General features: G+C 48.0%; 1 protein-coding gene across 1 annotated transcript; it reads right to left on the bottom strand.

Annotated features, from left to right (window-relative positions):
* Nucleotides 1-15,436: 15,436 nt before the first annotated feature.
* On the bottom strand, nucleotides 15,437-64,239 carry LGR6 (leucine rich repeat containing G protein-coupled receptor 6). Its single transcript, XM_055819949.1, has 15 exons — nucleotides 64,205-64,239; nucleotides 60,987-61,202; nucleotides 52,136-52,207; nucleotides 39,623-39,691; nucleotides 38,041-38,112; nucleotides 36,732-36,803; nucleotides 35,538-35,606; nucleotides 34,522-34,593; nucleotides 31,371-31,436; nucleotides 29,571-29,642; nucleotides 27,899-27,970; nucleotides 27,039-27,164; nucleotides 24,802-24,962; nucleotides 19,241-19,321; nucleotides 15,437-18,040 (listed from the first exon to the last, which is right to left on the bottom strand). The coding sequence occupies exons 1-15, from the start codon at nucleotides 64,237-64,239 to the stop codon at nucleotides 16,803-16,805; spliced, it is 2,493 nt and encodes an 830-aa protein (XP_055675924.1). The 3' UTR covers nucleotides 15,437-16,802.
* Nucleotides 64,240-66,135: the final 1,896 nt, after the last annotated feature.

Genomic DNA, 66,135 nt, shown 5'->3' with positions numbered 1-66,135 from the left:
CAGCATGAACAGGGAGGGCAGAGGGCAAGGAAACACAACTCAGTCTAGTGCAGATGTGCTGTTGGAGGTGATGGTGACCGTCTGCAGCCCAGAAAAGGAGTCAGAAGGATGCACATCCCCTGACTGAGCAGAAATCCCCACACTATCATCTCAGAGCTTTACCGTCTCTGGTCAGAGAAGCTACAATCCTGGGCAAGGCTCACGTCAGGCACACTTCTTTCAGAAGGAGCAACGATGCAAGACTGGTTAGTTTCAGTTTAGCAACAAGATGCATCACATGGAGGGCCTTGGGTGCTTTACTGGGTCATGATCAGGTGCATCTCCAAGAGAAGTTGCACCGGACCCATCATGGCTGTCTTCTAACCCACTCATCTTCCTTTGCTGACATTTTTCTCTGTGGGGGACTGATAGCTGGCCGGGAGTCAGTGTTGGCCTAGCTCACTGGTGGACCATCACAGATTATCAGTTTGGGATTGTTGCAGCTTGTAAGCATGGAAAGATTCATAGCAGATTCAGCTTTTTTCCTCCATGAACTGCAAGGTGGTGGTTTCTTCAGCTGTCTGCAGTATGGCTGTTCTAGCCCTTCCCTTGCAACTTGAGTCAGCAGTGGAAATCCTGTTATTATGATTGTCTTCTCTTTGCTCTTCATGGCATAAAATGGGGGCTGTGCTCCAATGAATGTAGACTTAACAGGGAAAATACTTGCAAATCCAACATCACTCAGACAGTTTAAATCAAATCTCTGGTCCTCCCCCAAAACACCATTACATAACCATTATGTAAACTGTCTCAAAAAATCTATGAAATGCCTCTTGTAAAAATACCCCACCTCCATCATGGAGCTATTGTGAAAACACACTGAAGAGACCGAAAATACTGCCAAGGAGCTATCAAGAATAAGCCCAAAACCCCACAAAGAAGCCATTGTAAATAGGACCATAAAAAATTGAGGGATCATTGTATAAATCCCTTCAAAAGGCTCCCATGAGAATGCTTCCAAAAATCACACAAAAGACTTTTAATACTAGATGCTTTGTGGGATTTTTTAGTTGGTTTTTTTATGGTCCTTTTAATGGGGTGTTTATGGCTGTGCTTTGACACTACAGATCACTTCCAAAACGCCTTCTATGTGGTGTTATTTGGGGCAGTTTTAGAATCACCAAGATGTTCACAGTAAATCCATATGGTTTGACTCCAGGGCAGCTTCACAACTGCCTTGATGATTTTCGCAATTGTTTCATCAGTAATGCCCTATGGGCATTTTCTAAATGTCCCTTTGGTGGGATCACTGAGACATTTGATAAATTACTTTGGTGGGGCCTTAGATCTATATATTTTCAAAATTGCCTTTGGCTGTGGTTTCTGGTGTGCTGGATCTGTAGTTCAGATTGTTTTCCAGCTTTTAGAGGAGTCACAGAATGGTTCCTGGGCTGGGGCTTCAGATGATTTTTCAAATTCTTCTTGGCTCTGTCCCTTGGGTGAGGTCTTTGAGTCAATTTAAAATGACTTTTGGATATCAAGGTTCCAGAGTTGGGTACTGTCTTCAGGAATATTGTAAGAAATGTTTATTGTGTGACCTGAGAAGTGCTTTAAAAAGCATCCAATGATATCTTATGCTCATTTTCAAAATGGCAAGTGTCTCTCGGGTGTGATATAGACATGTGTTGGATGTGATCTGTGATGTACTTTCAGACTGGTCTGTGAGGCCATAGGCAAATGAGTACAGCACCTACTACAGACAGTGATAAGGATGATACAATGACAAGTTATGAGGATGTGTGTCTATGTAGAGAGCCATAAAGATGCAGCGAGACGCGTTACTGCAGAACTGCCCACGCACCGCGCGAGGGCAGAGTAGCTCCAAGTCTGCTCTAGCAGCTTTGTAAAAGAAAGGATCTTCCCAGCATCAGTGTTTTAAGAACTGTATAATCTCTGTGCATGTGTGTGTTCGTATGTGTATGTGAGAGTGGCTGGAAAGACCCCTGGTATTTCTTCTGAAGCACCCAAGCAGGAGCTAATGGTCCCTCTTAGCTTACCAGACATCCGGGCAGGGCGATATTTGAGTATTGTCATGTTGTGTCCAATACAAGGTTACTCAGCACTTTATCCAGTCTGGATCTGAAACGTCAAAGGAAGTGTCACTATTTTGACATGGGAGCCACTCACTCAGTGGGATGGCTGCGGAAGCATGTTCATTTTGCTGTATAGCAGGGTGTGCTGTGACAGTCCTGCGTCCCTGGCCTGTTCCCCAAGGCTGGATTCCCAGACATCAGCACTAGAAAGTCTGCACACCATGAGGGAAGTACCTTCCCTCGACAGCACCGAGCAAGACATGTGGGCACAGGATCTGGGAATTGTTCCTTTACCTGGAGCTTGACATGGTGCTCTTGTCATTCACTGAAGAGCTCACCTGCTGGCTGTCACAGCACGCACCAGAGTTGCTGCCACTGGAACCAGCCTGTTTTCACCTTCTGCCACACATTTAACCCCTGTTTCTGTTTCATAACCCTTTTTACCTGACTTTGCTCCCTATGCTCATGCATTTGTACCTTAGGGGACATCTGCTCACATCTGCACTACTGGTGGTTGGGCTTTGAGGGGAAAGTGTGCCCTTGATGGCTTGTGAGGAGGTGACCGTGGGATCCAACATGTCTCTGCGTCTCACTTGCTTTCATCTTTATAGAGTAGGTTTTCACCCAAATCAAAATCTTCAATTTCAGTAACAACCTTCAGTCTTTACCTCTTCCCTAGAATACCATGATGTGTGTAATCTATACCCTGTCCCTTGCATGTCCCTTGCTGGTGAGGAGGGCTGGAGTGCCAGACTCAGGAGTCCAAGTGATTACATGGGACAAGTAGTGAAAAGAGAAGGACAAGGGTGTACCTAAAAGGCTAAAACAGGAGGACCAGAGCGGGGATAGTGCACAGAACATCCTCAGTTTGCCCAGCACTCCCTGGCGGGGTCTGGTGCGTGCTGCCCAGGAGGTCTCTGTCCCCAGATGGGAGGACACACAGCAAAGAATTAGATCCTGCGGTTGTGGGGAGCTTTTTGTCTCCCTTATGCAAATGAATTCCATTATTCTGGTATTAGGGTTAGCCAGTGTGATGAGGGCCCCAATGCAGTTGATGCAAAAGTTCCATGATTTTGTGACGCTTCAAGCAGGGATTCCATAGGTGAGAAGATGAGGGGAAAAAAGCAGAAAGAGCTTCACTGTAAGTCTAATGGTCATTTAATTTTTTATGTAAGTGCTGGGCAGGTGATGGATCTGCTAGTTCTCCATAAGGAAGAACCGATTGCAGATGTGGTGGCTGATGGCAGCTTTGGCTGCTGGAATTATGACTTGGTGGATTTGAGACAAGTAAGGAAGGCAAGCGGCAGAGTAATGATTCTGACACCAGGAGATCAGGCATCATTGTATTCAGGGGTTAGGTGAGATTGCAATGGAGGTTGACCTTGGAGAGCAAAGCCACCCAGGAAAGCTGCTAAAACTTTGAGGGTGACCTCCCCAAATGGAGGAAGGGCCTAGCCTGATCTGCAAGAAGTCAAGCAAGCATGGCAGGAGGCCAGCATGGATGAACAGGGAACTCATGACTAAGCTCAAATAATAAAAACAGTAAGTGCTCAGAAAGTGAAAGTAGGGATGGACTGCCCAGAAGGAATATAGAAACATTGCTTGAATGTGCAGGGGTGGAGCTAGGAAGCATTGGTCCACTTCTGAATGGGTTGGGTGTCCTCTTGACAAAGGACATGGAAAAGGCTCCAGGCTTCACTAGCATGGCCTCCCTGGCTGTGAGAGAGGGAGGTACATTAGAAGAAGATAAAATTGTAGGTCATTTAAGGAAATTTAATGACCCTGTGAGACCAGACAGGATGTACCTGAAGGGCGCTGAGGGAGCTGGCTGCATCACTGAAAACTCTTGGCAGCTGGGGAAGGATCCTGATGACTGCCATGAAAAAGGCAGGTGTCACATCCATCTTCAAAAAGGGCAAAAAGGAGGATCCAGGAAATGACAGAGCCTCACCTCAGTCCCTGGGGAAATTTTGGAGCAGATCCTCCTTGAAACCATGTCCAAGGACATGAAGGCACAAAAGGACAAGGAAGCGACTGGGAACAGTCAGTGTGGCTTTACTAAAGGTAAATCTTCCCAGTTACCTTCCAAAGTGAGATGACTGGCTGTGTGGGTAGAGGGTCAGTGGGTGCTGTTTCCCCTGGCTTTTGCAAGATTTCTGACAGTTTCCCATGCACACTTGTAGCAATGGTGTTGCAGTGAAGGCCAACCACATACTGGGCTGCATTAGTAAAAGTGCAGCTAACGTGGAGGGAAGCATTTTTTCATTTCCATTTGGTACTTAGGGGGTCACACCTGAAGTGCTGTGTCCATTTTGGGGTCCCCAAGCATAAGAAAGACATAAGAGTCCAGATGAGGCAGTTGGGGGCTGAAGCACAGGACACATGATGGGGGGCTGATGGGGCTGGGTTTCAGCCTAAAGGAGAAGAGATGAAGGAGAGATCTTGCTGCCTGCAGCTACCTAATGTGGGGCTGTGTCAGAGGTGCATGTTGAAAAGGCCAGTGGTCGTGGACACAAATTTCAGCAAGGGAAATTCTGCTGCAAAATTTTCCCCCGTTGGAGCGGTACAGCTCTGGGACAGGTACCAGGGAGCTGGTGAGATCCTCATCCTGGAGGGGTTTCAGAACCTAACAGCACAAGGTGCTGAGCAACCTGATCTTGCTTTGGGGTTAGTCCTGCTTTGTGTAGGGAATTAGACTGGAGCCTTCCAGAGAGCTGGTCTGACCAAAATTATTTTGGGTTGCTTTTATCTCTCTGCATACAAGACTGTATTCTCGTTTAATCTAAACATCCTATTGAAGACTATAAAAGCTCCAGCATTTATTTTTAATTTTTGTATGCTATATTATAGAGGGGTTTTTTACATTTAAATTTTCTCTGTCTAGAAACTCTCCAAGATCTTGTGGACAGGTTGGTTGCTGTTATAACATATCTGGGATAGTATAACTTATTCCCAACTCATAAATTGACATTAAGAAAATTTCTGTTTGCTGTTGTTGTGTTTACTGCCATGTCTTCATATTTTGCTTACAGGCTTTCTCATGCAGGAATAGAGCTCCAGAATCTTTATGTAGTTCACCAGAGCCAGGTGAAACTTCCTTTAGCTGTGTTTTGCAACTCAGAATGCTTTACAGTGTTGTTTCTAAACCAGTCTGTGTTTTGATGTTAGAAAACAAGGTCAAGGGTGTACAGAGCTATGTCAGTTCACATTTTATTTGTTCATTAACAAAAAGACCTAGATGAAAGTGAAGGAAAACTGAAAAGTACACTGGTGAAAAAGCTGATGCTTTGAGAATCTTGCCTAGATATCTGCAAAATTTTTCTGTAAAGGCTTCTCTGTTGATATTGCATTCTGGACACTTGTTTCCTCTCGAATAAAAAGGGAATACCCACCTATCTCTACTACAGGTTTAAATACGACAGCCATTAAGGCTTTTTCTTTTTACTGTAATAATGCTATGGGGCTGTTGATGTGCTTTGAGTGATGTTGGTTTTAGGGTGGAAAATGGATAGGTGGCCTTTTGTGCAGGAAAGATTGCTGTCATAATGTGCTTTAAAGTTTTATGGAGCTATGTTTCTGTAAACTATAATTTGTGTCCCTGAAGTTCTGGTGAATAAGAGATCATGCTGGTGAGGAAAAATGACCTTACCAGAAAATAAAAGTTCCCCAATATTATGGACTGCCAGAAATGTAATGGAATTTATTTTATGAGGTTTTTTTAAGTCCTTAAGGTCTATCACATATATGTGTGCACCCAGAGGCCCCACAAAGCTTTGCCAGACAGGTTGAACATGCCTGTCCTTAGTGGCTGTCTTGCTTGTGGGGTTGGCCTGCAGGTGTTAACCTCTCCTGTCTGATGCAAGACAGTGAGAAAAGCTGTAGGAGGCTCAGACTCTTTCCAGAAAGGTTATTGTCGCCTTGAGAGTTACCTGTGCTCATGGGTGTCGCTGTGGCCCTAAACTTTGAAGTGATCCATAAAAGATGGCAGTGTAGTCTGGGAAGGGTCATGCAATATGCTTTGTAACACAAGAAATATTTCCGCCAGTGGGATGGACAATCTGGGGCACAGGACTTGACTAGCAGTGGAGCTGTGGTGTAGTTGGGGAGAGGCAGAACCACGTTGGAGAAGGCAGAGAGTAGTGGCACCAAGCTTGCTGGGAAGAGTGTGTGCACCCAGCAGGAGCTACTTAGGGTGCCTGGAGTTAGCTCAGGTCCATTTTTTTTTGTTCCCTTTCAAATCTGGAAACTCTCCAGCCCACACTGAAATGGCCCAGACTCACTAAGTCTGGCAAGATGAATCTCATCCAGCTCAGCAGCCATTATTTAACCTCTTCTTTCCCTATTTCTCTCTGAGCTCTAACCTCTGATAGGATCTATTTTTATTTTATTTTAATTTATTTTCCCTTTAAGAAGTTTTCACTGGAGCAAAAATGTAGTGTAAAAAAGGGCATTTTCAGCTTGGAAGGATTTGTTTCTGGAAGGTGAATTGCATCTCACCCCTATGGTATGCACATGGTGAGCTGTAATTTCTGCCTTCCTTTTAAGCATATGGGAGGCATTAAGAGGTGAGGATTGGTTCCCTGGACACAGTGTTTGGAACAAAGACCATCAGTTTAGAATGGAGACCTTTATATGCTGATATTTTTGTCTTTTTCACTTGGTTGATACAATTCGCTTCACTATGAACTCCTCAAGGCTTTGTTAACAGCAATCATTAAGGACTGTTACGAAGGAGGAAAAGGGACTTGGATGGACTCAGCTGATCACAGCTGAGACAATGGCACACCAGATATTGCAGGCAGAGGAAGCTGCTGCAAAGTGCTGGCAAAAAAGATATCTGACAAGGTGAAATCTCAGAAATCAGCTGCAGGCATTTGAGGGGGGTAAGGCAGAGGCTTTAGTTAGTTGAAAATGGAAATGCCTCCTGCCAGAGTTGCTGTGTAGGGAGAGGTAAGATCTGTGAGTGACCTGGGGGGAGGATTCAGCATCCATTTCTTGTGATTTGGAACAGAGACCTCATGAGGTCTGCTTCTTAAACACCTCTTCCTCAGACTTCTGTGGCATTGCTCTCTCTGCTCCCTCTCCTGACACTAACTGCTAAAGATATTTGTAGGCTGTCTGCAGATAAGAAAGATTAGGAGATACTGAATTGCCAACTGTTTGCGCAGTACAACTTCTGTGATGCAAAATCTTTCTACTGTTTCTTGCTCATGTGGGAGTATGAAGAAGGCGGTGGTGCAGCATGTACTGATGTCTGACTGTAGCTTCTTGCCTTTGTGTTTTGCTGTTCTTTGAAGACTGGGATTTTCAGAAAAACCTGAGGGAGAAGAGGCTGTCCAGAAATCTTAACCTCAATTCACTGGTTCAGCAGAGGTCTGGAGAACAGCTGAGGGCTCCTGCTGTCTGTTGTGTGATGGGAGTAAGAGTTAAAGGACCACTGCTCCACTTTACTCACAGGAACAGTCAATGCTGCAAGTAACGGGATCAACTCAGCCTCTGCTTGACAGGCATGTGCTCCCCTGGGAACTGGAGGTTCTCCTCGTGTTGGCCAAGGTGCAGCCTAGTCAGCATTTGCTCATTGTTGTTCATGCCCTCTGCAAAGCATGCAGGGCCTCAGCCTGACTGTCCTTATGGCATGGATCTCCTCAGCCCGTTCCGTATGCTTCTTGTCTCAGACAGGCTCTGGCAGGAAAGACCTCACAGTCAGATCAAGACACTTGTCCTCCACAAGCCTCAGGGCCCCTGGGATGTTCCTTATTCACCAGCATTTGTCAAAAGAGAGTATCGGACTCTTCAAAGCTTTGCTCACTTGACTTACACCTGGCAGCTTCAGATCTGCAGCACAGTATTATTTCTGTTTTCCTACAATTTATTTTATTTTGCGTGGGGTGATGCAGGGGTGTACATAGCAGGAACAGGAAGAGAAGTGGTGCAGCAAAGTGGAGATAGAGAGATGGGGGTGGGTGATGGATCCAAACAACCAGCCAGTCACAGCAAGGCAGAGAAAGGCCAGCCAAGCCATAAAAGCTGGACCAGAAAGTGCTTTGCCTTCTTGTCTTTTTTCCTTTTGCCCCTAACGTAACTGAAGATGTGTGTGTCCAGGGTGAAGTTCATTTCACTGTGTTCCTGAAATGTCTTCAATATGGTGGCAAAAGGAAATGTGAAAATGTGGCTATGTAATTTTTCCAAACCAGAAGCTTAAAAAAAAAAAATAAAAAATATATATAGAAAAAATAAAGATCTAAATGAGAGAGTGGGAGAAGAAGAAAGAGCAGAGGTGGGCTGGAGAAGGTAGGCGAGGAAAAAAATCCAGTTATTTTAATTGATTGATTCAATTGGCAAAAAACGCAGGGGAAAAACAAAAAATTAAAAGCATAAAAGGCTTTTTTCCTGAGGGCTTGGAGCAAAACAACTGCAGAATTTTTGGTGCAATTGTTTTTCTGTTTGTTAACTGGCTCCGTTACTGTGGGGCAGCAAAGCAAAGGAGAGGAAGAGCCTGGCTGTGAATCACTGTGCAGGAGCAAGTACTCCTTTTGGGCACCCCTTTAACCTCAATGGCAAATTTGAACCCAACTTCACATCTACTTTTTCCTTGAGAATTAGGGTCACTTTAGCTGTGTTGCTGAAGACTGTAGCGTCCTGGACAGCTGATGGTAGGAAAAGTTAGCATTGCCACCAAAACAACTCATCTGGTTCCATCCTCCTTTATTCCCCTGGTTCAAGAAATCATCCACAATGAAACTAGCCCTTTTTTTTGTTGTTGTTCAGAATTAACCTCAAACACTTCCTAGGTGGTGTGGAACAGCTGCTGGATTTTATCCTGAATTACTGCCAGTCTAGGGATCAGTTTTTTCCACACACCATGGTGTAAGCACAGATATAGGATGATGCTTTTGAGAGGAGGAACTAGTTTATGGGTGTACTCACAAAGTTCCTGGCCCTTTGCTTTCTTGTACATCTTGGCTGGGAAAGTTACAGTAGTAAGTTTTAAAAGGTATGTTTGGTTATATGCAAACAACACCCCCCTAGTATTTCTAGTCAAGTGTTACCTTAGGGTGAGACCAGCTGTGCATCTCCACTGCTTCCCTCCTGTCCCTCTGAAACGTGATAGGAAAACCTGGACATGCAGGCTGGGACTGTGCTGTGGTGCATAGGGTTGTCCTTGAGCTGGACAATGGGTGAATCAGGACCATGGGTCATGTCCTACAGGCTAGAAGTTTTCTTTGTCTCTAAGACTGTCCCTGGCTGCTGGATAAGGAAGGGAGACAATACCTCAAAGAATCCAGTCTCTCCCCAAGCAAAGAAAATGCTGTCATCAGGAAGAGGGGAAAATGTGTGCTTAGCTTGTAGATGGCTTTGCTGTCAACTTGATTTACACTTCAGGAAAATCAACTGATTGTTGTAAAGAAATAGATCTTATAATATTTATGTGTGATGCTGACTGGTTGGCCAGTCCTCTCTGGTTTTAGGTTGTTGTCTTTGATGTGGTGTTAGTCATTACCTTCAAACATAGTGCTTTATTCCTTGTGAAGAATATGTCTTCCATTTACCCTGGTGGGCCTTGCTTTTTATTTTATATTTTTTATTTTATTTTATTTCAGAACACTTTGAAAAACAATGAATAAAAAAATTATTCTGATTGTCCTGACTGTCAGAGTCCATTTGTGATGATAGTCATAAATAAATGAGCAGTTGCTTAATACTGTCAAAGGAAGTACTTTGGCAGACTGGCATTCTGCCTTTTTATCTTTGGTGATGCAAACTGCAAATGAAAGAGCATGTTTGACTTTTTATGGGGAAAAGACATCCCATTACTCTCCATGTTTTGGACACCAATATGCCTGTCTAGAGCATGCCTTGTTTCCCTTCTTGGAGCTATGGCATTATACAATATTAGCAGTAGTTCAATATAAGTAACATTGACTGCACAATATACATGAAGAGCACTGCTGCATCCCAGCCTTTACCCAGCCATTGCCACACCGTGACATCAGTAACAAAGTTGTAAATCCAAAGATTATTTCAGCATGTTGAGAAAATGTCAATTGCTTGCTACCAAGTCCCAGAAGAACCTTCTTGCCATAGGTTTGATTCCTTTTAGTGCTCTCACAGCAGAACTGGCACCTTTCAGCTCTTAACTGAAGATTTACATGTTCCTCAGCTTGTCATGTGCTCCTCCATAAACATCAGATCTGACTTTAGACACTGAATGCAAGACTATCTATAGCTGTCTTGTGTCTCAAAGAACAAAAACGGGATGACAGCTATGGACAAAATGATATCAGGTGAATCAGGACAGGATGCTGTAATTTAAAGTAAATCGTTCTATTCCTGTTTCTTCCAGTTTCCTAACATTGAAGTTCTGCCAGTGTAAGTCTCTATATATTAATGCATACTTGCAAATGAGGTTGCCATCGCTGGATTTTGATACTTCACAGTGCTGAAATACCAGTTGTGGCAAGTGGAACTGTGCTTGTTGAGTTGCTGTGGATACCAGAAAAGGAAGACACATGCTATGGATTGACTTGGGAGATGAGAAACACAGCTCTGGAAAGATGACAGAGATAAGATTGCCACGCCAATCCAGCTTTGTATCAGTCTCTCTAACAGACAGTGTTGGATGCTGTAGAGAAATGCCCATTACTTTCATCCTGTGCTGAGAAGGCTTGGTTACTGCTCTGCACTAAGGCTGTGAATAAACCCAGCTCTACACACTGCAGCAGAGAATAATTTTCTTCCTTTCTCAGGGTGATGTACAAGGCATTTTAGGATGGGAGTTGAAGGATTTTGGGGTGAGGTATTTTCCCAGGTTGGCTTTTCATAAAGGGAACTCAGCTTTTCCTGTGATTTTTCCCAAGGGTCAGCTTGGCAGTTGTTTGTACAATGACATCCTAGATAAATGTAAAGAGAAGACCATGAGCAAGGATCTTGAGCTTGCTGGTATGCCTTGGAACATAGCTGGAGATATTTTGAACATAGATTGCTTTCATACAAGGTTTAGGAAAGCTCCTAGCAGAATACTTCTGTTTCCCAACAGAATAGTACGTACCACCATAGTAGTGGGAGAGTGTCCTGGCCAGAGGAATCAGAACAAACTATTAACTCTTCAGCCCCTTGCAAGCCTGCTTCCTCTTTGCCATGTTCCTGCCTATCACCTTTCAAAGTGGTGCCTCTCCTTCTTCTGGGTATGGGAAGTGTACAGCTGGAAGCAAGGTAGATTCCAGACAGATCTGTGGCTTTGACTGCATTCCTGGGAACACCCCGTTACCAGACTGATGCTTGAAGGCTCTAAGTGCGTAGGACAGCCAGCTCTCCGTTGCGTGAAAGCAGTGTGGCTGAGTGAAGCATGAAGGAGTAAAGTGTGCTATGCCATTTCCTTGGCAGCGCGGGGTGCCACAGGCAGTTGCTCCATGCTCTTGCCTGGCTTCCCGCTCTGTTTAGGATCAAACCCAGTGTCTCTTGTAGCTGAGAGTCCTCCCTGAGGTCATCCATCAGATCTCACCTTCTTCTGTGCCAGTCTGCCCATCTTTCACTGCTCCATCCCAGAATGCATATAGAATGCAGCAGATGATACAAGGGAAAAGTAACACCATGGCCCGTGGAGACTGACGATCACAATGTCTTTCACTTTGAGAACAAAGGCCAATCTGTTTGGTCTTTTTGATACTCCTGCTCTGGACTGTCTGTGCCTACACCAGCCAGCATCTCCTTCCTGGGGTCTTTGATGGAAGGAAGAGGTGCATGGGGGATTCGGGGCTGGGAGCACAGTGTCTGTATGGAGAAATGTTGGGTCTGGATGGCACGGGAAAGAACCCAGCAGGAATTACAACTAACAAAATATTCACAGACAAAAAGTCAGGATGAAATTCCTCAGTTTTGCTTCCAGGAGCTCAAACCAGCAAACCTGGTGTAAGTTAGCCTGGAAATTCCCAGTCAGGTCTTGAATAGTAATGGTTCTTGGGGCATGTTTGGAAGAGCTTGTTTGAAAATGTGGATATGGTTTTGTGTCACTGGAGTGCAGGGAAAAGGCATTAACCCTCTGGTAGCTCAGGGTGTAACCTGCAACTGCTGAGGTCAGCTGACAGACGATGTGTGGTCTATCTCGGTCTTGAAGATGGGCTTGCATTCTCCAAAATGTCTGTTTTCCTTTGGCCTCCAAGGAAGCTAGTACCAGATATTGCAATCCCATGCAGAGCTTGCTTCTCATCGTTTGCATTTCCATGGCTGTGGCAGTGCTGCCGTCCCAGTCATGGCCCAGGCTTCCAGAAATCACAGCATTGGTAGAAAAACAATGAGATGGAAAAAAAAATACTGTAGGGTGCTTGCTTCACTGGCTTTGTTTCAGAGGAGTTGCATATCTACAGCCATGAGGGCTGGACAAGTGAAAAATTGACATCTGAGAGTGCCTACGAACTGTCTTCTACATTGTCCTGTTAGACAATGCTTCCGGGTCCCTCAGGGCCAAAATCCTCCCCGAAACATGCTGTCTCTCCCCTTCAGGGTGTCCTGACAGTGCCTTGCTGACGTGCAGGGAAAACCTCAAAGGTGCCCAGCCCTGATAATGGCTTCCAGAGCAGCTCTGCATGTCATCCGGCTACCCAGAGGGCCTCTGCCTGGAATATCCCACATCAGCCAAAATGTAACCCACAATGCAGTGTGGCCTTGTCCTCCTCCCTTTCAACATGTCCCACCACTTCTGTGCCCTCCTGCTCACTCAGGCTGTTGCAGGCAGTGCCTGAAAAATGTGCTGCCATCTGGAAACCTCTGGTGTGTCAGAGGGGACCCAGGACCACCAGCTGAGTGGGGGGCATTGCCAACCCACTCTACCACACTGGCAGAGCTGCAGCCTTACTGCGTTGGGACTCACAGTCCAGCCCTGCTTGTCCAACCATGAGGTGCAACTCACTGGCTGCTGTCTGTGGCTCTTTGGCAGCCAGACCTCTTCCAACCAGGAGCAGTTGCGCTCCATGGAGGGGGCCCAGACTTAAACTTCTCTCTCACTCCCTTAGTTGCATACATCCCCTTCCAAAGACTGGAATCCGGGGGAGCCCTGTCTCCAATGCAAAGAGATCACAATACCTCAAGGACCTCCGGTTGCTGTTGGGAGACCCATGCTTGCATTTGGTGGCCTCAAAAAGGGTCGACTGGAAGGGAATATCCAGACAGTGTGGTATCTTACTGCCAAACCTTAGTTCAGAAGGCAGAAGAGCAGCCTCATGAGTTCTTGCTGGTGGAGGAGGGAGAGCAAGAACTTCCCTCTGTTCTGGGCTTGCTGAAGTCATTTCGCACCTCTGCTGGTTGACCAGCAGTGGTTTATGTAGACCAAGCTGGCTCCTGATTGTCCACAGGACTGGGTAATCCAGGCTGGTTGTGCTGCCAGTGGAGCAGCAGGGTTGCCCTCAGTTACCCAACGACTGGCAGAGGGCTGAGCTGCCTGAAGGTGGTCAGCCTGGCACCAGTATGGGCCAAACCAGCTGCTAGGAAGGGAGCTGGAGTGGTGCAGGATTGCTTCTACTTTTGTTCTTAATGATTATTGAATTTAGTGTTTGGTAGGGTGGAAAGCCGTATGTACACTGTTAGAGATGTGATGAAAGGCACTTTAATGAACATTTGCCAGAGAGTTCGTCCTCTAGATTTATGGCCTGCAGTAGCAGAGAGGAGGATGCTGGTTTCCATTTCCTGCACCTCTGTGGACCTGGAAGCTCTCACTGTTCCTCAGGCACCTCTGTGGGTAAGGACAGAACATGCTCTGTGTTTATGCTCCCTCCTTTCCTCAGTAGCCCCTCAGTGGAGTTTTCCATAGCTTCCTGGGGAAATGTTATTGCTTTTGGGAAGGACAGCACCAGTGCCTGCACCAACCCTGTCATTATCTCCAGCTCTTCCTGGGTGACGAACATGAGCCCTGGAAAGCTGGCTGTGCCAGACTCCTGCCAGCCTTGAACTCAGACTCACCTGTTCCTCTCTGTTCAGTACCATGAAGGATGTCTATAATGCTGTTTGCTTTTTTTTTGTCTCCACCTGAGACACTTATGACAACATCAGGGTGGGATGTGCCCAGCAAGGCTGAGAGTGTATAAGGGACAGCCAGGCTGAATGAGGGCTGTAATTCATGTAATCCCAAGGGGAAGCTGTTGGCTCTACACCACTGTATCTCCAGCCATGGCAGCCTGTCCATGCACACTGACGTGTGTGTGGGAAGTGTGCGTAACATCAGTACGGTTTGGGAAACCTATCTACCAGCAGGGACAACTGGGACTCAGTTTCTGCTACACTGACCATGCAGCATCCTGCTTTTGTTGTCCCAAATACTGCTCAGCTCCTGTGGTGGTTGTGTGACTGTTCCTTGATGGCCCAGTTCCCATGGAGAGCTGATGCACCCCATCCACTGGGGACAGGTGTCTGTCAAGGGTTTGTTTGGGTACCTTAATGCCTGCATGTCATGAATACTCCTGGCAGTAGTGCTGTACAGGGGATTTCAGGCAAGAGTGTTGCAATTAGTCTGTGACTTGTGATAATGCTTATTGTGCCAGTGTCAGTGGGGTTTATTTTGGGGTGTCTTATAATTAGGGATTTCCTTATGGAGTTAGGATACATGCTGGGGAATCTGGATTTATGCTAGGGATGTATAATCCCACTCCTTAAGGAGCATTTTATTTCTGCAAATTGAAGTAAGTGTGAGTCTTTCCCAGTCACGTGCACATCAGCAGCCCTAAGGAATGGAAGAAAATGGCTTGGTGTTTTTAATGAGCCAAGCATGAGAACTGATTTTGAGCATCTATAGGATATCAGAAGTCTGGATCAAGGGCATGTTTTTCATAGTTCCTACCTGAACTGTGTAGCAGAGCTTTGGATTTTGTCACAAAACTTGGTGTTCCCATCCTCTTCTCTAATCTTATAGACCTTTTTCCTCCAATTTCCTGCTGATCTCTCAAGTTTTTCTTCTTGAGATAAGGCTACATGGCTTACATGCAGAGAAGGGAAGCAGAGCTAGGCTTTGGCTGGGGAGTCTGTCTTTGCATGGGAGACCCTGTTATGTGATGTCCTTGAGCTTTTATGCAGCAGACTCTGTCCTGCTCATGAACACAGACAGGCAAGGAGCAGAGCATGGGGTGAAACCAGGTGTGTCTGGTCCATGGGGTCTGGAGAAGGGCATTGGTGGTGTAATTCTGCTGCATAAGGGCGAGCATTTTGGCTCTTCCCTCTGAAGAAGAGGGGTGAGGAGGATGATGCCAGTTTATGTGGGCACAGTGCAATTTCCCAGTCCTCACTCAGGCAATACAGACAACTTCCAAGGCACAACTTCTCCCGGCTTGGCTGGGAGAGGCAGGCAGACAGCTGATGAATGAACCAACAAGGTGCTTTTCACATGCAAGAGGACACAAGCCAGCCACTGGTCAGCAATGGGGCTCATTTATTATCTCACAAGAATGAATGACATACAGCTGCAGTATTGTCAGCAGAACCAAAGCTTTGCCCAGGGCCTGAGCTCTGACTGTGGGGCTCCCTGCTGTGTTGGGTGGCAGTGGGAGGTTTTGTGATGGAGAGGATGGATTTGGGAGATCCCTGAGCTGCAGGGAGCGAATTTGAGACTGTTCCCAGTGGCCTGTGCCCTCCTGATGCCATCATCCCACAAGGATGATTTCTATTCCTTCCTTCTACATGAGCTGCCCTTAAAATAGGGGAGGGCAAATGCAGCCCCCAAAATGGCTATGCTGCATGGGGGACATGCAAGCAAGAACCAGCAGCCTCTTCCAGGAGTGAGGTTTGGGGGCAGTGAGACACCACTTTCACTGTGCCTGACCAGGAGCCCAGTGACTACAGACCGGAGTGTCCCAGGGGTGGTGAAGGGTACAGAGGTGGAGGAAGCGATGAAGGTGGAGGCAGCTCAGTGTTCCCTTGGGTGTCCTGGCCAGGTGCTGCTGTGTGACCTCAGGCAAAGCACATAGGTTTCTCTGGGGAGGTGTTTGGATTTGGCTGCCTTGGATTTCAGAGACCCCTTGTTAGACCCTGTGAGTCAAACTGAAAGAGGGACTGAGCATCGCCAGCTCCTGGTCTTGGCTGAAAGTGGGGGCCCTGCCCAACTCATGAGGCTTCCAATGGATGAAGTGGAGGTGGTCCAAACCTCAGGTGCACACATGGACACACTGCTTTTAACCCATTTCTTCTGCTCTTCCAGTTGATGGCATGGGGCAGACACAAGCCCATTTCCAGGGGTCTGTGGGACCTGCAGAAGACCCTGGAGGACAAGGCCTGAGGTCCCTGTGGGTGGTCACGTCGTTGCAATCAGCCATTTCCATGTGTTTCTGCCACAGAGCAATGGCTTTCGCTAAGACACCTCTGCCTTAAGAAGACATGCTTGGCTTTGCTGCAGGCTCCTCCTGGCTAGCGATGCTGCAGGATGACGATGAGGAGGGTCTCCCTGACCCATCTCCTGAGCTGGTGGGGCTCTCTCCCAGGCAGTCCCTAGAGGAAGAAACACTCATGCAGGAGGTTTATCTCCTCCCATGGCCAGCCCTGGGTATCTGGAGCTCAGTCAGAGCCCTTCCAGGCGAGTGGCAGCTGGCAGGGTGGTGCCTGTTGCCCAGGCAGATATGATGGGGAGTGAGGGTAGATGGGTTGTACTGGTGCTTTACATGGAGCAGCCTGCTGTCACCTTGCTGGCCACCTGGCGCTGGGGCTGGCCCTCAGTGTGTGGTGTGGGGCTGTTCGGCATTGCTACTCAGAGGAGGTTTATAAGTGAGATGTGTAGGGTGGCATGGGCTGGGAGGGGAAGAAGGTTATTCGGAGGCTGCTGCCAGCTGGATCTCGGCTCTCTGAAGTGATCAGCACCTCACTGTCACTGAGGCAGGGACAATGCTCAGAGAAGGCCCTCTCCTTCCCCCTAGTGCCTACCCTTTGGTGGCAGGGGATGAGCGTCATCGAGGGGAAGCTGTAGCTGTCAAGGATGGGGTGCACTCCCAGGGAATCAGGTGTCTCAAATATGTGGTCGATGTCAGAGAAGCTCACCAGAGCCTGGGTGGAGTCATAGGAGCTTTTCTCCATGTCATCGACCCCACAGGACTGGGGGTAGCTCCCCTTGTCCTGGCCCTTCTGCCTCAGCAGGCGGAGGTCATCTCTGAAGTGGGGGTTGAAGAGCAGGTAGAGCAAGGGGTTCAGGCAGGCGGGCAAGGGCAGGACCACAAGAAGGATGGATTTGATGACCTCTGGGGTGATGAGGAAGAGGTTGAGTGTGGAGGAGAAGGTGAGGAAGGCCACTGGGCAGTAGAGGAGGCAGTTGGTGAAGATCAGCCAGGCCACATGCTTGACCATGGCACAGTCCCAGACAGCGCTGAACTCCCCCTTCAGCAGGTTGCAGTAGAGTCGGATGTATGTGCCTGTGATAGTCAGGAAGCAGAGCATGTTTGTCATCACCAAGGCCACAGTGAACCCTAGGGTGGCGGGTTTCCTATCCGGGATGGGATACGGGAGGCAGAGAGGGGATGCTCCATATTCCCCAATGGAGAAGAGAGGCAGGACGGCAGCCGCAGCGGACAGCAACAGGCAGCAAAAGGCAGCAGCCTTGACCTTGCATAAGGAGGGTGACTTTCCATAGCCCCGCACACAAGAGACTGAAATGCTGCACTGCATGGCAGCCAGCGTCAGCAGAAAGATGGCAGCCTCAGAGGCAAACACTGACAGGAATCCTGTCACCCTGCAGCCTGCACTGGTCTCCCATCTGGCACCGTATTTGGCAAACTGGCCATAGGTCAGGGCATCGACGAGAGCCAGCATACTGCAGTAAATGCCGGTCAGTATGTTGGCTCCAGCTATGGAGCCGATGATGAACTTAATTGGAGAGAGGTAGCTGGGAGAGGCAAAGACGGCCAGGATGACCAGTCCATTGCAGAGCACCGAGACCAGAACGATGATCCAGACTCCCAGGCGGATGATCCAGCTTTCAAACAAGTGATCACAAGGCTTGAAGGGACCTGGGAGAAAACAAACCCCAAAGTTACACCCAGAATAGACTGCTTTGCTCCAGCGGTGCTGCTCAGGGCAGTGGCCAGGTCTCAGCATTCTCCTGGTCCCAGCAGCCCCTGAATACTGAGGGCTGGGAACGAGCATACAGCATCATCTGCCCTCTTCTGCAGCTGCCTTTTGGTTCTGTCCCTGCACTCTTGACCCCACACTGGTGTGCCTCTGGCATGCTGACTGGGGCATCCTCTCAGATCTTATCTAGGGCAGAAACAAGGTCTTGAGAAACGGCAAACTTATGAGAGCTCCTAAAATGCAAAAAGGCTGGGGCCTGGCATTGCCACCCCATGACTGTATGCATGGCAAAGCCTTTTTGCTCTCTTGTCCCAGGCAGCAGAGAGCAAAATAAATTAAAGGAAACTGAGGAATCTTGTTCAGCTCAAAGGGAGTGGAGGTCTTTGGCTGGCTTTCCTCAGAGAGCCAGCACCCCTGTACCCAGGCAGCCGGGCATGCCCTCTGCTAAAGTCTTGTTCTTTCTTGCCTCTTTTACAGCAAACTCAGTGGGGCAACTGGTGAAAAGACCATCCCAGCCAGTGTCCCACGGCTGCCTGGATATAGCCAGGCCTCTCCAGCCTCCAGCTGTGCTTGTGTAGGACACTACTGAGCTGAAAATGGGGACAAAATCAGAAGGCAGCTTCCTCGTGTCCCTTCCTGCCTGTGCCCACTGGCATGTTTTTGATGGAAGGATAACGTGGCAGAATGCAGTCCAGCACCTCCCTTCTCTCCCTTTCTCAGGAAACAGAGTAAAGTACCCCTGCACTTTGCAATGCCACAAGTATGATCGGGAGATCAAGGACAAGGTCTTGTAATGTAATATTCTGGCAGGGACAAAGCAAAGCCTAAGCCTTGCAAGGGAACAGGCACTTCTTGAAAGCCAGAGTCTGAGTGCAGGCAGGCTGGGAGATGGAGGAGCTGGTGATACCTGGGATTCCTGATCAGGGATACCCTGACCCTGTCTCTCCTCCTAGGAGGGCAGCCTCATCCAGATGGGAGAAGGAAGCTCCTCCCTTGTCCCCAGTTTGGCCAAAGCCCAACCATTCAGGCTTCTGAGTTGCATGTCTGTGAGACACTGCAGGAAAGGTCATGGGATCCTGGGGATTTAAAGAAGCTCAGAGGATCTCAGCTGTGTTCAAAGGGTTTCACTGGCTGCTCACCGGGGCTTGGTGTGCACTGAATAGTGGGCTGCAGCTTTGATTCCTCAAGGTCCAGCTGGAGATCATCTGCATCTAGGTCATCTGGGGAGAAAACAATGAGAAATGGTGCTCAAAGAAGAACGAGCAGAGCCATCAGGGCTAGCTGGGCCAGAAGCTTTTCCCACTGCCTGTCCTCAACACAGACCTTCCCAGCCAGTTCCCAGCCCACAATTTCAAAGTAGCGGCTGGTGTCCAGTTTATCCCCTGCAGTCACAGCTGTAGAGGGAGAAGGTCTTGTAAATGTTGGTGGGTTGCAATGTGGCCAACCCCTCTGTTTTAAGGTTACTCCCAACATTTGAAGTGTAAGAACCCAAGATCCAAGAGTTGTGTGACTGCAGATCCCTCCTCCCAGCATGCTTTATTAAGAATAAATACTCCAGCCTATGTGGTTACAGAAAACAAAGCCTTCAAATGCATCTTCTAAATGGAAGCTTTCTGGGCAGGCCTTGTCCAATGTTATTTCATCAGCAAGGACTTTGGAGCTTTGTTCAAAGGGAGACGTTAGCCTCTACTTGCAGCACAAATTCTTCATCACCAACCCCCACCACCAAATGGCTCAGAAGCAAAAAGACAAGAGAACTCAACATTTATTGCTTTATTTTATATCTTATGATTTCTTGGGACTGTGGTGCCCTGTTTTTAATCCTGGAGGTTCCCAGTCCTGGATTTGCTCAAGGGCAGCCTGCTTGCCCATGCCTGCAGACTTCAGATCTGTAGGGTTTATGCAACCAGACTGCACTGCCCTCAGAGCCCACCCTGCTGGGCCAGCATCTCCATCACGCTGGCAGCTGCACCTGGAGCCAAACTTTGGCTCTCTGAGGGTCAGGCAGAGACTCCCTGGCTGAAGGAGAAGCTGCGGGAAGAGAATGGGGCTGAGAACTCAGCTGTGTTTTTGATGGCCTGTAGGTGTAGGCCATCACCAAGGAGAGTGGCATCCTCTTAATCTAATCCAAGACATGCTTTTCTGCTTTGTTCGTCTTTTCAAACTACTTACTGCTAATTCACAGCACTGGAACACAATGAAGACAGCTGCTGTCCCACTGTACCATCCCCACCCATGGCACTAGCATAGCCTTCTCCTCCCAGTGGAGATCTTTGGAGGGTTTTCTGCAGGCGGGAGGAAGGGGAAAGGATGTGGGTTTTTGCTTGCTGCAGCCCAGTAGCCTGGGAGCTGGATCTGCGGCTGTGGGATAAACTCTCCCTTGGATGATATGGACTGATGCTGGTGCCCAGGTGTGCACCTGGCAGCTCAGACGCTGGCCAGGAAGGTGAGTTTCTGTGCTGAAGGTATGGGTATGGATAACCTAAGTGGGATTTAGTTGCCTAATCTGCTTAGAAATGGTGCCTCTCATGAGGTCTGCTCTTTGCCTGCGTTTGAAAATACGACTGGGATTATTTGATTAAAGAATCATGACAAATAATGTGCTATCTTTAGTGCCTCCTGACAAGCATTGTGGCTTTCTCGGCTTCAATGAGCTTTGGAAAAAAATGCCATTTTTAAAATCTGTCTGTGTAAGAGTTGAAATATTACTGCTGCTTTGGAGTCTGGCAAGAAAACACTCACAGTGGGATGGAAAAATATTTCCTCCTTGTATTTTATAGTCTTATAAATCTCCAGTGTCTTTTCCATGCACAGTGCGGAGGCTGTGATGTGCAGTCACGATACTCCAATCAATGCAGAGATCTGAACTTTTTGTGCTTTCCTGCCACGCATTCCATGGTAATGTTAAAGCGTAATCTGCTCCCATCCCTCTTCTTCTCAAAGGGCCAGAATGCACAAAGGCTGGTTTTAAGCATAGGTTGAACATTTACATGTCATCTTTTGTTTTGCCTGGACTACTGAGCTAGCTGTGAATTGCAAAGCAATTCTTGGCCAGCACAGTGGGATTCAAAGCAGAAAATGTACCTCTTTCTGCTGGAAATCAGTATTTCTCCCAGCCTGGGAACTGTAGAGAAAAGAAAATGGCTGTTGTGTTCTAGCAAGGCAGACTGCATTGTTTTTGAAGTAGCCCTTATTTATTTGAATTTTGCTAAGGTGCCTCCACTTTCTGAGGCCTTATGGAAAAAAACCACTTTACTAGTAGGGCCCTTTCCATGGAAAATGGTTCGCAGCTGGTTGTACCAACACTAAAGTAGGAGGAAGAGGAGGAGAATTGCTGGAGAAGGGGTAGAACAAAAAACAGTGGGCTGAATGCTTCTTCCCATTTGTATTTCTGCCTTAGGCAGGGCGGTCCCCATGTGGGGTTTGCGGATAATGGCTCTCTCCCTCAGAGCTAGGGCATGGGTGGCTGCAAGGGGCCTGGGAAGGTGCTTTCTGGGGGACTCGAGCAGCCTTCTTGAATGACAGAGGCAGGAAAAGTGTAGCGCTAAGGACCCTCCAGGGTTTGCTGAATGATTGCAGAAGTCAATTATCAGCTTTACAAGCTAATGGAGGTGCTGGACTGGGTAAAGCAGTGTCCTGTTGTCAAGAATAACCATACAAGTGCCTTCTCACTTTCTATAGCTTTGTGCCATTATGGCAAACGTGCTTGTAAGCAAATACATCCCTTTGTATCCTCAAAGCAGTGTTCTGAAGTGAGGTGCTGGGACTGTGATGGAAGTGCCCTGTGGCAATGGTAGTGCTTGTACTTCTCTTGTCTGCAGCCAGTCTCAGGAGGGTGTCAGGAGCAAGCTGCCGGGAGGCGTTGGGTGAATGTCCTGTGTGACAAGCCCCCATGCCACCTCTGGGCTGCTGCCCGGCCACACCGGACAGGCTTGGGGCAGGGGCTATTTGCTAAATGCTGCCGATTATAATCCAAAGAGACATGACCCAAGCACCAAAAATTTTGGAAATGGGACCTTAAATATCTGTTGTGACAAGGTGACAGAGTAGTGAGACATCACTAAACATATTCCTTTGGGCCTCAGGTGGCCATTTCTTGGATGCGACTGGACGCACTTGGGTGGTGTCTGGGGGATTCCTGGACATCCAGAGCCCTGGGAGGGTGGTAAAGAGCTGAGCTGGCTCTGGGGTCCATGGCACCATGTGCACTCCGTGGCTGGAGTTAGTCAGTCCCTTGGATGCTGGGCTCAGCTAAGGGATGGGTAGATGCAGGAACGGGACGTGCTGTGGGAGGCAGCATTGCCTGACTGCTGGAGCAGGCCTATGCCACTGGGACCTGTTCCTCCCCCTACATGGCTGCCTGAGACAAGTCACCTTTCACCACCCAGCTGTGAGGTTCTGTGGACTTGTTTGTAAAGGGCTCCTCAGTCCCTTGCTGGGAGCGCTACGCAGGGCTGAGAGGACCTGGCTACCTGGAAGTGTGCCCCATCCCTCTCACAAGTTCTCCCACAACATCCTAGCACCCTGACTGGGCCTGCCACTGCAGGGACAGAGCCCCAGGTTATTTTCTCTTAATGAGACCACTTTATCTCTTGCACGGAAGGAATGTTTGTGAGTGTTTTTCCTCTTTAATGAGGAAGTGTTACAAGATTCATATAACACAGCTAAATATCACTGGTGGCCATCAGGAAGGAAGCACTGGGAACAGAAATAAGGCAACAATTAAGTGAAATAGCAGTATCACAACATCAAGAGTAGACCATGCATTGCTGGATGGTAAGGAGAGTCATCTGCAAAAGCGGCACATAGTAAGGAAGGATATTCTTGTGCATTTCACATTTGCACCTCTGTGGTTTGATATTTCAAGACAAACCCAGTGCTTTAACATCTGAAAATGTGAGCCTTTATGAGCTGCTAATAGTCTTATGTGGCACATCTTAGAATCAGTCAGCATTCCCCTCTGGTCCTAATATCTCACGAACACACATATAATCCATGAGGCTGAGACTCACTTGGAGGCCTGGGAGCCTGTGGTAGGTATTGGCCTGCTGACAGGGGCAGAAGAAGGTATTCTCTGAGACATCAAATGCTTTGGTGCCCAGCAAGAGCAGGTCTGTAAGCAGTACTATGGGCCCTGGCTGCAAACCAGGTCTTTTCACAGATGCTGCGATTTGCTAGGCAAACACCAAAACTGTATGCACAAGGACTGTTAAAGTACAGGCTGCATTAATGACGGAAAAACTGACCCAGCTGAGAAGAAACTCCTGCGGCAATGACCGTAACATATGGCTCCTCTGTACTGTCTGCCCAGCGTAACCACCAAGTCTACCATGCTTCCAGGAGCCACATCATGCTGGTAGGAATCACACTTGCTAGCCTCTGGCTGGACTGTGTACATTGCCAAAGCTTATTCAGAGTCTGTGAAGGCTCAGGGCAGGGCAGATGGCAGGAGCAGGAATGCAGGGCTTGTGACTCACTTGCTGGCTGTGTCATGAAGCGTCTGGATCATCCTGCCTCCCATCACTGCTGTAACAGGGTCTCCAACTGCTCTGGGACAGTATCTGTCTCCAGATCTGGTCCTGCCTGCTTAGGATGCAGGAGGAGAATCTGCAGAGCCCCTGGTTATGGCTGGATGCACAGAGCTCCCTGGAGCAGGTGAGTCAACTCAGCCCTCTCCCCATCTGCAGGCGCACAGCGTGATGTGGTTTTGCCTACAGCATGTTTCAGACCTCAGAGGTGCATGTGGCCTCTGTATTTACACAAACATATAAACAAATGCAGCATCCAGGCTGTGTCCTGAAATGCTATTCCCACTCTCTAACAGTTACAGAGGAAGCAAAGGGCTCATTGTTTTCTTTATTCTGAGATTCCCTTGCAAAAGGGTCACACCAGCTTTCTGCCTGGAGCTGCTGTTGTGCTGTGAGTCTGTGGGTGCAGGAGATGGGCTTTGCACACTTCTCTGCTGCCTTCATGGAACAGATTTCATTTGTAAACAGAACTGCATTTTGGAGCACAGAATAAACTGACTCTTGAAGAGAAACCATTGCTTATCTTTACCTGTGGAGCCATTTCTGCCCTGCCTCGGCTAGCCCCTATTCCCCAAATGTGTACTCATCCTATTCCCCAAATGTGTACTTTTGTTCATACCTAACCCTGACCTTTGCTGTAGCATCAGGGTATGTGCACATGAGTAGCACAGACACAGGTCTCTCTAACTCCAGCCATCTGCGCATTCCAGTTCCTTGAGTTCATTTTCTTATTCAGATTAATCCTAGGGTTCATCCTCTGCGTGTTGTAGGAGCAAAGACTGATGTCTTGCCAAAGGCTCTGTGCTGCCTAATGGCCCAGCCCAGAAGCTGTCCCATGTAACCTCAGCCACCTTCCCGTGGAGGTAGCCTCCTTCTGTAGTCAGCAAGGCCAAGCTAGCAAATGTGTCCATGCTGTTGAGGACTGCCAGGTCTTTCTGTTAGACCGTGAAGGTTTGGATGTGCCAGATCAGCTCTTTCTCCAATGCAGTGACACTAATTGAAGCCCATTCACAGCAACTGGCCACCAGAGTTGAAGGAGGATCAGTCTGCCTTCCCAGAGGCAGGTGTAACTCCATGGCTGGCAGTGGGACCACTCCTGCAAATGCAGGATCGCATCCTGGCTTGCAGCATGGCTCTACCCATGGATTGATCACTCCTCCCAGTTTACTTACAGTGATTATCAGCATGACCTGGAAACAATTCCATAGTCCTCTTGTGGGGATCCTCCTCCTCAGGGCTCATGTCTTCTGCCTCCCATTGGTTGGACGTCTTAAAGAAGCTGCTGCAGCTTCCATAGGCACAGCACTGGTAGGCGTAAGGTACCTCAAGGACTCTGCAAAGGGGAAAGCAGAACGTTCAGGTGCGTCACCTCCATAGCCTGACTCTCCATTGCTTTGCAGTTTTTGCTTGATTTCCACATATGACAAAAGCCAGCCTATCAGGTGATGTTACATTGGAGCAGGACGTTGGTGAATGACTCCTTGTAGGACAGAGTGCAGACCCAAGTCACCCCACTGTGTCTCTGCACTGCCCCACTTTTGACACTTAAGACACTGTCAATAGGATGTTGTCAAACACCAGGTTTGGAAAGTGCACTAAAGTTCCTGGATAATTCCTAAATCCTTTCTGCCATTCTCCCTAGATTGAATTAGTCTTTCTTTCCCAGGCCCTCTGGCAATATGCCATGTGCATGTGGACTCTTCATTTCTTTTACCCCAAGGAATCCTTTATTCAAGGTGAGAAGCTTCTTGAGAGCTTGAGCAAGTGCAAGGTCCTCCTTGCTTGTTGCTGAAGGTCAGAGAGGCACCTCCAAACTCCAGTTTCATGAGCATGGCTCACCCCTGCCAGCTCAGGCAGGGAAATCTTGGGTCTCTCAAGTGTAGCAAGTTATTTTAGTATGTCTGATTTCTACTTGACAGTAGAATTGTTAGCTGTTAATTATAGCATGTATTACAAGGTTAATTAAACAGCAGCTGAACGTCATCTGGATGAAATACCAGGCGATCAGTCAGCAGCTGCATTTTCATCAAAGACAGCAAACTCCTGCTTCTTTGCTGGAAGTCAGGAAGACTGCTGATGAAGGCAAGGGAACGTTAGGTTTTCCAGACAATTAAGGTCTTCTGACAAGATCAGTAAATATGTTGAAACTCTATATTCTAAAAATATGCTTTTGTTTTAAGTTCCCAAACATTTCTGGCTGAGCCCCGGGAGGCTATGGAAACTGTATACAAGCTTGCTTCCTGTTATAAGCTCCAAATTAAATCCTATTATTGAAAGGTGGCAGGGAGGTACAGATCCTCCCAGGATGGCTAAGAGCTATTCTCAGATGATTCCTCCAGACATATGCCCCCAATACTACTTAATGGCAGTACCCCAAAATTTAGGAGATTTTAATGGGTCCGTTGCCTGGTATGGTTCAATGAACCACTCCTGCAGATTCAGTCTGTCTGGTACAAATCCAGACTGGCTCCACAGATGTCAGTGGAATTAGTTTAGAGGAGGAATGCCTCTGGAACTGCAGAACCTGACCTGCTCTGCACAAGGGATTGCCATCTTGGGCATTGAAAGCCCTCCAGAAGCTTCTGGGATCCCCTGTCATTTGGAAACCAGTCATGCAGCAGATCCCAGCTATGAGGAGTCAAAAAAGTCAGAAGGGAAAGCCCTGCAGCCATCACTGCTGAGGCAGACCGAAGTGAGAGCTCCGCACTTTTCATCCAACCTGAGCTATTAAGCCCAGTGTTGGCGCAGTGGCCTGTGACCTCAGCAGTGGGTGTCTAAATTTGAGAAGGCCCAGCCTTGGGAATCCATACTGGATGAGTGGGAGCAGCAGCTCATGCATCCTTGGCTCCCGGGGAACTACCTGGGAGACCAGAGGAAAAGATGCCTTCATCTCACAGGAATTTGAGTCATCAGGACCATGGACCCCTCAGCCCGAGGACAGATGCCAGGCTGGAGACCCACCACTAAGGGAGGTTCAGGAGAGCCAGACTTTGCAGCATGGCTCATCTTGCTCAGTTTGACTCCTTCAGGCCCCTCATTAATCCATAGCAGACAAGACACGGCCACACAAACAGAGTTTACTGACGGAAAGCTGGATGTCATTAGCTAGGATTGGCTTCTGGGAATGTTTTCCATTGAGAGGAGGGAGCCCTGAGCTGGGCCTGCTCCATGCTTTCTACTTGTGTGTGTGTGTTTCGGGTGGGGGTGGCAGGCCTGGGAGTACATCACTGCTCTCCTGTGGAAGGCTTTAAAAGATGAGGCACGTTAGCAGCAGATGAAGCGTCCTCAATCTATTGGCCTGAAAGAATGGAGGAAAGCAAGAGACACAAGGAACGCAGGAGGCTGATTGCTATAAGCAAGTACAGGCTGTACTGAGTGCCAGAAGTGAGAGAGTTAACACCACTGGTACCTTATTTTGGGGAAGCTCTCCTTGCTGAAGGGCTCAGAAAGAGCCGGGTTGCCTTGGAGCTTCAGATGGGTCAGTCCACCCAAACCATCCAGAGGCAGCACGACCAGCTGGTTATCAGTCAAGTCCCTGATGAAGGGAAAGCAGAGAGGGAAACTATGGTTAGGGTTTTGCTGCTAGTGGTATCTCAGCCAAGCAGAGGCTTGGAGAGCCATGCTGCCTGCCTTGATTGCTCCCTCAAATATGATGCTGAACTGGGGCTGGATGCTGCATGGGGACCAGGATCCTCTGGAGATAAACAGATTAATACTGCAATCCCTGGGGAAACTGAGGGGCAGGGGTTAATGCCCATGCTGAAAGCTCTGGGTGGTATCTACCTCCCTGTGCACATATCTACCCCACGCAATCTCTTCCCCCACCACTTCCCCCATAGTAGGTCAGGTATGACTGTAGCCCCCAGCCCATAAAGTACCCACGAGTGAGGGCAGTGAGGGGGCTGAGGACTGGGGACCTCTCCAGAGCCAGCAAGTATGGTCTGCAATGACTCTTGCTGAAATGGTCTATCAGGCTGATCATTCATAAAGGCATCTAAGGCAGGTATGAAAGCGTCAGAAAGTGGAGGTTTAAGTGTTCAGGGTGAGAGCATTTTGAAGATGGCCCTTCTGGGCTTTTATCATCCCTTTAACATTGGTAGGAAACCTTGGGATTTGGTCTGCCCACATCAGTGCCGAGACATGCACCTCAGCGCTGCAGCCTTCTGATATCTAAAATCCAGGTGTCCTGGTAGCTTGGGGAGTCAGTCTGAGGTCCTCAGATACCTGCTGCCGATGGCCCACTGTGAAAGAAATGTAATTGTGACTTACAGCTTGGTGAGCGAGTGTAGGGTCACAAAGGCTTCAGGGTGAATAAACTGGATGTGATTCCAGCTCAGGTCTCTGCAAGGCAAGGACATACCAGTAAGAGGGGTGCAGAGCAGGGCAGTGAAGCTGCTGGCACCAGCCTGCTCAAGGGGTTCGATGCAAGCAGATGTGGGATCTGTAGTCCCTTGGTCGGCAGCAAGTTCTGTCTCATTGCAGCTCCTTGGAGGCAAATATGTTTGGGTCTATATATGGGTGATTTCTATCAGAGGGCACAAGAGTTTGCCTTGGAGGAGCTCCTCCACTGAGACCAATAGGAAAGGTTGCTTTTTGGCGTAAATTTCTGTAAATTTGGGGATTTTATGCTAACATGCTAAACCTCAGAGCAGTAGACAGGTTATGCCTTAGTGCCAGAGAATTCCTGATGCCATCACAGTTGTGGGTCAGGGGCTGTTGGAAGGTGAACCAAGGTCATCTTAGAGTGTCTCCTGTGATGTACAGTTGGTTTGGATTCACCAAGGCTCCTCAATAAGCTCTGCTTCCATCTGAGCTGGAGGGCTCAACTCCCCCTGTCATCAGTGGAGAGGAACCACCGTATCTGGAAGCATTGCTTCCCCTAAGGCTGACTACATGAGCAGTCTCCTACAAGTATCTTTATTTCTCCAGCTCTGAAGGGGCTGGAGGCACCTGCCCAGATGCGTTTCTCACACTGCAGATGGCTGAAGGTAGGTGAGGTGAATCCTTCCCACAGGGACTCAGAACATATCCAAGGACAAATGCTAGAGCTTGCATGCTCAGCCATACATTTGTGTGACTATAGTGTGGCAGCAGCATGTGGGTGTTTTGCATGCTTGTCTGTAGTGTCACATGTAGTATGTGAGTGTTCCTGTGAAGTTGTAAACATGGTTTATATGACACTCATGGGATCATGCTGGCCTGTTAAATGACACTCAAATTGCTGCACCATGGGAAAAACCTTTTATGCAATTTAGTTCATTTCCTAACAGAACAGTAAATAAAGACTACCAGCACTTGGGGGGCTCTTCCCACATGTCACAGGGAGAATTGTGCCCTGTGGAGCCTTATTAGCTTCTGAAAGGTGCCAAGCACTTAAGTGGGTTGTCTACTGCAAGGTCACTATGCGTGTATGATATGTGCCGGCCTGTGTGCACTTGATATGTCTAACATATATTTTTGAGTTGTGTGGAGACAGTCCCAAATCAAATGGGATGTTCTGCATGGGTGTTCCAGGAGCGCATGGCCCAGGACTAGCATGTTTAGGGGAAGGGGTGCTAGAGCTCATGTGTGCCATGGTAAATCCCTGCCATGAGTCCATGTCTCCATGAGCTTTTAGGAGGCAGGTGTCCGTAATCTGTGCTGTGCAACATACAGCGTGTGGTTAGAGCACTGGTGTGGAGTGTCTGCACGTGTGGGCAGCAAGGCTGGCAGGTAATGAGTCTATTTATGGGGGGTGTCTGCAGGCAGAAGGAAAGCCAGAGGGAAGGTCTGTGCCCTGTTCCTTCCTAAGGGGAAGTGGAAGAGGGACTAGACAGCGAAGTCTCCCAGCAAAGCAAAGGGAGTGGGACTGGGAAACTTCACATCAGCCCGGCTGGGTGCTTGTGGTTCCCCTTCCCCCAGCTAAAAGCTCTGTTGTTCCCTTCTGCCAGACAGTACTTACATGGATCGAAGGGCCATCAGCTGCACAAAGGTGTCTGCTCTGATTTCATGGATCCTGTTGTTCTGGAGACCACTGAAAAAACAGAAACTGGTTTGAGAAAAGAGCCGAAGGCAGCTTTTATACTTTGTAGGGATCTTTGTCCTGTGGCAGCAGACACAAACTGTCACAGTGGAAGTTGGCATTCGAGCTTGGGAGACCTACTCTTATTTCAAGGGGTAAACAGGATGAGCAACAAACCAGATCAAAGCCAGTCTCTCCTATGGGCAGCTCCAGGGCTCAGACAGCCTCTCCTTTTGATGCCATCATGGCATGGTAAAGTGCCATTGATGTGCAGTGGTTCAAGGTGCACCATTATCTCAAAGGCCATGCTGGTTTCCCACTTCGCTCCACCCTAAGCCTGCAAACTGCTGTGGGCTGTGGGAAACTGTGCACAAATTTGGGGGGGTCTCACTGAGTAGGAAGGGTGGAGCTTGGGAAGAGGGGGTATTGGAACAAGGTAGTGGAAAATAATTCAAGGATGTTTAGCTGCAAGGGACAACCTGTGTGTTGCAGCTAAAAATCTGCACACTGGCAGTTACAGCAGAGTGACTGGCACACCTAAGTTGTTTCATGCCAGATTGTACCACCGTACACCACCAGACTTAATTCCAAACTATTTCCAAGCAGGAATGTGGGTGCCTGGTGGGGGTGGGGCTTACAGGGTGCTAACTTGGGGCTTAAGGGACCAAATACTCGTTTCGTAAGAAAATGTTGATTTAAGACACAGTCTGTTTGACTTAAGTAGTCTGAAAGAGGGATTTACTATGCTTTTGCATTAATGTTAAATCTGAATTTCGTGTATTATAAAATATTGTAAGAAGAAATTCAGGCACAATGTGTGAAACTACAGGTTTGGAATTCTGAAAGTTTGTCCTTTTCTGACATCTTTTCTATTTTTTCAAACATTTTCCTAGGGGTACTTTAGATAAAAATATGTGCAGCTCTAACTGTGTCCTTAGAGTTCCTGAAGAGGCAGCAAGGACTATGCAACTCTCATTTTCACATGATTTCACCCAGTGTCCTAGTGTCTGGTTTTGCTAAGGCTGGATGAACTGGTCTGGCCATCCAGTCCGGGGTGCTGCAGAGCGCAGGGATAACCTCTCCAGTGTAATTTGTGGTGATGCAGCTCCCACACATCTATTCTGCTAGGTTGCAGAATTCTATAAAAAAATCACGGAGTCTAAGGCCAAGAACTTCTGTAGATTTGAAATGTAGGGCCAGATCTCCAGACACGTTGAACTGAACATGAATAACTGTTCTGGAGCAACAGAGGTGCCTCGCAGGGCCCAGAGAAGACCCAATTCAAGTGCTAAACATGAAGAAAACATCAGTCTTCTCTGTGGAAAGGCAAGCCCTGAGTGGTGTGGATAAGAGCTGCTTTGTGCCCATGACGCAGACCCCTCCTTGAAGGAGAAGGTATTTATGGTATAGATAAATTCTTGATTAACTCATACTGTGACTTGAGTTAGTGATATAAAATTCAGTTCTGGCACATCCTACTTCTGTTTGCTGTGGCTGGGACCTCTGAAAAGACCTGAGTGAATGAAGCTCCTATGCACAGGGGATGTGTTTTTATTCTGCATTTGAACAGGGGTAAAGAGTGGAGCTCTGGTCCATTTGCAGTCCAAATAGTGAGTTATAATGCTTAGCTTTCCCAGTGCTTGATGAAGGTTGAGTTTTGTGTGTGGGAGCTGCCTCTGTCCCTGAAATAGCCCTTTTGCCCTAGAGCATGGTGTAAGTGAGGGCTTGCTCTTTACTTACAGTTCCTCCAGCCGCTGACACCGGTGGAAACTGGGCAGATCTTCAATCTGGTTGTGTGACAGTTCTCTGCAGGGGAAGGACCAGTACAGTAATGTTAGGAGATCAAAAGCAAGTGCCCCCAAGCCCTCTCTTGAAAAGCAAATACTGCTGGAAGAGGGGAGTGACCTGACTCCCATTTTGCACAGCTGTGGAGAGTGGTAACCCCAGGTGAGGGAGATTGCCACTGTGCACACACCTGACACTTGCTCTGAGCATCTTTGTGCAAGGCTTGATGGTTTAACTACTGATCCAGCCCCATCCCAGCTCTCTCCAGCACAAGCTGTGGACTGATGGAGCTGCTTCTACAGCTGGGATGGGCTTTTCTTCCCCAGCCCCAAGTCAGCTGTGAAATGCATCTGTGCCATCTTCTACTGTGCACAGCCTTGCTTTTCTGTGGGCAAAGCCAGAGGTCCCGTCCTGCCATTGTGGATGAAGTAGCTCACAAATCTTGCTGATGTTCTTGCAGAGCCTGGGGAGGTTTTGGCCAGCAGAACAGCCATCCCACTGCCCTTCCTCCTTCCTGGCACAGCAAACCCAACTGCCTGTCGCCTGCTCTCCATTCAGCCTTTCCTGGCTTCTCCCCAGGGTTAGGGAAGGGGTTGTGGCACTGGCAGGAATTCAGTACAGGACATTACAGACTGAAAACCTCTGGTCCCCGTTCTTTCAAGTGATCTTGCTTGAAAGCAATTCCCAGCAAACTCCTGTTCCCGCTGCTTCATGGTCCAGTGTCATATCAGCATCCAGAGTAGAGTGACCTGGTAGTCAGAGGAAACCCTATCCTGGCACAGCTAAATGTGGATTTATTAAAACTGAAATGGGCTGGGTAAGGAGTAATGCTTAAAATCAGCTCTTGCTCCCACCAGCAGAGGCTGGATTTGTGGTTGTTCAAGGGAAATTTGCCCCAGGTTAAAGTTTTGTATGTGGCCTCTCTGCTGACTTCACAAACTCAGTTGCCATGTTTCTGCTAATAAATTGCTGCTAAAACATTTCAATTATTTTTTTTTTTACCAACCCCTTCTCTACCAGTTCTCTATGGTGGCATGGAAGAGGGAGGGAAAAGCAAGCAAAAGTTTTCTGCTTGGCTCTGGAGGCTGTCAGCCAGTATGGAGAAAGAGCTATAGCATCAATCATTTTTCCCTGGTCCCTGTGTCAATCCAGTAGGCTTGACAGGGCAGTGGCTTATCCAGACAGTGATGGAGGGAGAACACAGCCCCAGACTTATTTCTGGTTCCTCCAGAGTGAGGGTAACCAGATGCAGCTCAGTAGCTACCAGCAGAGCAGCCTCAGTCACTGATGCTGTGTTGTGAACACACCAGGGTGAAGGTACTGGTGGTATCAAGGGACTTTAGCTCTTCTCAGGGACTCGGGGAAGTTTTAATCTATTTCTGCTTGAGAGGAAAGACAAATCTGTGCCCTGAGCAGAAGCTCTGGACAAAAGCAGCAGGGCTTTGTCAGGTTGACGCCAAGCTCAAGCTCAGCAAGGCTGCCCTGCCTGGGTGTGCTGGGCTCAGTGGCCATGCACAGACCAGCACTGCAGCACAGCCACGAGCCTCATGCCCTGTGGTGGCTCTTACAGCACCTGTGCAAGACCTCTGCAGAAAATCTGCAGCGTGGTGTGAACAGCAGGAGGCCAGAAATGCAGCATTAACTGTATCATCTGTGTTGAGATGTGTCACAGTCATAATGTCAACCTGAGGAACTGTCAAGGGGCTGGCAAAGTGGGGGAAGCAGCAAGAACAACCACCAGCTCTCCAGGGACGGAAGACCAACGCACTTCAAAGGCAAGAAAGATGTAAACATGCACAAACATTGGCCCACATTTTCTCTCTCCAAACTCTAAAAGCAAAGCAATTGATGTCAGCAAAATTAACTGGGAAAGAGGAACAAGGAACAAGGGACAAGGTGGGGTATCCCAATAAAACTCTCCCACAAGGAGGGGAGAAGCACGAAGAACAGGCTTTGCTGTGAAGGTTTACAGTCTGATAACTTGCAAACATAAACAGAGCACTTGGGACCCTACCTCCTGGGCCATTCCAAAGGCTGCACTTTCATGGCAAGATGTCTACTGAATTAGTCCAGATGTCTAAAGATGAGAGATCTTCCCTACAGGGACAGCTGGAGCCAAAATGCTGTGATCTGCTAAGTTACAATTTGTGTTCTTTTATTTTTATGTTTTTCTCTTGTTTCCAATTTCTATGACGAAGAATTCACTCCTGTTGCTTTCCTGGAACAAGCTTGTTTTCATTTTCAGCTTGCTTGTATAAAGACTGATGAGAGTCAAGCCTCCTGCTTGCCCTAAGGCTGCAAACTTGTATAAATCTGGCTCATGACTCATTTCCTGACGATGTCTTCGACTGCAGACGAAATTGGGGATCTCAGGAATGAGGTGTGTGATTCCTGAGAAGATGCAGTTGTCTTTCTGAGATGCTGATTTCATCATGTACCAAGCTAAAGAAAAAACCACATTCCCCCACTCAGCATCATTCAGCATCTTGCCAAGCAGGTAAAGCCAAAGCAACTTAGAGACTGAGTAAAACCCTGATCTGACACTGCTGCACCTCGTGAGGGTCCATGGCCATGTGGCCTTGTAGGTCTCCATCAGGTCGGGCCTGTCCCCTCCTGGGATGTGAACAGAATCCTTCCTCCAGACGATGGCCCTTGCTGGGGTTCCAGCTGCAGTAAGCCAACGCTGGGGCAGAGCATTGTGTGAATGTGATTTACCCCTGGCTTTTGTGCCATGTGTGGCCAGGAGCTCTGAAATGCTGCTGCTGTTCTTGCCCACCACCCCTTCCACCCTCTCTAGTCTCCTTGCATGGGGCAGGCAGTTTCCACTGGTGCAGAGCAAGGAGGAGGCCAATGTGGATGTGCTTTATTGCTTGTTGCCCTGAGTCCAGAGCATAATGCTGGGATGAAGCAAGAAAGTTCAAGAACTTGCAGAGCTCAAGGTAGTGCCTAAGAAGGTGATGTTTTCTGCATGGAAAAGATAATGGGAACAAGAACCACAGGATGATCTTCTATAGCTGGTCCCCTCCCTGAGCTGGGCAAGAGGAAGGTCCAATTTCTGATGGCACTTTTCTATAGGCTAGGCAGGACAGAGAAATGTGTTACTTACAGGACTCGGAGACTGGGCAGCTGTTGGCACATTCCTCTGGGGAGTAAATGGATGCCTGCACGAGTCAGGGTCCTAGAGGAGTGGAAGAGAGAGAGGAAATGGTTACCGAGAGCCAGTGCACAGATTGTGACCCACAAGCCCCGCTACCAGTCCCAGATGGTGGCAGGAGAGACATGAATGGGATAATGAAATACCTGGAGAGAAAAAAAACCCTGATTTAGAAACGGGCACTGCTGCTGGACCTGGTAAAGGTAAATGTGCCTATAAAAAATTCTGGGATGCTGCTGAGTACTGAATTCACTTCTGTCCTTGGACATGTCGAAGGCAGGTGGAAGTGCCCTCTGTGGCATGCTCTACCATCCCAGTTCCCCATTACCCAGACTGGTTATCCACCTGGAGCCACAACTGCCTCAGAAACCCCTGAATGGGGGACAGATAGTGTGTCCCTGTGTCCCTGAGGCAAGGCATGGCCAGGTCACGCTCTGGGACTGGGGTGCTCCGCTGTGCTCCCAGTTTTGGCACAGTGCCCTAGAGAGGAGAACCGTGGGTGGCCAGATACAGTATGTCCTCCAGGCTCCTGCTCTTCTGGGTCTGGTGGTGTGAGGATGGGACCAGACCAGCCGCAGGAGCCCCCAGCCTGGGTGGCAGATGTTTCCTGCACTGAACTGCACTGCCAGTGCTGGTCCCGGGATGGGCAGAGACACTGCGTCTCAGTGGAAGCACTGCACCCAAAGGCTAATTCCTTCACAGATGCAGAAGGGAAGGAAGAGGAAAAAAATCAAAATAAGTTTGGAGGACACTCAACAGTACTGAGAGAGCAACTCACAGAGAGGAAAGCTGCTTTCAGGAGCCACAGGGGTGAAACGAAGCAGAGAGGTGAGTGACCAGGGAGAGGCAGAGCTGAAGACAACCAACTGCACAGCACTGTGAAAGTTGTCCTCGCTGAAACAGCCTGGACCACCTTGAAGGAGGAAGAGCACAAATAGCAGGGTAAAAGGGAGAGAGTTGCCACTCACAAAACTTCTAGGCTGGTGGTGCCTTTAAGGTCTGGGAATTCTCTGATGTCTGTTGCACCGTTGAGTGACCTGCAGAGAAATGAAGGTGAAATGAAGTGTCCAGAGAACCTGAAAGCAAGTGCAACTGCCCACAGTCCCAGACTCATCAGCTTCCTCACACCCAAATGTGGTGATCAGAGGCCCAGATCCAAAGGTGCCCCTCTCATCAGCATGCCACAGCCGGCTGGGTGGATCAGTGCAGTTGCAGTGAGCCAGATCTGGGCATTTCTATTCAAGGAGGCTCCGCAAACTCAGACCCTCCCCCAACCACTGACATTCTTGGCACCACGTCTACCCAAATTAAATAACAAACCCCAAACAATTACCATGGGAATGTAAGCAGGGCATCCCACCCAAGCCTGCCCATGTCTGTGCATTTGGATCTAAAGAATGTATGGGTATTTGAAGGATTTATTTTATTTGCCTCAGTGTGTGTTCCTGCAGTGAGAGGATGGGTGGGGCTTATAAATAGAGATTTTGAGGTTGCCTCTGCCTCAGTTATTTCGTGCTGTACCACAACAGGTTAGCTGAAAAGCCAGCCTGTCCAGACCAGCCAACATGGAGCTGCTGCTGTGGTCCAGATGGTGCCCAACACATGGTGGTGGCCCTGGAGCAGGCTTAGGGCCATACGTGTGAAAGGAGCACTGTCACTGCTGGCTGCCCAGTGAGATTATTTGTGCCATGGTGTCTGTGTTATGGGACATATGTTCCTCTGCTTCTCCATCTTGTGGAGCCAGATCTGGGCACATGCCCTCAGTGTCCTTGTATATGGGTAACTACACAACAATGCAGTGTTTGCTTGAGCAGCATGCAGCGAAAGCTGTGGCACTTGTGAGTGTGGTCTTTGCTGGTGCTGATGCATCTGTGGAGACCCTAGAAGACTCCAGTGCCTGTCAGCTGGCTGGGCAGGAGGAATTAATTGCTCCCTCCAAAATGACCTTCTCAAAATTATTCTTCCTCAGCAGAAAACATCTGCAATGTCTGTCTACTCCTTGGCTCACTGCCTTTGGGGCTGGCCAGAAGAGTGGCATCAGGGTCTTCTATTGGCACAAGGGCTCTAGAAAAGAGGAGGGGAGGAGGCCACTAAGGTGTCCAGCTCACAGGGCTTGGAGCTTGGATGTATTACCACTCTGAGGATGTGGTTGTTGAACTTACAGAGTGTGGAGCTTTGGCAAGTACTGGAAAGCGGACTGTCCAACAAACTGGATGGGATTGTCATAAAAATGGCTGCAAGGGAAGCAAGTAACTGGTCAGATTCTGCTGCGCATAAAGAGAAGATGCTACTACAAGTCAAAAGCCTTGGAGAAACTAGTAGTAAGCTATGTAGGAGGTACTGGCTATTCTGTGAGGAACCCTTGTTTTCCAGATAACCCCAAGCTCTCCCACTAGCCTGGCAGAACATTGCTACAGCTGAGGTCTCCTGCTGCTCTGAAAGGGGCCTCTACGGTCCTGTTGAACCAGGCACACCAGAAAGATGCAGAGCTCTCCTTCGCCCCTGCTATAGTGCTGTAACCCTGCTGGGAAACACCTTGCACTTGATGACACCTTCTCTGATCTTACATATCCACAGCACCAGCATCTTTCCTACTTGTGACAGTCAGTGGAGAGAAGTGAACTCTCCTAGGATCCAACTAGCTTTAGGAGGAGTTGAATCACCTCCTACAAGAAATGCTTTTCCCCCACTGACTGTGAAAGACTTTAGATGGGCAAATCCAATGGAGACATGAGTATTCTGGATGTGTCCCACCCCCATGTCACTCCAAGGATTGTGCCCAAGGGAGATGGGGATAAGCTGGTTTGTTTTGACTGGAGCAGTGACTATTTTCGCCCAGTGTCACCATGGCTTTTCAGATGTTTGGGGTTTTTTTCTATAACTTAAGTCCTGGACTGGCCAAGCAGAACTTTTGTCACTTGCCATGATTTCCAATATCAGTGTGGTACAGGGAAGAACTGTCCAAAAATCTCTACCTGTGTCTGGGTCAGAGGGGAAATGAGCTGACAACTGGGTGTATTTATCTGTAGAACTCGTGTCCATGGGTCTGGAGTAGGGAAACAATGATCTGGTGTCCCAGCTCCCTATAGCTACTGCTATAGCATATAGCTACTGCTGGAGCTGGCTAGCAGCTTTTCTAAACACAAGGAATAAACACAGGCAGATGTCAACCAGGGCTTAGAAAATTCTGTTATTCATAGCAAGATTTCCATGCAGACCACCCATATATTTTTCCTTCATTGTTATCAGCCCGTACTGCAGCAAGGTTCAGCTGTGGGGAAAGGAAAACCCATGGCAAAACCCCTGAGGCACAGCTGAGAAGGAGCTAATTTCAGCTTGTGTTGGCCCTTATATAACAAATGTTAAATTGCAGTCACGCTTACAACTGTCAGAAATCCCAACCAAAGACATCAAGGAATATTCCTTTCTGGGGAATATAAAGATTTAGGAAAAATTGTTTTATTTTCTTACATTGTTTGGAGGAGGGGGTTCCCAACAAATGCATTCTCTGGAATAGCTTTGATGTTGTTGTTATGAAAACCGCTGTTGGGAGAAACAAATATCTTGATATTAATGGATGAGAAAGGCTTGGAGACACCTTCTTTCCTCAACAGTTTTAAAGGTGGAGAGCCTTCAAAACACATGTAAAATAGGAGGTGTAGGCTCTGTTCCAGCTACAGCATAATCCCAGCAAGTGAACAAGGTCTGTCCTTTGACAGGACAAAGCCCTCATTCTGCTGTATTTACTCTGTGTATAGCTTGGTGCTCTATATGTCACTCCACTGAACCCATCAAGAACACAAAGACTTAAAGTTTAACACTTTCCAAGTCAGGAAACAGGAGCAAACAAAATACACTTATTTTATACCCTCCAGGAATTACAATTTTGATGGATGGTCTCCATTATCGCTCCAGAGCTGTTAACCAGAGTGCAGCCTACCATGAATTACTGGCCCATGTGACTTTAAAGTATTTTTAGATCTAGCTGTGATATTTTTGGTTAAGCTTGAGAAAATTGCTATAAGCAAACTTTTGCAGCAGAAGAGAGTTCTGTGGCCACAGTCTGACCTCCTATACATCAAAGGCAGCCACAGGATCCTGCATCCAGGACCAAGACCAGGCTCTGGGTGATCTCCAGGTTGTTTAATCCCAGAGGAGTCTGCATGAGTGATTAGTTGGATGGCTGTTTGAAATCTGCCTCTTATTTAGTGACAGGCATTTCAAAAGCCATCTCAAAGTGGATTAAGGATCTTACTCTCATTTTGAATGTCACAGTAATGATGACATCTGGTCTGATCAGAGAAATCTCTTGAGAATTCTTCCAGTAAAAGAAAAAAGTAGTGTCAGATTTTTACTCCAACCTTGCCAGCAGCCCCAAAGCAGCTGCTTTTGTGCCACCCCAGCCTGTCACCAGCATAACACAGACTTAGCGTCCACAGGAGCTGTGGATCCACATCAACTTGATTTGACCCCATCCTGGGGCTTCTACCTTCATCAGTGTTAAGTGGGATGTTTTCCCATTTTTAGTGTCTCCCAGGCTGACCGGTTAGTGGAGAAAGAGCTAGCCACTAAAATGGTTGTAAACTTTTGCAATTCCTTCTTGTAAATTTGTCCTAAGGGAGATCAAACAGTTTCTTCACGTCAGAGGAGGTGGCACAGGGCCTGCAGAAGCCATGGCCTCACAATAACACAGATAACTACATGGTTGTGGTCCCAAGCTGGGGAATGGGCATTAGAAGTAGCTGGAGGTCAGAGGGACTTTGAATCCCTCAGATGCCACAAAATTAAGAGCTGCAGGAGGAACTGGCTCCAAGCCTGATGGAGATCTCCCACTCCCCTCCACCAGCCATGGTGCAGAGACTGATGGTGAGGTGGTTAGAGCTGATGGAAACTAAGGGGATAAACTGCTTTCATGTGCATGGCGGAGAGGGCTGGGAAAGACAAAAGAAAGGCTTGGACTGAGTGCTGTCCTCAAGTCAGAGCACATGCGATGCTTTATTGGTCACTCTCCATCGGGGAATGCTTTTGAAAAGGAATAAATAGAAAATCTTACAGCTCCTGCAGTCGGCCCAGCGTCCTGATAGCCCCAGGGAATTCCAGCAGCTCATTGTAGTTTAGATCCCTGAAAGACAGAGAAGGGAAAAACATTCATTAATGCTGCTGTAGGAACTCAACCAAATGTATCTGTGCTTTGAAGGCATGGAAACTTGCTTGTTAAACATGGGAGACAGGTTTTTCCTACTGTGCTGATCCAGCCACTGCCTGGAAACAAAATCTCACACATTCCTGCAGCAGGAATATTCCCTGCTAGGAGCACTGTCAGGCAAGAGCCAGTCCAAGTCATGGCTACTGCCATCTGGCCTCCCTCCCCCCAAGTCCCTTCATGCCTGGGGCACATCTCCAGAGTGCCACATCCCCCTCTCCCAGGAACTCACCCCCAGGGGCTTTGGCTGGGAGTCATTTTTCCTGCCTTTCCAGGTCAAAATGGGATTTTACAAAGGACAAGAAAAACAAGAGCAGGTTCAGCTGTGTGGGCCCCATGAAAGGGCTTCTCTGGGCCCTCTCACCCTGTGGTGCAGAGGGGATCAGAGGACCATTCCCGTGGTGCTTGTCCTGGGGATGTCGTATTTCCCTGCCACTGGGATGTGCTGTGACTGGGACCAGTGGGAAGAGCAGGCTATGGGAAGGCCTAGGTTATCTCCGATGGTTAGGGTGAACCCCATGTTGGAAACTGTGAGCCAAAGGTGGAAGTGATGCGCAAGAGGTATTGACATTGCTGAGCATTAAGTTTAATTTGCAGTATAATAAATTAAGTAAAATATAATATGTTGGTCATAATGACAAGTGTAGAGTTTACCTGCCTTGGCTTGGCAACCAGAAGAGACATCTGAGCCTGACTGGAACCTCGTGGGCTGTATTTGCTCTCCAAGGATGGGTTGGCATCTCCAGAAAAGAATTTATTTGAGCTCTGGGGCACTGCTGGCAGCCTGGGAGGAACAGCCTTCTGAAGGTATTGATCCTGCTGTTGGCTAGAGGGGGCCCATGGAGACTGGCTGGGTTTTAGACGTGTAGCACTCTTCCTCTAGCATGCCCAGTGCTCTGCTTTGAAAGTTCCAGCTGAAACAGTAACTTTTGACCCTGTCCTGGCCATCCCCATGGGCCAAGACACTGAAGTCTGAAAACCATGTGACTGCTTCCTACCTGCATGAAATTTGCTGAGTTTTAAGTGGTAGATACTTTGGAACATGAGGGTAATTACTGGCTCCTGGAGATTACTGTATAATTACACTTAATGGACCTCAAAGTAATTACCATGTAACCTGGATTGTGGTTTATGGAACAGAAATAACCATGCATTTACACAGCAATGGGTTGCTGCCCAATTACCTTGTAATTCTCATCCTCTGGGCCCAGGCATGGTAATTACATTATGATCTCTCTTGGCCCCCTCTCTCTTGCCCGGTCTTCTCCTTTGCCAGTGTCCCTGCTTGGGAATTACTCTATGGCACCATCTTGGCTTTGCCCTGTAGGTATTTACACAGTAGATCAGCCCAGAGGGCCTCTCCCAATAGGTTTTCTTTTGCACCTTCCAGAACTCCAGGCTCACATGACTTATGTCCTAGCGAATACTTATCAGGGAATTACAAGACAGGGGACAAAACCAAGAGAAAAATAGGGAATGAGTTTTTCTTGGGTGTCTTATGTAGCCCTGACAAGGTCCATAGCAGACCTTGGTGCTGGATATATGAAAGTCATTTCTTTTTATAACCTCCTCAGTAGTAATAAAAATTAGCGTTAATTGGCTGGACTTGATGATCTTAAGGGTGTTTTCCAGTCTAAATTGTTCTGTGATTCTGAGATTCTACAATTCCCTTTGCAGCCCAGGGAATGCAGCAGGTCCTGCTGTGGCAGGGTTTGTCTCCCCGCACCAAGGGCTGTCTTCTCTCCTCCAGTGACAGAGGCACTCTGGCTGCCTGCACTACGTGTATGGATTTGAGCAAATGAATCCTGCTCCTGCAGGACCTGCCTCCCAAGGTCTGTAAAGGGTTCTTATAGTTTAATAATTGCCAGTGGTGGGAATCAGCAGGAGAGGAGCACAGGGCTGGTGACAAGGCCAGGAGCTCTGCTTCCATGCCACGTCCAACCTGCAGTGCAGTGGCAGAGTCCCAGCACACGTGAAGCTGCTGTGCACATCCACAAGGCCCAAGAGTGGAACAGGAGTCATGTGTTCCCTCCTCACACCAGCTCACATCTAATAGATACAAGAGCTCTGCGTCTCCTAAAGAGCTTGCTCTGACACACTCAGTTCTCATCAGTGTCCAAGCAGATCAGTGATTTTCCCCAGTCTTCTCTGCTTGAGACCAAAATGATCTGTTTAAGAATACATAGCCCAAGACATGACTGCTCATATGCCTCACTCTTTGCAAGGCACTCATAGCTCGTTATCAGCTGCTTGGATGCTCTTAGGCAGTTTCTGTTGATGGTACCTGTCAGGTGTCCATCACTGTCACGGCTGAGTGCCTCACATTTTAAAGGCTCTGTTATGGGGGGGAAGACGGGGCAGGACTTTTACAATGCCCAACCCTTCACCAAAGCTCAGGGAGGCATAAGAGTGTATTTCCAAAGAGAATGAGTGATTAGAAGTGCAGACAGGACACCGCTGGGTATTTTGAAAGCATCAGTCAAATCCAATTAACCTTCAGATCACTACACTGAATGAAATCAGAGGGCATTAGCAGCCTAAGTTGACTGGCAGTCCCAAATCTCTATCTGTGCGTAAGGTGCTTAACACCTTTAAAAATCTCACCCTGCAATGACTTCCCAAGATTACCATGAAGTTTCACAGCAGTGCGGGAAGCTACAGAGGTCGCTCAAGGCTGGGTGTCTGCCCGTGCCTCTTCACTCCCTTGTGCCATGAACTGAGGGGCTGGGATGAGCCTGCATGCTGCCAAGGGACTGACCCTGGAGGAGAGGCACCGTGAGCCCTGTCTCCCGATGAGGGCCCACTGCTGTCATGTCGCTGACGCTGGGGGAAGCTTTGTGTGATGCCGCGGGGTTGAGTTTCTCCTCAGCGATACCCAACGTGTCTGTGAGCAGCTGATGGATGGAAAATATTGCCCAACAGAGAGGAGGCTTGGCTCACTGTGATTCACTAACAGAAAAAGGGATCTTAGATCTGTAACCAATATTATTTACAAGGAATAATTGTGTGCTGTAATATTTGCTTCTGTCTTTCTCTAAAAATGCATTTCCTTTCCAGCCCGCATCTCTTCCAGGCAGGCTGGTCTTTCATCAGCAGATGAACATTTTGTTTGTACCTCTGTGTGTGTGCAAGTATGTACAGGACCAGTTCTTCCTGAGTGAACACACACCTTTCCCAGCCCTGGCAGCATCTTGGTGCCTCCCTCCCCCCTGCACTTGACAGATAGACAAAGCATTGTGTTCAGCAACTCCCTCTGGGTAAAAAAGCCATCTCTGAATGCTGGCATATACTGGGCTTGTTGGAAAGTGGAGATGCAACCAGGTGTAGTCATGCTGCTCCAGCCTGGCTGCCAGCGACCCCAGTCTGTTCAGGAGAGACAATGTGCCCGTGCTCGCTCCTGCCCATGCTTCCTGGTTTTCAGTGAGGTGAGCCTCCCTCCCGGAAAACAAACCCAACTGTGCTCGTTAACAGCTCGCCTGAGTGATGCTTGCAGCCAACTGCTCTTGATCTGTGTGCCACTTGTGCTGCCCTGACTTGCCTCCAGTGCTGCCCTGTGCCAAGCCCTGCCAGTTTTGGGGGGAATTCATCTGACTGCAGCCTGGAAGAAGCCAGTACCTGAGATGGTTCCCAGGTGTCATCTCTTCCCTCCAGCACGGCAGCTCTCCTGGAAGCCCAGATCCAAACCCGGACACAAGGGTGGCTTCCCTCTTTCTTTTCCTTCCTTCCCAGAACTTGAGTTGGGCTCTGGTTCAAGCAATGACCCAGAAACAGCCTCTGACCTTCATGGCGGGGAGGCTGTAGATGTTTGTGGCAGTGAAGAAGTTTCTGCTTGTTTAGTGAAATTCAGTCCTTGGGTCTTTTCACAGATGTCTGAGAGCAGCCGGGCTACGTCCATCCCAGACATCACTCCTCTCGGCCTGCTCTTCTGTGATGAGTTTGGCCCAGCCTGTGTGCCCAGTGGTGGGCCTCCAGAGTTTCTTTCCCAGCGTAGTGTCAAGGCAGATGGGAAGGAGTATGGGCTCAGTGGGTTGGGGAGAATTTTGTGTTTTGACTTCAGTGGCAAGAAAATTTCCTCCACTGAGCATGTCAGCAAACTGTACATCATTTGCAAACCCTTTCCAGGGGCTGGGTAGATACAGAAAATGGACGTGCCCCCCCTGCCTTATCTGAGCTGCCTGGGAAATACTTTCTGGTCCCAGCTCCACACGCTGACACTTTCCCACTGCTTCCAGTTTTGGGACTATGCGGGGAAAGCCCAAGCTCCTGTGGGCCAGGAGGCCTCCCTGGCCAGCCCCATGGCCACCCCAGCCCATGTGCCATAGCGGTGCAGCAGTGAAAGTGTCACCTGGTGCCAAGGTTGACTTTTTGGAGCTTTCCCCACATAGTCCCAAGGCTGGAGTGATGTCTGGGATGGACATAGCCCTGCTTCTATCAGACATCCATGGAAAGACCCAGCACTGCTGGGTCTCAGCTGTCCCAGGTCTGGGGTCGGCCCCATGGCTTTGCACATTACGTATGGGTTCTCCTGGCTGTGGGGTGCTGTCCTTTTTGGCACACCTGGGAAAGTGGACCCAATGCCAGCATTACCTGGTGGAAGGATGCCAATGCGCCATGGCCATGGCTATGCCAAAACAATAGGGAAGCCTCAGAACAAAAGAAAAAATGATGGGCATGGCATAAGGAAGAGCGTTTTGCCCATTATCAAGGGTTTTTGGAAGCAAAATACCCAGGCGAAAGATTCAGAAATGATGTGCAAGAGAGATTACTATAAAAAAAATCACTTTCCTTAGTTGGGCTCCAAGTTACCAGCTCCAGGCATCAGAGTGGGATGTCGAAAGGAGCCTTGTGTGTTCTTGTTAAAATGAAAACCTCTTAAAGGTCACCCGGTCTGCCCAAGACACAGTGAACTGGCTGGCTTTCCATTGTTGTTATTTCTAGAATGAGCCTATAGCTTCATATTTGGAAGATCTTACCCAACCCTGTTGTTTACTTAGAAATAAAAGTAAATTGACATCAAAGGCACAGTTATTTTGGGCTTTAACTGCCAGGATGATTTGAAGCTGACAACACGCAGCCTGGAACTATTAATATCAATCAGGCCAAAAGGAGAGAAGGAGGGGAAAGAGTCTCAGGTCAATTTTCTGCCTGTTAGGGACTATTAGTGGTTCCACACAGGAAGCCAAAAAAAAATTATATAGTACTATAAATTCTTCCATAAGCCACAAAACACCACAAATTTGCAGCTAATAAACTGAAGGTGCAGTAAGATTAGAAGCTGGAGACGGGACATTTACTGACTATTTCAGTCCCAGTATAATCTGAGATGTGACTGTGGTGGCTTGGAGGGAGACTTTGTGCAGCCTGTGATAGGGACTTGCATTTCCACCTGTCCTGTGCTGGCATCTAATACTGCTGCTGGTAAATGTAATTGCCACTGCTGCTAGTCGTGCTGGTTACTGTGGCCAAATCAAGCACTGGAAATGATTTAATTGGTAGTCTGAAAGCTCAAGGGGGCCGTCATGACCATGTAGTTGACCTCTTGCCTGGCACCAGCCAGACAGCTTTACCCAAATGCCTTATATCAAGGTCATGGCTTGTGGTTGAGCTTGAGCTGGGAAGAGCTGCCTGATTAGTCCAGACTATGAAAAGTAATTGTACCATTAGGTGCCATATTTCTGTTGTGTAGCACCAGCACAAACCCTGCTCTCCTGGTAGCAACCAACACGTGAGGTGAGTGGGTGCCTTTTCCCAGCATGATCTGGATTATGAGATGCAGCAAGGGCCTGTAATAAGCAAAAGGAGGGAAGGGGGGTGTGAAAGGAGGCAGAGCACGTGTCTGACTCCAGCCAGCTTGGAGCTGTGCGCCCACCCCCAAAACGGAGGCACGCCAGAGGCAGATGCTCAAGTGTGCACAGGAGAGAGAAATGACCGATTGTGGGATTCGTCTGTTAGGGTCAGTGTTTTAATTTGGGAAACTAATCGTGCCCTAGAAAGGCCCATTTTTGGCAAATTATAAGGAGAAGCCAAGCTGTGATGGAATGTGAGAGAGTTCATGGGTGTCCCAAAGGAGCAGAGATGGCCCTTCACACCATGGGAAGGTTGTTTAGGGACTTGCCCAGGAGCAAGGGGCAACCTCTGTACAAGGATTCATTCTGACAGCTTGGCCTGGAAACATCACAGCCTCTCACTGACATGGTGCTGCACCATTTTACAGGGTTTATGTGGCACTGGAAGGTCTACTGCTGGGGCGGGGGCCACCTGTCTGTAGGTCATGCCTTGTATGCCTGCAGCTGCCAATCCTTCCTCAAACAGCTCTGTTCTCCATTTAAAAACACAGCAGTGCTGCCCAGGATGTGTCTGTTCCAACCAGTATTTCTGTCTGTTCTCCAACTGACTAAGGTACTGGATTAAATATGTTTTCAATTTCGTTGATTTATTTAACAAGGTTGAAATAAGCCTTTGAGAATGGGATCTCGTGGGGGGTCCTGAGAGCACAGGCGGTGCCATGCACATATCATTTACAAGACACAAAAGGAGCTGACCGCAAAGTGGAGCAGCGGGGACCTCGGTTGCTGGGGTGCACAGACAATAACCACGGAGCTGATGACTCAGGCAGGGGAGGCACGGAGAAGGCTGCTGCACTTTGCCAGGCAGGGGGGAAGAAGGCAGACTCGAGGAAGCCTGTCGGCAGCAGAGCATTTCTGGACTGTGGGAAAGAAGCTGGGGACCTCTACCTACCCCACAAGGTATACAAGCTGCTGGTGATCGGTCCCCAGCCCCCTGCAGAGTGCTGCTGCTGGAAGGAGGGAGCGTGGGGTGGGGGCAGAGCTTCTGTGCATCAGCACAGCCGTGGTGAAAACATACCCGCAGCTTGCCTCTGCTGCCATTTCTGCTGCCTGCAGCGGCTGTTCCTCCTCGTCACAGACAATCAATTCGCCCTCACATGTTTCTGGAGGCAGAGGTTCCCCTCCTCCAGCACAGGCAGCTGCTTCTGCTCAGCGGCTCTGTGAAAGGGCCTGGGTCCAAGTGAATCCCAAGGAGCCAGAGGAGTTGGGGACCCCTGACAGGTCACAGAAAGAACATCTAGAGACCCAGAGCTGGAGGCGGGGGGAGAGTCGGTGCTCTTTGTCACTGCAAGATCGGCAACTCCAGGGAGGGGGGAGCCAGGCTGGAGAGCTGGCAAGGTGCAAGACAGGTGGTGTGAGGATTTGGTGGGCAAAGACATAATAGGCAGCACCCTGTGAAGGAGGTGAGCCTTACAGTGGAGCTATAACCTGTGGAAAAATGCAGTAGCTCCAGAACTACCTTTTCACCTGAACTGCCTTCACTTTCAAACTATTTCTCTAAAATCTTGCAAAATATCATGTCTGCCTGGGGTCATGTTCAGCCAAAGCTCAGAGCCCAGCTGGAAGGTACCTGACTGGTTCAGAGCCTGAGCTGCATCAGTGAGGACACATTTCTGGCAGCCCAGGCTTCTGCTCTTGGAAAAGGACATGCAACAAACTGAGACCAGTTGGCCCAAGGAGACCACAGGAGGGAAGTGTCTGGTCCCCATTCTCCCAGGCAGTGCTTCATGCATTTGACAACTCAGTTTTACAGGTGGCTTTCTCTGTTTGGCAAAGTCACCTTCCATTTACGCATCTATCAGACCAGTCAATGAACTTTACAGGTCTGTTCTTGGACCAGACACAGGGATCCATGCAACCAGGACCCTGAGCTGTGGTCCATTTGCCAAAAAGCCACCTGCCCCCTTCCTTTCTCCATCCCCTGAATCTTGGTACCCAAGCCTCTGCTGAAGTCACCTTCCTGCACTGGTAGGGCAGGGTGGAACCGCAGAGCCAAGCTGCCTCTGATGAGCTGCCTGGGGACCCATAATGACACACAGCTGGAGCATCAGTATGCTGAAGATGTAGCAGAACAGCTCAGCAGAGTGAACAGGACATCCCTGGAGGAGTCAAAACCAGCTACTTTGGGAACTTCACAAACTGGGATTAGCATCAAGAGACTGCACAAAAGGTTTCAAATTAAACATGCTGGTGGAGACAAATGCTACTTGAGAAACAAGGTAGCACTTGGCAGACAGTTTTGCAGGAGAACAGCAAAGCCTGCCTAGCCCTAAAGGGGTTAAACAGCGCTTGCATGAGCTGTGGTGGAGGTATTTCCCATTTCCTTCTTCCTGGCTTCATTGCCCGAGGTGCACTTTATATTAATTTTCTTTTTTTATTCTCCCATAGAAAATCCAACTCTCTGGAGGAGTTGGTAGGTTCCAGCTCTGCTCTGCGTTTACAGACTCAACTAATTACCCAGATAATAGGGCAGCGCGCTGAGAAAGCCTGTGGTAAGGGCATTTCCTGTGACGCAAGGTTAGGCAGATAAAATGCCTGGAGCCAGAGGGTTTTGGATTAAGCCATTCTGGGAGACGTTTTTAATTTATTAGCACCATTTTTAAAAAATAAATTAAAAGCTTTTTTTAATGCATGGAAATTTGCTCTTTCCAAGTGATTTATCTCCTTTGTCTGATGAGCAGAGGAGCTGGCAGGGTTGTGGATGGGGGAGCGAAAAGTCAGAGAGATAGGAAGCAGCAGGGTCATCTCAGGCAGAGGGGATGGGCGAGGGCTGCAGGGCCTCTCTGAACTGGTTCCCCATCATGTCAGTGTCAGGTACAGGCTGGAGATGCCTGAACAACCAGAGGAGCAGCACTTTTAGGGCAGATCATTGCTATTTTGGCTGTAGCCTTGAGACCTTCAGCATTTTGGGCTGGTCCTGGGGAGCAGCCACTTGTTTCTCATCCCTGCCTCTGCCCTGGGAGCCACCTTAGCCCTGCTGCAGGCTGGGGAGACAGGGTGCTCCTGAGACACGTTTTCACTCTCTGCCAATGTCAGGGTCTTGTCTGGGTGCGTGTGCCAGGGCAGGGAGGAGCCCTGGCCCCTGCTTTTAAAGGATCTAGTACATTGTCCAGGAGGCCTTCAGGAAGAACGTGTCACATAATGACATTTACACTCTTATTTATACTGTGTCTTTGGGAGAGGGCTAAAAAGTGCCAAGTATCACCCATTTCGACCATCTAATACCTGGTTTTATGGCTCAGCGAGGCTTGGGGTTTCTTCCCACAGCCCTGCAGCATTGCCCTGTGTCATCTCTCAGACTTATGGGAACTGGTAAGGGAATCTCACTACATTTCAAGGCAATTTCGAAACCCTATTGGGAATTTGGCAGAGCAGCTCTGACTTGCTTCCAGCCCATGTGCCCATGTTTCCTTCCCAGAAAGAGGAGGCCAAGGGGGCTGGTGAACAGCCAGATCTTGCCCTGACAGAGAAAGTATTCTTGGAGCTGCTTTCTCCAGCTACATGCTGATGTTTGACCGGTTGAGACCTGGCGGCTCTTGCACATCTACCTGCCCCCTCATCAGCATGGAAAACACAGAGCTGCTCTTGCTCTATACATGGCAGAGCTGACTTGTGCATGGTAGCTGCAGGTCAGTGCAGGGGAAACATGAAGTCATTCATCTGGCTTCATTTCACCTCTTTCTAGATTGCTGCCCTCCTAAAATATCAGGACTTAAGACCTCTCTAAGAACAGAGATGCTCCACTGGGATCTGTTTTTGCAGAAATGATAGGACCTGGAGTAGGCACCTGGTGTGATTGTACATAGGCAACTTGCACACTGCTGAGACCTGCATGGGGCAGTGGATGCTGTTTCTTTTAAAGTTTTGGCTGCATTTGGTAAAAACAGACATTTCCCTGTCTAGCTCAATATGAGAAGAAACATTTCCCTTAGAGGAACAGAGGTTTCTGCACCTAGAACTTCCTAGGCTTTTCTAAAAAGCCCAAAACAATTTTTTTTCCTTTCAACTTCTACAGTTCAACTGTTATGCCTGGCTTATAATCAACATCTGGCCACAAATACTCATTTTAGGAACCCTGGAGAAGTTTCTGCCTTCACCAGCTCTTACTATCCTGCTGCCTTCCAGGAGGTAATGCCCACGGGGTAACTGAGAGCACAGTTTGGCCTCCACAAGCCAAGAAAATGTGCTAAGTGCTGTCAACAGAATGTAATCATAATTTGAGTTAAAGGGTATGTGCGGAGACTGTAATAGTCTCCACATGCACAGGAACTGGGAGGTGGTATGTAGATGCAGGTCTAGCAGCTTGGCTGGGTTGTTGCAGCCAAATGCTCAGCTGTATTTTGCCACAAAGCTTGGCCAGCTTTGGTCAGCAGGGTAGATGAGTGCTGGCAATTAACATGAGGGGGATGGCTCCACCTGAGGAACAACGTGTTCCTCAGAGATCAGTGACTTGAAATACTTGCTGGCTTAGAGGTAAGAATTAGATGCTCAGGCCAAGAGGAGCAAAAGCCAGCACACTCTCTCTTGAAGATGTTCCTTCAGTGTGATCAGATGCAAAGGAGAGTCTGGAGCTCTTGCCCACAGCACTGTTCTTGCAGCTACAGGCAGCTGGTGCAGAATGCGGGCTGCGGGATACTCGTATGCACAAGTCTGGGCTGTCAGAGCCTGAACACAGGCAGCGGTCAGGCAGAGCCCTGCTCCAGGGGGACAGCCCCTGGAGGTGGAATACTCCCAGGGACAGGACTTCCACAGCTGCAGCCTCGCAGAAAGCCCTGTCCCTGTTCCTGCAGTGCTATGCAGTCCTGTCCCTGTGGGAACTGAGAGCAAGAAAGGGAGACGCTGAGCTCTCCTGAATGCTGGGCAGCATCTCAGATGGGCAACAAAAGGTAAAGGAAGTGCTAAAGCAGGAGCAGAGGGGAAGAGAGGGAAAATGAACTTTCAGCACAAGTGTCTGTGGAAACTGAATTATTTCCCAGGGCAATGGAAGCCCTTTAGTCTTTCCCACAGTAAATAAGGGGCCAGCTTCTTCTCTGCAGCTCCATCCTGCTTGGGATGGGCAGCACGGTGGCTTTAACCACCCTGGCTGCAGAATAAGCTTGCCCTAATGTAGGCTGTGATGTTGCTGCATGGTCTGCCTGGGTTATAGCCCAAACGGGGCTTTCTTCCATCAGCAAGTCCGCCCCTCCCTCCTGCAACTTGCCTGCCTTTGTGCTGCCCGGACGCCATGACTCTGTGCTCACATATTTGCCTGCACCCACCATAAATGACTGGGGAGAAAGCCAAGCTGGCACAGTGATGGAGGAGACCCGTGGGTCACCAGAGGAGACCATCTAGCAGCCTCCCTTCCCACATCATCCCTGGCACAGTTCAACCTCTCCCCAGCTGAGCCCTTCTGGGTGGCCCCAGGATGTGCCAGTCTGAAAGTAAGAGACAATGCGCGTCGTGGTCCTGCCCCTGAGGAGTGCGTCTGGGGACCAAGGGCTTGCCTGTTGCTTCCACTCTTGCCTGATTGCTGCTGCTGGCACCGTGCTGGGCACAGAGGGGCCCCGTCTCCTTGAGTGGCACTTGAATGCTGGGAAGCGTCACCTCTTTTTTTGCCGTGACCTGCACCCCCTAGTTCTCCTTGGCAAGGAGTGAGGGCCTGGCTCTGACCCCAAGGCCTGTGTGAAGGGACATGCTTCTGCACAACTGAAGGCAACAGGCACCTCTTGCAGTCTTTCAGAGCCTTAATTTATTTGCTTGTTTATGTTTCCTCCTAGGCCATTGCACAGCACATGAGACCCAAGCAATTGATACTGCTGTTAAAAGCACAGTGTGTGCAAGGCAAGGCCACCAGATTTAACTCTCTTTGAACTCAGGGTGACCCGTCTGCTGCTAATGAAGATGTGTCCTAAAGGAGAGTTCATTTCTGCTTCCCATCTTCCTCCGAGGTCTCCTGACAGACTGCCTACCCAGCCATGCCAAGAACATGGTGCAAGCTGAAGGAAGCTGGCAATGGGTGGTGCCAGGTGACTTGAGACCATCTCAAAGAGAGGTATTCCACAGATCCCCAAGGATTTTACCAGCCTTGAACTCAAGACAGCCCCTTATTCTGCTGGAGTCAGGTGTTTAGGAGGCTTTGGGACAACATGCCTGTGGTGAGGGGGTGGGGACACCCCCCGGGGAGAGCATACATGCAGGCTCTGGGGACTGCACCACGACTCGACTTGTGTCCAGGGCCTCAGAGCCCCCTCCCAGCCACTCTGCCCACATGTGCAGACCCCTCTGCAGCAGCAGCACAGCTAGACCAGCTTGCACAGGCGCAGGGAGAAAGTCCAGTCTGCCACCACCCCAGGAAGCATCATGCCCTCCATGGGCTGGTGCCTGGAGCCAGACCTGCTGCTGCTCTCTGTGCGTGGCAACGAGTAAAACATGCAGTGTGGCTGGCCCAGAGACACCAGCCCTTTCCTGTGGGCTGTGCTGGAGGGCATGAACACACACGAGTTCTTTAGGACAGAGAAGAGAAGAGGTGACTCACAGGGTTTCCAAGCTGTGCAGCCCGTCAAAGCCATTGGCTCCCAGGCTTTGGATCCGGTTGTTGTGCAGGTGCCTGTGGACAAAACAGAGATGGTCAGTGCAGGTGCAAGCTGACTTTTTCCTGCCACTGTGAGCCATGGCCCAGGGACATCCTGCAACTGGAGCACAGCCTGGGCTGGGCTGACAAGGGGTGCTACAAAGTCCCCTCTCTTGCCCCATGAGACACATGCTAGGTGCAACAGTGCTTGCAGAGCAGCTACAGAGCTCCCATTTCTCCCAGGAAATCCAGGCTGACATAGGACTTTCCCTGAGACCTCCACTTTCACAGCTGCCAGGTGAGTTTGGATGAACATGCTTAAGCAAGAAGCTTCAAGAAACACCCTAGATCTCACCTTACATTGTGCCCAACCCTACAAAGTGCTGTGTGGCTTCAACAGTTGCCCATGGACACCGGGTGCTATCTAAGGACACAGCCATATTTAGACTCCTCAGAGCCCTAGTAGTAGCAAGAAGGCTTTGAGTTCAAAATCATCCTGTTAGTCACAGTTTATTATCTTTACTTGCAAAAAAATGAAAATGCTGCCAGTTCCTGGATTTAGCTCCAGTCTGACTGCAGTGAAAGTTGTCTTTAGTTTAATGGTTCAGAGTGGTTAAATTGCAGAGGCCATGCGACAGGCTGATGCACATTCTCCACCCCAAGGCAACAATTTTTTCCCTGTTCCCCTTCATCGTGGTGCTACATGCCATGAGCCAGTGCTTAAGGGCTCTGGATCTCCCAGCCTTAATGTTGGTGCTGAGGGCCCCTGCAAAGCCACCTGGGGTATTTTTTGCTTTGGAAGCTCCATAGGTGATGAGTTTCTGGAGTCCCATGTGATGGGTTTTCTGTTTCCACGGGCCCCTTACTCCAATGTCTTAGTTTTTGGGTAAACCCAAGACCTTATTTCCTGTATTCTTCCTTTCCGATGTCAGAGCCTCTGTGTGTGTATGTGCACATCTGAGTGTTTTTGCCATCTGGCTTCCTTTGCAGCTGGTGGGAGCTGCATGGCTAATCGTGCATGTTCCTCTGAAGTCCTACTCAAGGGCACCTTGAAGTTCATCTAGAGAGATCTTGTGGGCAGCCGCAGGAAAGTCTGCTGAAAAGCAGAAGACAACCCACTGCTACCCAGCCTACACTTCTGCCAGCCTGCGCTTCAGCACATTAGCGATGTCCGTGCTTCCACTGGGATGGTCTGTGTGGAGAAATGCCCGCTGAGGAGGTAAGGTCCTCTGGGGCAGGATATCCTCTTTGCTCTCTGTCAGGGTGGGTTTCCCCATCAGTTCATTGTACAGTTCAGGTTCTTCTTTAACACGGAGTCATGTGTGGTGAACCTGCTGCCACACAACTTGCCTTTTGTCCCTTGCCCATGCTCAGGGACACACCAGCCTTTGTCCAACAGTGCTGCCTCCTTCCAAAAGCCTGGGGGAGACTCCACTGGCTGGCAGGTGGATCAATGACTTTTTTTGTTATTTGCTGCTTGATCTAAATCTGTCTTGGCTTGAAAAATCTCTTACTCCACCTGGATTCAAGTGTGAGCTGTTTGGCTGAGCACAGGCAGCTCCCACTGCCAAATATTCCAGGGTAAAACAGGAGAGAGCTGGGAGTGGAAGAGCAGCCAGGCTCTAGGGCAGTTTGGTAGGGGCTTGCAAAACAGAAACCAGCCCAAGACGGATGTTTGTCATTGGGATGAGAACATACAAACATTTCAGAGGAATGGGAAGGGAGGGGAAAGATATGTGATAAAATGTTTGCTCCTTTGAGCAAACAGGAAAAAAGAAAAGGATGTTGCCTGCAAGAAAACTCTTAGAGGAGAAAAGAAGCTGAGATCAAAATCAGAATCTTACAGGAGAAATTTCTCTTGTCACAAGAAGAGAAATTTGTCTCCAGGTGGTTTCATCTATCAAATGTTATGGGATAGGTTCAGATCATGTTGCCCTTACTTGGCACTTCCAGTGCAAGATGGTGCCAACCGTTTTGGGTCAGTCTGAGTACTGGATACTGCATCTGGCAAATGGAGTGTTTGGATCTGGAGTTGCTCTGCAATTGCAGCAAGAGGTACCACAGGAACCCTGTGCCCCACACCTCTGTCTGCTGGGAGGGGACAGCGTGGGGAGAAAGGAAATGCTGAATGCTAGAGGAGATGTGAGCTCCCGGGAGCTTTGTCAGGGTGGTACAGCAGGACACCTTGTCTAAGCGTGGATGTGCTGGGCAGCTGACTACCGTCTCTCAAGTCAAGCAAGGAGACAGAATAGAAAAGCAGTCACCTGCTGTGTTTCTATTTGGCTCTAGAGTGCTTTGTTTGGAGACAGAGTAATGAAAATCGTTAGAAGGAAGTTCTTTGTTGGTAAGAAAATTATGAGCAACCAAAGAGGAGAGTTATAAAAAAATTTGCAGTCCAAGCTGAACTCTAGAGTTGTCCAAGCTGAACTCTAGAGTTGTTACCCAACCACATGGCAATAATAGAAACATTAGAGTTGCAAAGGTAAACACTTGAAAAGATGTTCCTTTCTTCCATCCTGCCTTCCCCCCTACCAGTAAACAAAGTTCAACAAGTAGAGTTGCAACATCTCCAGTGTTCGTCAACTTGAGCTCAGCCCACATGACGCTCTATTCTGCCCCGTAAATTACAGCTGGTTTGATAGCAGCTCGAGATACTTGGTTCTGCGCTATAAACAACCCTTCTGTGATGCAAAAACATGAGAAGTCTTTAAGCCCTTGCCGTTCCTACTGGAGCTTGTACCCACCACCGCCCTCAGTAAGAGCAATGAACTTTAAGATGTGTCTCCCTTTGCAGGTCAGCAGCACGATGGAGTGAGGCTGGTTTGTGGCAATCATCCATGACAGTAGCTTTGCCCGGGAAGGAGCAAGACAGTCATTGCTTTTTTGTGGGCTGGCATGCAGACTGCTTTTCAGTTATGCACCTCCATTAGAAAACAGTGATATCTTTGCAAAAGTGATTATCACAACTGACTTCTGGCGGGGTCGCAGGTTTGCCCAACATGCTCCTGCAGCAGCACGAGTGCTACCAGATGTCATGAGGCTGGCTAGCTCCTCTGCTGTGTCAGGTGAACCCGTGCTGCATCTTGCTGAAAGGCAACATAAATTACAGTAGCTGCAGAATTCCGAGTGGCCACGATCCCCCAGACAGGCTAGGGAGAGGTGCTTCGTCTAGGTTGGTGTCTCAGGTGATGAGACTTTAGAAGCACACCAGAAAAAAACCAACCCTACAAGATTAATTTGTGCCCCTCAAAAAAATGCACAATTGTTTCTAGAAGGAAGATTTTCTATCCTCGCCAACAATTTCTTATCATGAATTGGGCATAAATGCAACTTTTTCGAATCACCCCTGCAGCACTCCTAGTAAAATTTGTTTCATTTTCATGTCACTTCCTTTTCCTGTTATTTTTCAGTGGATTAATTTTGATTTTTCTAGTGGATTAAAAGACCCTGGAGAACAGTCTTGTACTGAACTGGGAGTGAGTCCAACACAGGCATTAGCACTGTGAGCTCTAACTCTGGAAGAGCCACCTCCAAGGTGACAGGGCATTTGTCTTACACACAAAGGAAGGCAGCTTCAGCTAATGTGCTAAATACTCATTTAATAAAGGTGCTTGTCTGCATGAACAAGAGGGTAGACTGTAAGGAAAGGGAAATTATATTACATCTGCGTTATGCACTGGTGAAACTGGCTCTGGAAGGCTAAATGTATTTCTGGTACCCACATTGTTAACCGGATGTTGATAATTTGAAATGGGTGCAGAGAAGAGCAATAAAAATGATCCGAGGTCTGGAAAAAACTAGAATGGAGACTGAGAAAACTCAATCTGTTTAGCTTATTAAAAATAAGATCAAGGGGATGAATGCAGTGTAATGTATAGGATTCTTCCTGGTTAGAAAATGGGTACTAAAATGGTTCTGTGATTTAGTGGAGAAAAGAATAATAAGAACAAATGTCTGAAGTCAGAGCCAAAGAAAATTCAAATGGGAAATATGAGCTTTTTTTTTTGTTGTTGTTTTTTTTTGTTAACACTATGGATGATTAACCACTGGAACAAACTACAAGGAAAAGTGGTGGATTCTCCATTGCTTTCATTTCTAATGACTTCATTTTTTCTTCTTAAAAAGGACAAATAAAAACATTTTCCATCAGTTATTTGCATTAGATGATTTGAACCAAGTTAAAATCTGACATGATATGAATTCTCCCACTGGACCAGCCATTGCCATGAAAAATTTCCAGCTCTATTGTGGCAAAATCATCCTTTTCCTCAACTTGGCCATAGATAAGTAGAGAAACCTAAATCATAAATGGTGCAAATTCCCATGGAATATTTCCGTCAGTGAAGGACCAGCATGCAGCTTGTCTGGTGAAGAATAAAGCTTGATCAGAAGTGACGTTCTCAGGGGTACATTGGAGTGAATGGGACCCAGGTGTTCCAAGCAATATTGTTTTTAGCAATAATGAACTGCACATACCTGGCACTCTCCACCAATACCTGTGTTCCCAAGAACTTCTCAAAGAGGGACTTGTTAAGTCCCTTGTACAGGTGAAGGTAGTGATGCACAGTGATGATTAATCTGACACTGACCTACCAGACTGGGGTTTGTTGTGCTGGGGAGCTCTGAGTCCCACAGATGTCAGCAGAATCTACTGGCGCTCAACTCCCCTCAAAAGCAGGGATGGGATATTTGATGTTTGCCCCCAGGCAGGGAGGACACTGAAAGTCAGTGGTCCCTTTTGGAAGTTTTGGCCAGAGTAACACCAGAACAAGGACCAAAATGGGAAAAGGGAACCCAGGAGTCTTGGAAACCAGTTTTCTCCTCTGGTCACTAAACTATAATGTTAGAGAGCTCTATCATGTCCTTACATGATAAAAACTGTAAGAAAGAGAAATTCTGCTAAATGCCCTTCATTTACTATCTTCAGATCTCAACATGTTCAGATGGAAGGTCTTATTGGGTGACCTCAGAGGGCAGCACTTGCAGATGAGTGGCTTTTCCCTGACAATAGATCATCAGCTGAAATTCAGGTTGCATGAAGGTAAAGTGCTGTAGAGGAGGGGAAAACCAGCCTTATATGAGCATATGCAGTAACAGGCTTTTAAATATCTACAGGAAGAAGGTCTTGGTGTTCAGTAGCTGTCAAAAAAGCAAATCAAATGATAGAGATGACTAGAAAAGAGAAAATAGGCTACAGAATGGCATTATGCCATTGTATAAACTGGCATTAATTTTTGTCTTTGCTACAGAGAGTAGTTCTGCGTCTCTCCATCTCAAAGGTGTGGAGGAACAAACAAGTGTGATACGTAGATTAACTTCTGATTGGAAAACAGCTGACTGGATATGGACTAGAAAAGCCATGAGAAGGGACGTGTATGACAGACAGTAACAAAGACAGAGATGGCACAGAGGAGGTAGAGACAGAGTACAATAACTAGAGGGTATTAAGCAAAACTAACAGGTAGTGGCACAGAAACAGCTTTCCCATAGTCCTTGTTTTCAAAAGACTTCTGACCAGGTAGACAAGGGTCAGGGCCAGATAAGAGAGGTGGAGCATCTTTTTTGCATTATGGGGCCAAGTTAACTCACTGGCTCCAAGCTCACTGCGTGTGAAGCAGCAAACGCTGGGTCCTTTTGACAGCGCCATGTTCAGCATTGCAGGGATGTTTGAGTCAGTGGGGGTTCCAGGAGCTAAAGCTCCCTGCGGAGCCAAACAGTGAAGGATCTGGGGTTTGACCTAATTTGCTCTAACATAAGGGATCACCTGTTATCTGATGAAAGTAAAACTACCCAAAGACTCTCTCTAGCCAGATCCGTCATTACAAGGCTGCAGAGCAAACCGCTCTACTGCTTGGCCTGTTCAGGAGAGGTCACTCCAACTCGGTGTCCCATCCACATCCTAGCATCTCTGCTGAGAGTGCTCACAGCTCCTTTGGTGACACCAAGAAAGAAGGGAACTGCCACCCATTGCAGAGAATGTGGCAGCAAGGGGGAATTCTTGGCTATGGTTCCAAAATTTGTCCATGTGTGATTCTACTGCAGGACTAGTGGACCTCTCTGGGGACTGGGGCTGAAAGAGGTGTTGTGATTCCTGGTTTGAGAGTTCACTTTCTGCTGAATTCAACTGACAGAGGAGATGAGGGACACTAATGAGAACTGCTGTCATGCACTTTATCAGCCTGTCAGCACAGCAGCATGGGGGTTTCAGATGCTTGCTTCTAAATTAAAAAAATATTTTATGCCTGAGAAAGAAGACAATTTTTGTAAAAAAAAAAAAAAATTGCTTCATACGAATAATTGGCTGAAAAATGTTCAGGCCTGTTTCTGTTTGCAGATGCTAAGATACATTCTGTCCTGAATAGACCAGGCTTGGAGATACATCTTCACTGTCCTGTTCCCATGACCCACTCTGATCAAACAAAGTCTTGTGCCATCAGCAGCACAGTGCCAGCATCACAGCACGTGAAGCCCTTGTTATCAAAGCTGGGAAAAGGATGGCATCAATTACTGACACTCATAGATTTCATGATGAGTGATTTGCGTGAGGCTCTGCTTACTGAACACCCTGCAGCCCTATTTGGCAACCTGTAGCAACGATAGGTGGGAATAAGATCAGGGAAATACTCAGCAGAGGTGTAGTTTATCGGCAGAGACTGAATTCCTTAACTTATTCCAGACTGAGGCTTCTATACTCTGCTGGTGGTGCTTTGAGTGAGTGCAGGGTGACCACTCACATCTCTCCCAAAGGCCCAAGGTGTGTGGGGGAGGAAAAGCACACCTCTGCACCCAGGAAGGTCATGCCCTTAGCCATGGTCAGCTGTGTCCATGAGTATTAATCAGGCTGTGTATGAGATGAAAGATTCCCTTGTGCTCCTCCACATCTGCCCTTGGCTCTTCTCCCCCAGGTACTCATTCTAATACCTCTCAGGCAAGAAGTTTCCCAATATTTATGGTACCAGCCAGCTCTTCTCCATCTACGTGCGAATTCAGACACTTGAAGAGAAATGCATGTATATGTCACCTGTGTCCTGGTAGGGCAAGTCTCCTCCTGACCTTAGTGCCTAGCTGGGCTGGCTTTTGGCAGGGGTTGCTTCTCACCTTGGTGGGTGAGTCTGAGGCAGGGAAACATCCCTGCAGGGGTGCAGGAAGAACACTGGGTGACTTTCCACTGGCTGCGTGATGACAGGGCTATGCATGGAAGCAGGGGAGATTTATGGGGCCAGTTCTGCCAAACACTTGTGATGCCACAAAAATTTATCATTGTGTCCCACAGTGCCTGGCAGGATCACACGTGTTCTATTCCAATTGTCTGTGGTGGGACATTATTCTCTCCCTTGTGACCTAATGGTCAATGACTTTTATTTCTTGAGCTTGCCTGTTTAATTAAGGAGTTGCTTTTCACCCAAAGTATGGGATAAGCCAGAATGAAAGCAGCATGCTTTTGAGACTGAAATAAAGCCCCAAATGTCAGCTCACCCGCTGTGCTAGCTATTAAAGCTGAATGAAGTGGTTGCATTATGATGGTCATGGGATGCCTTGTAGAATGAGCACTATTGTGGGTGAAAACTACTTATTTGACATTTCTCAAGTTGCTTTTAGCATTTCTCCTAAATAAGCCTCTATGCTTTGTCTAAACAGCTGAAGTTGATGCTTGATAAAACTCTGGACTGTGCTCTGTCCAAGCGCTTTCTATGCTAGATGGCTTCAGTAAACACTTTAAATTTTGAAAGCGAAATAATTGCTAAACTTTCACTAAGGCACCACATGCTGAGGTTACTTAATACCCTGATATGAACATATTAGCAAATGAAAAGGTAGCATTTCATGTCAATACAGGAGCTCTAAACTAGTTGGCAATCACACCTGAATTTGCTAATCAACACCAAAAAGGTAATGACTAGCTAATTTGCACATGTAAACTTCCTTTTAAAAGCTAAATAATATGCAAGCCTCTGTTGATAGAAAGGATGCACCTCCTGACATAACTGCCAAAGACATCAGTTTGCCTTTTGATTACAGGCTGTGGTGTGTCTGGCTGCCTATGGAGTAAATGTTTCCCTCCTGGGCCAGGTATCTATCTTCTCAGAGCAGCACTGTTCTCTGCATCGCTCTGAACACTGTCAGTAAAATGTTTATAATGCAAACTGGATGACAACAACATGCACCATGGGGTTGTGATCACTGCAAAGAATAGGTTATCTGCATATATAACACAGTTATGCAAATAGGCACGTGCAGGCTTGGACAAGGTGTTGAGGTTAGACCTTTTGTTCAAAATCATATTTGGCCAAAAAATTTTCTTGGCATGTTTTCCAAGAAAAAACCAAAGTTGTTCTTTGACCTGACTGCAAGTTGTTGCAGTTTTATATTTTTTTTTTCATGTTGATATAAATTCCTGTAGCTTTAACACAAGGATTGGAGGGAAAAGAGAAATTATAAGGTTTTTATTGCTTGAATCTTCGGGGGGGGGGGGATATCTGCTGTTTCTATGTACTGATTTATTTATTTTTTTAAATGCAAAACATTTTTTTACTATCAAGGGAGCTTTTTGGCTCTTCAGTGAAAAGTGGGGAAAACATGAAAAAAATCAAAAGAGGCAGATTTAGCATTTCGTATCAAATGGCAAGGATTCCTTGACTCTCAGTGAACAAAATCCCTGCCTGCTGCCCCTGCAGCACAAAGCTGCTCCTGGGGAGTGACCACCAGGTCTTCTTCCCACGGGGGAGGAGGACCCTGTTTGCCAGGCACAGTCAGCACCTTGTCCCAGCCGGAGGATGCTGTGGCTGCGAGGGAGGAACAAGCAGAGAAGGCTTACAGCACCACGAGGCTGCTGAGGTTCTGGAAGGCGTAATCAGGGATGTGCCAGATTTGGTTGAGAGCCAGGGTCATGGCTTGCAGCGCTGGCAGGTGGTTCAGAGCTTGGACAGGGATCTCCGTCAGGGCATTATCGTCCAGCCACAGGTGACGCAAGGAGAGCAGCCCCTCAAAGCTCTTCTCGGGCACCACAGAGATAAGGTTTGCATCCAGGCGTCTGAGTGGAAAAGAAAGGGTGGGGGTAAGTGAGAGACGGATCTAGCATTGCTGTGTGCCCGCAGTGTTATGCAAAGGGAGTTTTGATGCTGAGGGGGATGGATTGATGGCCAAGGAGATTGGATTAGGCTGTAAATAGTGATTAGCATAAGGAGGTATCGGTGCAAGGCTCCTAACTGTGCTTGGAGATGTCTGACCTCTGCCAAGGATGATCATTTCTCGATGGCCATTTAGAGCTGCCAGCTGATGGCAGCTTCTTAAACAAAGTGGTTGAGCTAAGTCCTTTCACATGGACCTACCAGATGGACAGTGGCCAGCTGTGGCTTGCAGGCACCCCCCTTAAAAATGAGCATCAAAGCTGCATCCCCTGGGGCTGGGCTTGCCAGGGATCTGCCTGAGCCGATCTGCAGAGGCACAGCCCTATTTGGGGCACCCCACAACCTGCTTAGACCCACTGCTGTGGGATGTGCAGGACAGTCAAACTGTGTGGCCAAGGCCCCATTGCAGGAGAAAAGGCTTTGTCTGGAAATGCAAAATATGTGGCAGTCCTGCTTGGGGTCCTGTGTTTGATCCGAACTGCCAGAGCTACCTGCAAAATCACCGCAAACGAGTCAGACCATATGTCATGGTGCAGGAATTAAGCCTGTGCTCTCTGTATCGCACATGTTCAGGCCTTTCTTTCTTCTGGATTTGCCAATAGCTTTTTTCTTTTTTTATAATCATGGAAACCTTAAGGCAGTTGAATCTGAGGTTTAATTTGGTGAGAAACTTTAATTTTTAAGACTTGTTTTTGTTCCAAATTAGAATGAGAAGCCAAAAAATATTAAGCTTATTAAGAAAAAAAAAAAGTTAAAAAACTAGGTTTGGAAATCATCTCTCTTAAAGATCTTTTATTTCAACAATGGTGCACAGGATACAATGTGTTATCTTAGATTTAAAAATCAAAATATAAGAGGAAAACACTTCAAATTTGGATGAAGTACCAGGAACCAATTATACCAAGGAGAAAGCAAATTCTGTTTTCCATCCATGGCCAACAGAGCTTATTTTATTTTTCTGAACTATCTAAAGGAAAGATCTCTGAATTCAAATTGCAAAGAGAAAGCACTTTGTCTTAGCAAAGCATGGGAGAAGGTAGTTAACAGAACTGTCACGGCCCAGCCCTTGAATCAACACTCCTCCATAAAGGAACGTGCTATAGAAATCAGTATTTTTGACTACAGAAAGGAATACTTCTGATGAAAATTGGACACTGGAACAGACCCCCAGACGCTGTTTTCCTCCCCCCACCCCCCCAGCAGCAGACCCTTTTCCAAAGAGCAGAGACATTCACAAACCACTTCCCAGCACCCTGCAATAAACTTCTAGTCTGCAGGAGGAGGCCAAATGCCCCACCATGTGCACAGAGCAGGGAAGAGGCCAGGTGCAAACAGTGGTCTCTGTGGGGTAGGGGTGGTATTTCCTGGGTGAAATTCTCAGATGATCCTGGAAAACAAACTTTTTCCTATGCCGCAGAGAGAAGCATTTCCTGCACTGGCTGGTCTGAGCTGGATGGACAAAGCTGGAGATTTGTACGTGGTCAAGAAGTGCAGTCAGACCTTCCTGAGATCACCCTTGGACAACTGCCCTTTAAATGCAGTGTACAAGTCTTGATACAACATCACCTCAAAATGAAATGATACCCCAGTGTGGATTAAATAACTATTTTGTTACTTCCATTTTGCCACATCACCACATTTTTCCAAATTGCAATACGCTTGCATTGCTGCAAAGCAGCATTTCCTGGTGTAATGCTGTTCAGCTGAGAGTTTTTTAGCCAGCTCTGTTGATTCCTCTGTGGATGACAAAAGCACATCGCACCCAAAGCTCAGCTCAGTTGCCACCAGGTTTGAATCTTTGCTCAGAAGACTGACACAAAATGGTGTATATTTTCCTCTTGAAGAGGGTGGGCACATTGCAAGTTCTACCTCAATTTACCTCCTGTCACCAAGACTACAAATAATCTGGAGCACAGTATCATTTATCTTCCCAAGAAGACAAATCCAAAGAATAAAAACCAGAAAAGCAAACCCTACAGCAGCCCAGGGTAAGATTAAAGACTCTATTTGAAAAATTTCATCAAAATGTTTTGGGACAAACAAGAACTTTTTAACCAAAATTAAAACTTGTGTGGGAAATGTTAATCTTTGCTTAATTTTTCCATTCCTTCTTCAGCATAAGAATTCTGTTAGTTTTTGGCATCATAATCTGTTTTTTTTTTTAAAAAAAAAAAAGTACTGCTTACTTTTCTCAGAGACATTCTTTCATCCAAATCCCTATATGTTTACTGAAAATTGTTTTAAAGTGAATGCTCTGTTTTAAGTTTAATTAATTAAAGAACAGACAATGAAAATATCCACTGGGAATAGTTATCATTTTTCAAAACCAAATTAAACTTTCAGAAACAGAGATGCTGAAACAGAGGCAAGGGCTGGTACACCAGGCTGAGCTGTCCAAGGCAGGGATGGTTTGTGGCAAGGCAGCGGGGTGGGCCCTGAGACTGTCTGGCTTTATGTCCCTACTTTGGCCACCAGCTGCTGGGCAAAGCCACAGACGTGAGCCACGAGGGAGTCTAGCTTCAGTGTGATGGTGCCCCAGGTGTTGGGGAAATTTACCGTTAATGCTGATGTATCTGCTCCATGGCTGTTTAGCATATGCTCAGGACAGGCACTTTTTAAAATCCATGTCCATAGGTACGAGAGAAGTGCCAGTGAGGTAGCATGGCTCCTAGGCAGATTTTTGTGAGGTGCTTGGACACCTCCCTGCCTTTGTGGATCCCTATGGTTAGTATAGGCACGATAATTGAAGTTCATCTAACGAGTTTGTTAACTCTTCTGGATGGCCACTAGCTTTGGACATGCTGCAGCTCCCAGCTAGGCTCTGCTCCACGTCTCTGTGCCCTGCCATCAGTGAGAGGTCACCTCTGCAACACCCAAAGGAACCCCAAGTCTTCTGTCCCCTCACCTCCACATGGGCTGCCTGGCGGCAATGTGGAGCATTGTGGGGAGCATGGCCACTGCCCCTGAGACACTGTGGAGAGCAGCACGCTCAGGGAGTGCTGGTGAGCTCCAGCCTCATAACTGCTGCCTTAACCTGGTCCAGAGGGTGAGAATCAGACCCCAGCCAGACTCCCCAGTGAAGAAAAAAGGGAGACTTTCTGCTGGTTGCAATGAGCTGGACAAGGACCTGAGCAACCTCAGAAACAGCAGCCTGCTCGGACCACAAGACAGCAGCTATCTGGAGCTAATGAAGTTAAAATTAGGAACAAGGACGTGTCCAGGTGAAGGTATTTCACACACAGAATGAGGGGCAGGATCCCTTATGTGCCTTTGCAACATTGAGAAGGGAACAGGGAACATGGACTAAGTGATGGCTGCCTTCCTGGTACCAAAAGTTCTCTGGGTTATTTAATTGCTCCTTGGGGAGCTGATGGCTGTTTCTGGAATAGAGGTGCATTCTTTCTAATAAAAGCTGTGCATGTGGGTATTGCTAATTGCTATGGCTTTCAGACAGCTCTCCACTCTCTTCTGGAAGGAGAAAAGCTGAAGTTCTTGGCACAGAGTTGTTAGTAATTATATCAATTATACTAAACAAAAACCAACCCAACAGTTCTCTCCTTTCTTCAGTGTGTGACTCTGGCTCTGTAAGTGTTTTGTTATGATTTATACCTAAGATAATTGGGCTGATTAGTGGGTAAATTGGACAGTGCAGGCTGGGGCTGGCTCCTCACCTTCCATGGAGATGTTTTAATCTTTATTTCACCAAATCACTCAGTTGGTTTTCCTTGCAAGCATTAACCCGTTTGTTGTTTACAGAGGAAGATGCCTCTTTCATGGAGCTGCTGAATGGCTTAGAAGTGGGACTTCATCTCACACCTGCTGTTAGGTCTGGAGAGTGGATGACACAGTGGTCTCCAGATGTCTGCATGGACAAAATTTCCAAGTGACTTCACAGGCTCAAGCAAGGCACTTCAGAGCATCATCCTGTCCATTGGAGGCAAAAGGAGCTGATTTTAAGTGGGACATTCAAGAACAACGGCATATGAAAATCACCAGCTCCTTGAAAGTCTCAGCTTCTGGGTGTAGACCTGCATCTACTGCTGATAGTTATGGGGCATTTATATGACTTCAACGTGACACTTAGTTGAAAGTCCTAAAAGTGCCTGGAATCACCTCAGATTTTACTCCGTTTTTGGTTTTATGGACTACAGGGATGGGGAGAGAGGGAACTGACTGGGAAGCACGTCAAAAGTCCCTTGGCTTTTGGTCTGAGCCATTGACTGTGTCATCTTCGTTCACATCTGTGCTGAGCCATGGTGAGAGGAGCAGGTCAGCACCAAATGCAAGTATGTCTGAGCCCCACCAGCTGCTGCCTTTGCTGCTGCTGCGCCAGTAGCAGCTCTGGGGAGCCAAAGGAACCCGCACGGGGTGGGAAAGGGAAGTCTTTCCTTGGGCAGGGCAGTGTCAGGTAGGCTTCATGTGGGTGCAGGGTTAGGAGCCCAACATGCCTCTGAAGAGCCACTTCATTCCTTTGAGCATTTTCTGTATTTGATAAAGGTTTGAGGAGGAATTGCCTGCCTTCTTGCCAGGAACAGTCTAGAGTTGATGCTAGGACCAAAAATATTTCTAGAAGGGACCAAGCATGTAGGGAAGTCCTTTTCTAATGAGAAAAGGTCAGGAGTGGGAGATTCCCCCTTCCCAGCGTGCAGAAGATAAGCCAATGCAATCAGTTCATCCATTCAGGAGGTCCAGGTGGTGGTGGTGCTATGTGCAGCTGCCAGTGCAGTGAGCATGTCATAAGTTTTGCATTAATTCTGACAGGTCAAGCTACAATCTGAGATCTTTGGTTTCCTGCACCACAGACCCAGCAGTTTTTAAGAACTGTCTTGTTCCAAG

This window comes from Falco peregrinus, chromosome 16 (assembly GCF_023634155.1).
Source record: "Falco peregrinus isolate bFalPer1 chromosome 16, bFalPer1.pri, whole genome shotgun sequence".
Lineage (NCBI taxonomy): Eukaryota > Metazoa > Chordata > Aves > Falconiformes > Falconidae > Falco > Falco peregrinus.
Note: the sequence above shows the minus strand (reverse complement) of the source record. Positions and strands in the feature narration are given on the sequence as shown.

Excerpts from the sequence above, each read along its gene's own strand:
- LGR6 (XM_055819949.1), bottom strand. The coding sequence starts at position 64,239 with ATGCTCCACATTGCCGCCAGGCAGCCCATGTGGAG. Across the intron at positions 61,203-64,204 it reads GCCAGGCAGCCCATGTGGAG|ACGCCTGGATGCAAACCTTA; the intron begins GTGAGGGGACAG and ends TTTTCCACTCAG. Across the intron at positions 39,692-52,135 it reads CTGCACAGCTTGGAAACCCT|GGATCTAAACTACAATGAGC; the intron begins GTGAGTCACCTC and ends TCTGTCTTTCAG.